The 72,089-nt window shown below is 34.6% G+C and overlaps 1 pseudogene; it reads right to left on the reverse strand.

Moving 5' to 3' along the window:
• Positions 1 to 19,259: 19,259 nt before the first annotated feature.
• Positions 19,260 to 42,754, reverse strand: LOC121433611 (annotated as a pseudogene).
• Between the last annotated feature and the right edge of the window lie 29,335 nt (positions 42,755 to 72,089).

Consider the following 72,089-nt stretch of genomic DNA (forward strand, 5'->3'; position numbering starts at 1 on the left):
GTGGTTTTTATTTTTCAGTTTGTTTATATGGTGGATTGCCTTGACAGATTTTCATATGTTGAACCATCCCTGCATCTCTGGGATGAAGCCAACTTGATCACGGTGGATGATGGTTCTGATGTGTTCTTGGATTAAATTTGCCAGTATTTTGTTTAGTATTTTTGCATCAATGTTCATGAGTGAGATGGATCTGTTATTCTCTTTCTTAGAAAGGTCTTTCTGCAGTTTGGGTATCAGGGTAATTGTAGCCTCATAAAAAGAGACTGGCAATGTTCCTTCTGTTTCTCTTGAGTTTAATAATTTGAGTAGTATTGGTATTATTTCTTCTTAATTAATTCTTATAGAATTCTGAACTGAAATCACCTGGTCCTGGGCTTTTTTGTTGTTTTTGTTGGGAGATGTTTGATGACTGTTTTTATTTTTTAAGCAGTTGTAGGTCTATTTAATTTGCTTTTCTGGTCTTGATTTAATTTTGGTAAGTGATATTTATCCAGAAAGTAGTCCATTTTCTTTAAATTTTCATATTTTGTGGAGTACAGGTTTTCAAAATATGACCTGATGCAGTATTTCCTCCATGTCTGTTGTTATGTCCCCCTTTTCATTTCTGATTTTGATAATTTGGATATTCTCTCTCTGTCTTTTGGTTAGTTTGGATAAAGGTTTGTCTATTTTGTTTATTTTCTCGAAGAACCAACTTTTTGTCTCATTGATATTTTTGTATTGTTGTCTTTGTTTCTGTTTTGTTCATTTCATCTCTCAATTTGATTATTTCCTGCCAGCTAGTTCTCTTAGGTGAGTTTGCTTCTTCTTGTTCTAAAGTTTACAAATCTTCTATTCTTTCACTAGTGTGGGATTTTTCCAGCTACATTATGTAGGCATTTATTGCTATGTACTTTCCTCTTAACACTGCTTTCATTGTGTCTCATAAATTTGGGTATCTTGTGTGGTCATTTTCATTGAATTTTAGGAATATTCTATAGATGTCTGTTAAGTCCATTTGAGTCATAACATCTGTTAGTTACCTTATTTCTCCGTGAATTTTTTGACTGTCCTGTCCAGTAGTAAGAGTGAACTGTTGAAGTCTCCAACTATTAGTATGTGGGGTTTAATTATGAGTCAATATTTAAAAGTGTTTCCTTTACATATGAGGATGTCCTTATATTTGGATCATAGATATTAAGTATCTAAATTTACTTTTGATGGATTTTTTTTCTGTGACTAATATGAAATGACCTTCCATGTCTTTTTTTGATTGGTTTTAGCTTCAAGTCTATTTTGTTAAATATTAGCATAGCTACACCCACTTGTTTCTTATGTCCATTGTATTGGAATATATTTTCCCAATCCTTTACTCTGAGACAATGTCTGTCTTTGAGGTTCAGATTTTTCTTGTATACAGAAGAATGGATTCTTGTGTTCTCTTTATTGTCTCTATTTCAGTCTCAAATCTTGAATAGTTTCTTTCATATATTTGATTGTTTTTTCTTGGTTTTCTTTAAAGGGTTTGCTGATGTCTTCCATTTTTTTGTTTGTCTTTTCCTCCATTACTTTGAGGGAATTTCTCATTTCCTCTTTAAGAGTTTCAAACATTCTCCTAAAGTTATTTTTTAGGTCATTTTCTTCTGATTCCTCTATATTTGGTTGCTCAGGTCTTGGTGTTGTAGGGTCTTTGAGTTTTACTGGTGTTGTGTTGCTCTAATAGGTGTGGTTGGGGCTGTATAAGATTCTGTTGATTAATCTTCTAGATGGCAGTAAATCCAAGGCTCAGATGGTTGTTCCTCATGGTAAAGTCAGTGCCACAGTTCTAGTTACCCCGTTGGTTACTCCGTGTTTCTGGAGATAGCTCAGCGCTTCTGTGCTTTGTTCTGCTCCCTTGAAATTTTGCAGGAAAATGGATGGATCTAGAAAACATTATTTTGGGTGAGATAACCCAACCACAGAAAGACAATAATCACATGTAAATGAGAGGTTGTTTTTAAACATAAAGCAAAGAAAACCAGCCTACAAACCACAATCCCAGAGAACTTAGACAACATTGAGGACAGTAAAAGAGACTTACATAGATTTAATCTACATGGGAGTAGAAAAAGACAAGATCTCCTGAGTAAATTGGAAATATGGGGACATTGGGGAGGGTTGAAAGGGGGAGGGGAGAGGTAGGGAGGGGGAGTAGAAAAATATGTAGAGATCAATAAAATCAATAGATATCTATATATATGTATATAAAGATTATCTATCTATCTATCTATCTAATCTTTCATCTATCTATCTATCCTCTCTCACTCTCTCTCTCTCTCTCTCTCTCTCTCTCTCTATATATATATATATATATATATATATATATATATATATATGTATTCCAGAAATCTGAAGAAAGCACATTCACATACCCATTGGCATGTATGTTTTAATAAAGACCTATAAATATGAAAACAAAATTGCTGGTTGTGAAAAGTACAACACAATGTTGCTACTTGATTTTTGTCTATATTTGGCATAAAGTGGACATTTATTCTATATCCAAGTTTAAGATAATGTAAAGTCATATTCATTAGTTCACTCAAATGAAACAAGGCAAACAGATGGACATTAACTAATAAATGAATACCATATTCTTCTGGAAAAAATCCCTCTAATAAAAAATCCAGGAGTTCTACCATATTAGTAGTAAATCTATATTTTCTGCCCATGTTAACATATCCCATGACTTAAAGATCACATGTGAATCAAATTTGAATGTTTAGTCATTGAGTTTTCTTGAACCATTAATAAGAAGTGCTAGACTAATTAGCACAAGCCACAGAAAATAAAATCATATGATTCTACAATGTTATGTAAAGTGTGATATTTTACCATAATACTTTAATTTCTTTGAAATGATGGCTCATTAAATCTATGGAATGAAGACAGTCAGAGATCTGACATAGATACAAGAAAATTTTTTAAAAAGTTTTTATCATTAATAACCATGCTCTTTTTCTGCAAATATATCATATCAAACTTCTAACATCATTATATGGAAGTCTGCTTGTATGCTTCTGTGTCTGAATGTGTTGAATTCCTCAAAATGATTTGGTTCTATTCTTATTGAGACAACTATTAAATGTTCAATTACTTAAATATCATTATAACAGCTACTACACATATGATTCATCAAAACTGACCTTATAAAGAAGGGAATAAAGGTTTTGGGAAAGTATTTTAAGGTTACTTCTGTTTGTGCTGTGAAATATTTGTTTAATATTGTAAAGGTGTGTTATTTTTAAAGTTTATGCTTCATTTGTTTAACCCTGTGAAGCTGTAATTCTTTGCTATTCATAATATCAACTGACCCATCAATAGCTTTTCAGGTACAAGGACAGGTAGGCCTGGCAGGCAGAGAGTATAAATAGAAGGAGAAATCTGGAAGGAGAAATCTGTCCACTCTGTGCAGTCGCAGCAATTTTTTCATCCTCTGAGAACTCAGGGGTTAGGAAGATTTGGGGGAAGATTGGGATTTGTAGCTAACAGGCTTCAATCAATAGGGTGGGGGTTTTGGAGCAGCCTACCTACAGGAAGTTTGACTGCTGGCTGGCTATAGAAGCTGAGGCAGGTGGTGGAGGAGCCCAGTGTTTTGCTCCGGTTTCAAGGACCTAGAAATTGGGGTACCCCTCAGGTGGGTGATCACTTACTTCTTGGTCCACTATTTGCAGTCACAGCCTGTGCTTCAGGGTTCCCCTGAGGTCACATAGACTGGAAGGTTTGGGGGTGGAGTGGAACTTGTAGCTTTCAGGGTTTGATCAATGGGATGGGGGTGTTCTAGATTTTTAAGTCAGTAAACAAATACAAAGATAAAATATTTTTATGAATAATTATCTTAAACTCTATTTATACTTCACAAGCTGAAAATCTTACTTGAAATGGTCACTGTGATACTATCTTATCCCTGTAAGATCAAAAAGACTGATGACAACTTACTCTAGCTAGAGGCTAGAGAGGATGCTCTTTCAGCTAGCTCTTTCTGAGTCAATAGATAAGGATTCCTACAGATTCCCCAACACATGACAGGTTACAGACAATGCTGTGGGTAACCCTCCAGAACCAGATGGTAAAACTCTATTTTGAAAGACACATATACGACGCCATTAAACATGGAGAAATAAACTTGTGCTCAACAAGAAGCTTCAGCCTTCCAGACCAGTGTTTCTAATGTTGACAGTAATGAACATACTGCCTGAAGAAAATATTAATCATTAATCTCACTCACCTCTGTGATGAACCAGCTCAGCCAGGGACTGACAGACTGGGTCTCAGGAATAGGTGGGTAAGGAGTCAGCGAATGACAAACAGACATAAGACTCATACGAATTGCATCTGAATGCATCTTTACTAGGCATGAAGCTCATCCTTTATACAGAAAAGGTGGCCTAACAGCATGCAATGTCTTTTCATGTGGTACATATTATTTTTAGAATCATTATACCAGATACATGAGAATAGATTTTCATCAGACAGATGTCCCTGCTGTGAGTCTGCAGTTGGTCATGCTAGACATGGCTTGGCATTAGTTTCGACATAAATCTTTATCTAGGCTATGAGTTTATGGCATTCTGAACTAAGGGCAAACAGTTGTGGTTAACAGTCACACAGTCTACAGTCTTTTTTATATTTCTGCAGTCTATGTACAAAACTTCTTTCCTTCTCCATATTTTTAACTCTTTTCCAAACCTTTCACAAAACCAGTCTTACGAAGTTACAGTCACTTATCTCTCTCTTCTGTCCTTATCCCATCTTTCCTGAATCTTTCTTAGTTGCTTAATTAAGTTTGCCTTTTGTTCTTTACTAAGCACCAGATTAAAATTAAAAACCTTTTCCCTTAAATGTTAACCTATCTTCCTCCATTAGCATCATATAGCCCTGTATATGAAAATGACTCATCAGTAGACTCTAAAAACTTAAACATAGTATCTTCCCTTTCAAAATAAAACAAGACTATTCCTTAAAACATTAACAGGTAATACCAAATGCGCAAGGTTTCTGAAACAAGAAGCACAACACATACACCTTCTCTGCAGAAACTCTTCCTTTAAAGCTTGTGTCTCATCTTACATAAAAGATCACACAAACTCCACAAATGGGGGTGTGACACACCTACAAACCCGTTTATCCACAATAGCAACTGGACTTCAATCTATACTCATCTGTGACACAGTATTATTATTATATATGACACAAGTATTATTAGAATAAGCAATCACTTTTTATTAGTATGTAAGGTCTGTTTCATGATATAGAACTCATACCTGATATTTCTAATAAGGATGACATTTTACAACTCATTATCCAATCATCCAGGTCTTACATAATCTTTAGCCTCTCTTCCATAATATGCTATCACTTTTAGAATGGGTGATATAAATATCTTGTTTATGACTGAGATGTCCACCATCACTTACTGTCAGGTACTCTGGGAGCATTGTGTCTCTTCATTTCATTACTGTCTTTGCAAAGTTTGTCTTCTCAAGTGGATTCTAAAGGTATCTTTTGTTTATTGCTATAAACATAAATTTAAAAAAGCAGGTATATTGCCAGTTTAAACAATTAAGTTTCTCCCTTGGGCCTATGACATTCACAATATGGGTTTCATCTTTTGAAAAATACCTCAAATCTAATCAGATGGCAATGATTTACCCTCATAGCAATTGTTCCAGAAATGCTTAGGTGTAGACATCTTGCCCAACATACTGTTTTGTTGTTTGTCGTTTTTAGATCTCACTCTGCTAATAGATGACTTTTCTTCCTCAGCGACTAGAGTGGTGCCTTCAGACATGCTGAAAGCACAGCAGAATTCTTCAACCCAGTACCTAATTGTTGTCTTTATACCTTGCAACTGAGGAACATGGTTTCTTCAGAAATAAGTTCTTATCCTCCAGTTCTAGTGAGATACCAGGTAGCTTGATGATTGTTATTATATATGGATTCTTAGAGTTTCTCTGACAAACTCTTGGAGAGGTGTTCCATAAGTAGGACTATGAGTTTTCTTAGTAATCAATCAATTTTATCAGCAACATTATAGAGACATGCAAGGTTATTTCTTTCGATCTCTCTGTATTATTTTTGGGTTGCAAGAATAGTCACTTCACACATGACGTTTGCATATGTCCTTCATTTCAGTTTTTCTCCTCTCTATTAATCTTCATGCCCTAAATCCTTTCACTTCCTCCCAAGTTCACACTACATAACTCATTGTTAATGATGAGCAGCGAGTTCACTTTCTGCGTTTGCAGAGTAACACGGACAATCTGTCAGATAAGCAATGGTCTTTTTATCATGCACACCAATAGAACTCCAGAGTGTCACTCTCTTTATCATGAGGTTCCCCCTTTCCCCCCCTCAGACATAAATAGCACCTTTACGTCAGATCCCTCTGCATGATAGGAGGGAACAACAGTCCATGCTTTTAGAACTGTGCCTTTTTAAATTTCACTACTTATGAATTTATTGAGAACCATTAGCATTGGATAAAATTGAGACTTTTCTACAGCCTAGGTTTCTGTGAAGTATTGCTTTTGTCACCTAATGAAACAGAATAAATAAATTGTAAGTTTCAACTGTTAGGAGAAATTTGCTTCATAAGGCCAGGACAGACAATATCAAAAATTTTAAAGGATAGTAACTCTATTAACCTTTTTATATTTTTATTCATCATAAAAGTATTTTTTAAAAATATTTGTCTTTTATTTTATTTATCCTTTTTGATATGGTTAAATCTGAAAAATCAGAATATATCATGAAAAGTAAATGCCTCCACAGAATTTTAAACATGCACAGAACATATGAGATTAAAAGTAATTTGTTCTTCTGAAATATATTTCTTTAGAATAATTATGGAAATACTATTTATACAGAAAATGATCAATTATTTTAATAACATATCAAAGCATTAGATATCCATATTTGAAAAGAATTTCTCATTTCCATAATCATAGGAGAGAAATTTATTTTATAATATATAACTGCCATGAGAAAAATAAGAAAAATACGAATTTAGGAATTTCACTAGGTCTATTTTCTGTGAAAAGAAGATTAAATGTAGGTTTAGGTGACAGAATCTCCTTACCTAAAGATATATTAGTCACAGAGAACTGTTTGAGGGTCTCTGAAGACCTCCTGATAATACTACATATATAAATCTAAGGTCTGGAATCTTAGGGCTTTCTTTTTATTTAAAAAAAATGAATAAGATTTCAAGAAACTTGATAGCAGTAACTTTATCTTTAACCAATTTTAATCCCAATGTAATACTTTATTCTCATGGATTATTTTATCACAATGATGGTGTGAAAATAAATCTGGATGATATTCGCCAAGGGAAATGCAATGAGGCATCTTTAAAGCTCAGTTCTATTTTTCTTATGGATATATCATTAAATCATCACACTCAAGTCTCCTGCATTCATTTATTTTAAATAAGGCATTTCTATGCTGCAGAACTTTTCAATAAATCAATGACTGTTTTGAAGATCTCAAGTACAATTAATGAGAGCAGCGACCTTCCTGAGCTAGCTATATAATACACTTTTTCTTGAAACTTGGACAGAATGAGTGCTATTACTGTTTGTGCTCAGAGACTGATTGTCAAATTTAACAAAATCACAGTACCCATATTTTATATGTTCACTTTTTCTACTAATTTTAGATGTACCATATAAAACATCAAAGACCATCATTTTGAAAGGGAATAATTAAAATCTTATACCGAAGTTCATTGTATTTCCCCGTGACTTTGATCCAATCTTCCAAAAATGTCTATTTGTCATTCTTCTGTATCCTTAGTAGACCAGCTCAGTCAGACTGTGATACGGAATTCCCCTGTATTTGCAGTGAATATTATTGGTTAATAAAGAAACTTTCTTGGGCCTTTGCAGGGAATAGAAGTATGTGGGAAAAACTAACCTAAATGCTGGAAGAAAGGAGGAGGAGTTAGAGAGAAGCCATGTAGCCTTGCTGTACACAGACACCGGAACATTAGCTGGTAAGCCACAGCCACATGGCAATACAGAGATTAATAGAAATGGGTTAAATTAAGATATAAGAGTTAGACAATAAGAAGTTAGAGCTAATGGTCCAAGTCGTGTTTTAAATAATATAGGAAGAGGCCAACAAAAGGCCTCTTCCAACAAACTGGTACCCACATGGCCAACTAAAATCCACTTAAAACCTGAGAGAGCTTAAAAAAGAATCCTTTCCCTCAACCCAGGCTACATTAATCTGAAATGAGAAAATATAAATTGAGAAAATAGCTCCTTAAGAGCATTTTCTAGGTCGTTTTTACAATCTGTGAATGATGCAAGAGGGCCAGCTCATTGTGGATAGTGCTATCCTTAGGTTGGCAGTTCTGGATTTTTAAAAGACAGCAGGCTTAGAAGCCGGTCAGCATCACCCCTCCATGACTTCTGAATCATCTCCAACCTTCTTCTGTCTGACCTTCTTGAGTTCCTATCCTGACTTCATTTGATGAACAGTGCTGTAGAAGTGCTAGTCAAATAAACACATTACCTCAGAAGTTTTTTGGTCATGGAGTTTCATTACAATAGCAATCCTAACTAAGACTTCACTCTATCCCTATCAAGGTATGTGTATACAGGACCCAGAATTTGGAAATGATAGTAGGTAAGGTCTGATGTGGACTCTGATATATGCCAATAATAACACTACTTAATATCCCATACTTTAAATATGATTAAAAATTACTATAGCAATTATTTTAAGGTTAAAGATAGAAAGAGGATTTTGTTCCATACATTCTAGAAATTTATATTTTGATAAACAATTAATGAAGAATTAGAAATGGAGATCTATCTGCATGACACTTGCCATCCTTCCTTCCCTATGCTACACTACATGGTGGAGAATTTAGTTAATTGACCTTTCTGGCAACATAGTGAGTGAAGGTTAAACTTGTGTAAATTGTTTAGACAGTGTGCATATGGGACTAAAGATTTATTTAAGACAGAAAATCATTGATATTTTTGTTGTTGTTGTTGCTTGAGACAAGCGATAAGTAAGTAGTACCAGAGTTTTTAAAGAGTAAAATTGAACTGGTGAAAAATGTTTTGTTGTTGTTCTTGAATAGACACTATTGAATTGAAAGCATTGAATGAATTGAGTTTGTGAATGAAATGTTGAGATGAATTTTTGCGTGCAGAAACAATCTGACATACAAAGGAATAAGTTTGAAAGACGAGGTTAGATGAATATGTAACTGATTTCTATTTCAGATACACTCTTCAATAAGAATATTGAATGTGCAAGCAGTGTCTTGACTTTTGCAGAATATATTACAATTTCATTTTTAAGATAGCATATTCCACAATAATATTAGAACATAAATTGCAGTCGAGTAAAAGTAACTTACTCTCTAATCAATGAATCATTGTTATGTGAATGATTGTCTGCACTGAAGATGATCTTTAGAATCATAGAGAATTATATTGCAACAATGACAATTTATTTGATACGTTTTGACTCTCAAGGTTGGTAGTGTAGCTTAGCAGATTATGTAATACTTTGTTAGTAAATAAGTTATATGTTGAATATTAACACAATATGAAAGTGATGTAATTGATAAGTTGAGTTTATATTCTTACAGGTGCTTATCATTTATATAGAATGACAGTGGATACTTTTATACAAGAGCATGCTATGAAATCATGGAATTTCCTAAACCACTAATTTGGGGTACTGTTACAGTATACAATATAAACTTAAATAATAATAAATTTTTCTCTAAAAGAGATCTATAGGATTTCAAAATCATGAATTTAAAATATTTTGGAAACAATTTTATTTCTCTATAATTTTTCCTAACACTTTTATTTCCTCCACATAGACATCAGAAATGAGAAACTGCCGTGGACTCTGTTGCTATACACTTTTCTTCATAGGTCAACCTGATATTTCACAGGAAATTTAGATTTTACAAGGATTTTTGGTAAGAAAATTGTACTCAATCAAATGGTGAAATGAAAAAGTATATTTCATAAGTAAAATAAATTTGATTTCCGAAAGAAAATCAATTGGGGCATATAATTAATCAGTTTTATAAACACGTCTTCTTACACACACTTGATTGACAGCAGACATACATATGGTTGAAATTATAATTACCAAATATTTTGTTAGAACATGTTAGTATCACCACATGGGAATAATTTTAATATCTATGAAATAAAGCAATTATCACTAATTATAATGCTAAATGAGTTTGTGGAAAAAGTGTTACTATATAAAAATATTTTCTTCAAAACTAATATGAATTTATGGGAGAAATACTAAATTTGTAGGCTTTAAATTGTATAAATATATAATTTATATGTCTGAAGTATATTTGTTTGAAATATGAAATTAAATGCTATATAGTTTAGTTTTCTTTTGTTGTAATAAAAATACCATGATGCAAAGTAGTTTATAAATGAAAACATTTATTTCATATTGTATTTCTAGAAATTCATCGTGTCAGGAGCCAGAACAGAAAGTGGCAGGCATTAAAACAGTAATAAAAAGTTGACAATTCACATATCAACCAAACAGGGGTAGTAGAGACTAAACAGTTTCCTAAGTCATATTAGGTTGATTATTTTTAAAGCTTTACCCTGCCATTGCTTTTGTCCAGCAAGGCTCCACATACTAGAAGTTTGATAAATCCCCAAACATTGTCACCTACCAGGGACAGAATACATTAAGACTATGTGGGACACTAATCCTTCAAACAAGAAATGCTTTATAGTGCTCAAGTAGTTATAACGATATGACATGTTACAGTTAAATGTAAATAGTATCAAGCAAAGGAAATGATGCAAGTTATTAAGTGAATATTTTCATGCAAAAAAAAAAAAACCCAGAAATGTAAGTCACTCTTTAAAAGTGTTAGGATTCATGAATTATGCTGGCCTGCCCTCAAGGTCCTCAACTGCAACCACCAAGAACTCTTCTTGTGTGCTGGCCATATACCCCCTTATAAAAAGCAGCCTTCCCCCTTCTCCCAATGCCAAAGACTTGACTCAGGAGCCTTCTCACAATAAACTTCCCAGGTGAGTTCTGTTTTATGGTTTAACTTTCCTTTCTGGCTGCTCTCTGCCAAACTACAACAAAAGGTACTTGTAATTCCTGTTGAAAAGCTTAAGTTCGTGCTACAGCATCCACAATGTGTCATTCACAACTGCTTTTAAATCAAGCTCAAGGGAATCTACATTTGTTCTTACTTAAGAATCAAACTGTTCTTACCTTTCCAAACAGGATGCACACATGTGGTGCAATACATATATGCAAGAGTTTACAAATAAACACAGCATAAATAACTATTAAAAGAAAAATGCAAAATAATTCAATTTTTTATTGATTTTCAGACCTACCCCAATGAAATGTAAGAATTCTGAAATGATTTTGTAGATTCTGTTCACACAGTAAATATAAAGCATTGCCAATAAGAACAGCTCACACCCAGAGAATATTTTAATTTGGAAATTTGGAATGTAGCCATTCTTAACATATTTGAAGAATGTAGAGTGATTTAACACATTTCAGTAGGTCCAGGTCTTTTTTCTTTTTTCTTTTTTGATCTTATATGATGCATTGTACTTGAATAAAGTTGGCAGTAAAACTAGTGATTCGTGCTATTCTGAGAACAACATAAAAATACCAAATAGGAGACTTTACTTTGACACAGACACAGAAAGACCATTTTCACATGTACTCACTCATAGGTGGTTTTTAAACATAAAGCAAAGAAAGCCAGCCTACAAACCACAAACCCAGAGAACTTAGACACCAATGAGGACACTAAGAGAGGCTAATAGATCTAGTAGATCTAATCTACATGGGAAGTAGAAAGTAGAAAAGGACAAGATCTCCCGAGTAAAGTGGGAGCATGGGGACCTTGGGGGAGGATGTAAGGGGGGAGGGGAGAGGCAGGGAGGGGAGCAGAAAAAATGAAGAGCTCTATAAATAGCAATAAAATAAAGAACACAAATGACCATCATGAGTTTACTAAGTCACTGAGTGTATATAATGGAATTGTGTTATATTCTATTATGGCAATTGAGACTTCTTCAATATTACTTTAGAACAAGTGAAAGCACAATTAAAGTGGTTTCATTAGTCAACATAAACCAATTACAAACTCTCAGCCAGTGAAGCTGTGGATATATTGTTCAAAAATATATAACTGACCTGATAAAATTCTACTTGAAAAAATGTTTATATTGTGATCATGTTTATTATGAACAACAAAGACATCAAATTCCTTATCACACAGACAAAAATATTATTTTTTGTTCCCAAGCATCTAAAAATTATTACTTCAGTATTGTGTAATATTAGTTTAAGATGCGTTGCATTCATTTATGCATGGAATATTTATTTAATAGTTCAAAGATGTGCCACATTTTTTAATGTTGCATTTGATTAAGTCTGTAAGCTGTGTTTCTTTGCCTGTAACTAATTAGGAGAGAGAAATAGGAGGAGTAATCTAGACTAGAAGAGAAGAACAGAAAGAAGGAAGAAGTCAGAAAAAGAGTAGGAGAGGAAGACACCAGGGAACAGATACCCATCTACAAAGCCAACCAAGGAGTAAGAAGGAAAGAAAGATATATAGAATAAAGGTAAGAGGTCAGGGGAGCAACATAGTTAAAGGGAAAATGGATAATTTATGTTAGAAAAAAACATGCTTGAAACATCCAAGCTAAAGCCAGGGGTTCATAATTAAGAAAAAGTCTCTCTCTCTCTCTCTCTCTCTCTCTCTCTCTCTCTCTCTCTCTCTCTCTTAATTTGGGAGCTAGGTAGTGGCTCTCCAAAGAGTGAAAGAAAAAAGAAAAAAAACATAGTAATGAATTAAATATCATTTAAAATAACTACAATACATGGCTATGAATTATACCAAGTTTTCAATGTTCAAACTAGGAAACTGATCGATGAGAAATGCCACAGTTGATTCAGTGATCAGTCAAGATCAATCTTGTTCATTTTTACCTGATGTGAACATTCCACTTATGGGGAACCTTGTTAGCCAATCATCTTTAAGAGGTGGGTTATAGTTAAGGTGTGGTTTTGCTGGGACCCAGGGAAAAGCCTTTCCACTGACCAGGTGCTCTTTCTCTGCATCTTTTCCTGCAGGACATTGCTGTACTTGGATTTCTCGCTTCCTGTTTCGTGAGTTTCCCCCTTATAATAAATAAAATATAATTGTTTTATCCTTAACTAGCCTGGTTATCTCAACGTTCCACATCTTCCAATACTCTCAATTGGAAACTCAGAATCATGTAAAAAGGGCCAGATCAATTGAGTTCTATACAAACATTAGGGGACCAGTGTTTCCGAAGTGTAATGCTAGGAGATAGCCATATCTGTAGGATCAGGAAAGGTTACCTCCAAGGATGACTTGTAGCAGTGATGGAAACAGTCACTTGAGGTGGGAGACAAATGGATCAGACTTAGGAAATTCTGCTCAATAAACAGAAGGAAGCAAAAACCACATGAGGAAGAAGAATGAGAGAAAATAAAGGATGATAGCAAAGTAGAAGGAAATTAATTCACTGATGCCATGTTGTACATGATGTAAATGATGATAAATATGATGAAGAAAAAATAGCAACACTGAGTAGACCCAAGTATACATAGATAAATGGACATCTAAAAATGCATCCTAATTTTGGAATTTTTAATATTATGTCTTTCAAAGACTGGTAGAATTCATGTGAAAATTTCCTCAAAAAGAGGCCAAGTTTCTATATCAAGAAAAAAAAGTTAAAAAATTAATTTATACATCTTTACTGATAAAAGAATAATGTTTACAGACAGACTAAATATGAGACATAAGTTTAAGTTGAGGGTTTTGACATTGAAATTTCAGATGGGATATTTTTTTAAAGTTTAAAGAATTATAACTTTGATTTTTTTACTGGTATTTTGTCTCACACAATTAAATAAATAATAAAATATATCTAGCCAAAACTATAGTTCCATAGTAAATTATTCATCTTTGTTAGTTAATACGTCATTGTTAACTATGCGAACTTAATTACTCTGCTATAATTGACCATATCAGAGGAAAACAAGGCACAGGCAGTATCACCCAATTATAAAGGATTTTATCCTTTGAAATTTAATTTATAAGTTAGTCATTTCTAACTCAAGTACAAATGAAACTTCAAAGCTTAAGTTTATGCAATAAGTTTTCAGGATGGCAGTGTCATATCCCCGAATATTATATGACACTGGGGATATGACACTGTTTTAAACAGAGACATATTATAAGATTCTAGGGTGTAAAACTTGTTAAATTGTATCACAGTGTGCAGTACATTGGACAAAGCATTCATATATCTCCAAGTCAGTAGTGTTTATACAATATAGCATTATTTATGTCTCTTGCATTTTAATTCAAACCTCATGATTATTTGAAATTGTTAACATATTGCAACAATAAATTTTGAGTGTAGTGTTAGGGCCAAAAACTTAAACAAAACTTAAAAATTGTAGTTTGTGATCTAAAGTATTCTTGTAAGCAGCAGCCCCTTAAAGCTGCCTCTTCTGTACTTACAGTTAAATATTTTTGCATGAGAAGTCACCCTGTAGACTAAGCACTTAAAAAAAATGTATGGTATTTTACAAAGTGCCCTGCAGCCAGCCTGGTTCTTATCTGTAAGTAGTCAGGGAGGCAACTCTACTTATCCAGAGAAATCAGCTGAAGACGACCACCCTATAAGGTGACCAGCAGTTTGCTGTTTTCACTGATGAAATAGGCCAAATAGAGTTCTTTTCTACCTCTCACGCAACAAACTCTCTTTGCACTCTTGCAGTATAGTGGTTGGGCACCTGTAGAAATAACTGACCTTGGAAGTTTCAATAGTCACTTTCACTTAGGTTAATAGCGTAAGGTGAAAACATCAAGAAGACAATCTAAAGTTTTAGAAAGGCACATAGCTGAATGAAGAAGGTGATAAGGTCAGGGAAGAACTACACAGCAGAGCAATTATTACTAGCTGTGTGAGAAATAGCTAGTGATCAAAGATTATGATTAAATCTTTGTATTCATTTTTGCCCTCAATCTCCTGATGCAAAACAAACAATATCAAAAAACCTTTTGAGTGGGTATGTATCCTAAAGAAGGTTACTTATTCCTTTCCTTTCCATATATAAAGATTTAAGTTTGTGATCCCTTTATGATTCTCTCTCTCTCTCTCTCTCTCTCTCTCTCTCTCTCGACAGGGTTTTCCTGTGTAACCATCCTAGCTGTCCTGGAACTAGATCTTATAGGTTTTTTTTGGGCTATAATTTATTTTTTAAAAAAGAAAACAAACTATTTTTTTCATTTTACATTCCAATTCCAGTTCCCACCCCCCACACACCAAATAAGACCCTAAAACAATAGAGGAGAGGGTGCCTTTAAGATTCTTTATAAGAATACCTTTCAAGTTATCTAATAAAGTTTTTGGTTCTTTCAATTTAATGGCAAAATACAATCTATCATTAAAAGAATATTTTGCTTGCTTACATACTGTTAATCTATAACAAGTTGTTTGGGTGTGAATGTGTATGGGTTTGTTTTTTACCTGTAATATGTAAAATGTTTAATCTTGTAAGGGAAAAGGAAAACATGCTGCTGTTTTACTAATATTCACTTAGCAAACAGAAAGTAACCACATTGTAATTTTCTTTTCTGTTTTTTTTTTTTTTTTCCTTTTTTAGTTTTTCAAGACAGAGATTCTTGACTAGCTCTGGAGTCTGTCCTGGAACTAGCTCTTATAGCCCAGACTGGCCTCGAACTCACAAAGATACGCCTGCCTCTGCCTCCTGAGTGCTGGAATTAAAAACGTGTGCCACCACCTCCTTGCACAGACTGTAATTTCCATATTGCTTGAAAGATTGTGCTGGGGTATATAAGCTGTAAGGGAAAGAATAAACAGAGTTAAAATGAGTACTAGGAGAACATCAAGAATAAGAGAGTTACAAGGAAAGCATCGAGAATGAGGGAAGGAAATCATCAGGAAAATAAAGAGTAGAGAATGCAAAAGAATAAAGGAGAGGCTTGAAGGAAGTCATGAAGAGAGTGTGTGAGTGTCTTTTCCTCTTACACAACAGATAAAAATGTTGAAGTACACTCTGACTCCATGGACTCCATTTTAGCCGGTTGCTACTGGAGACTGGCCCCAAGGGAGGGAAAGATTCTCCTGTTTATCTCGCTCTCCTATTCCTCCTATAAGCTTTCGATTATTATTGACAGTTGAGTTGCTGTGGATTCTGGGATCCCAACTCAGGTTCACAGATTTATACAACAGTTTTAACCACTGAACCATTTCCTTAGCGGCATGTCCTAACTTCTAATTTGTAGTGAGTTTGTGTTTTGGAATGAGTACATATACAAATCATCAACATAGATAGATAGATAGATAGATAGATAGATAGATAGATAGATAATCTTGAGAGGGTAAGATGGGCTCTAGGGAGCAGGTAATAGTGCAAATATATATGATACAAAAAATGATTTAGAGGTACTGTGTGATGGAACAGGAAGAACTGGGGGGAGGGGCGGAGGAAAGGAGGAGAAGCACAAAAGAGAATGAGCCTGTAAAACGCTAAGTCTCAATACAACTACAATCAGGAAACTGGCTACTTTTTATGAAACTTTAAAAAAATAGCATTGATAAATCATTTTTCATCCAACACAAAAGTTTTACAAGAAAATCCATGGTAATGGTCAGCTTTTTAAAATAAGAATTCTGATAACGTAGATCCTAAAACTGAGCTGTTTAGAAAGAAATAATGAACACATTTCACTTCCTGACAACAGAGATAAAAGTGAACTTGTGTAAGATGTTTATCTGTCTTCTTACTGCCTCTCTCCTGTGTGTTTTGTGATTAAGGCTCAGGAATAATTCTAGTCTCACTATTGGTATTTTTTTTCAAATGTCTAGCTTTGTGTCATGTTAGATAATAGTGATACTGCAAGTCAGAATACAAGCAGTCAGTGTCTAAATTTAGATTTCAATCCACAATAATTTATTTTTTTCTTTTTTTACTATAATACCAATACCAATCAAAATTTCAACTTCCTCCCCTCCTCCCACTTTCCTCCTGCTCTCCCACACACCCTCCCTCTCCTCCCCCTCCAGTACCAAGAGAGGGCAAGGTACCATGCCCTGTCGGAAGTTCAAGCCCTCCCCCCATATCCAGGCTTAGAAAGGTATTCATTCAAATAGAATAGGATCCCAAAAAGCCAGTATATGCAGTAGAGACAAATCCCAGTGCCATTATCATTGGCTTCGCAGTCTGTCCCAATTCTCAGCCACATTCAGAGGGTCCAGTTTGATCCCATGCTCACTCAGTCTCAGTCCAACTGGATCTGGTGAGCTCCCATTAGCTCAGGCACACTGTCTCAGTGGGTGGACCAACCCCTTGTGGTCCTGACTTCCTTGCTCATATTCTCCCTCCTTCTGCTCTTCATCTGGACCTTGGGAGCTCAGTCCAGTGCTCTGATGGGGATTTGTGTCTCTATCTCCATCTGTTGCCTGATGAAGATTCTATGGCGATATTCAAGATAGTCATCAGTCTGACTACGGGACAAGGCCAGTGGAGGCATCCTGTCCTCCAGTGCCAAGGGTCCTAGCTGTGGTCATCCCCGTGGACTCCTAGGAACTCCTCCAGGGCCAAGCCTCTTGTCAATCCCAAAATGGCTCCATTAATTAAGGTATCTCCTTCCCTAGTATGAAATTTTAAGTATGATGTTTATATTTGGATGATGAAAGAAAGAATTCTTTGAGGTTAGGACTTGGGCGAGGAAAGAAAGAAAACTGATGGTGGTAAATGAGGTAGAGGTTAGAGCACAATGCAGGCAGAATCTTTCAGAAGAAGAATATATATATATATATATATATATATATATATATATATATATATATACAAAATTCTGAAAGATTAATAAATAAAAAATAAATTATGAGAGAGGGGGAGAATATAGCCACCATTGGAGAGAAAGAGTAAAGCTACCATGTGGTCTGTGACACAGGTTTTTATTTCAAGAAAGTAGGAGACAGAGACAGAACAGAAATCCAGACCTTCCTGCATATGACTGAGCCATTGCCTCAAAATGAAAAGTGAAAAGACTGTTGAAGACAGAGCTCAGCACTGGAGATATGATGTAGCATGCACAAAGAGTTAGCTTCATTGGCTATTGAGAGCCCTACTCTCAAAACAATAAAAAAAAACAACCCAAAATTCGAGCCACCATTGTGGGTGACTTTGGGAGCTAATCCTTGTTGAGAAAATTTCAGAAGTGGATTCAGAGTACATGTCTGAGAGATACTTCCTGCCTGAAGGGACAGCTCCTGGAGTATTTACAGAACTATTCTCATCTGTCATTGGTTGAAGGCTGCTCCCGGGAAATGCATTTCCCCACACTTCCTGTCTAACTTTGGGTAAGGCAGGCTACTGAAATTGGAAAAAAGCTTCAGGCAAAGAGACCAGATGTTTTCAGTGGTAAGTGTGGCATGTTCTGAAGGCCTACAAATGAGGAAATAGAGTAGGGGAATTTTCAACACCTGTTCCATAGCAATGTGTACAGAGAGAATGCTGAATCTATGTTGAAGGAATATGTATTAGTTCAGAGCTGTTTTATGATATATACAGGATTAATATGTTTAAAAACCTACTAGTGTTTAAATATCAAGATAAACTGTAGTATTCAAATGTTTACAATTGATATTATATTTCTTTTATCATCCTTTGTGTATATATGGTGCAAATACACTAAAATTTTAAAATGCTTTTTGAATATATGGAAAATTTCTTTGTCTGAAGTGTGAGAAATTAGTATTTTGCATATATATATATATTCATGCTTATATATTATATATATATATAAGAATCTGTAGTAAATTAATTAAACTTTCTTAAAAAATATATTCACCACAGTCAATATCCTATTTTGCAGTCTGAAAACAGATATGGCATAAATCAATCTTGTATTCAAATAAAAATTGAGATTCTCTAATATATGTAAAAGAAAGTCAAATTTTCCCTTGCTTCAAGATAACTACATTTTTACTATTTGGATTTGTTTTCACTGATTGCACACCAAAACACAGAACTCATACTCAAGTTTAGTGTATTAAAGCTACTTTAACACACTTGATTTATTTCAGTATTCTCTATTTTAGCCATATTTTCCCCCACTGCAAAAACTTTCATTGAGACCTCACCAACTGCGCAAAGTGCTGCTGGCATTAAGGACCTTCTTCCTTGGCAATGAGGTCTTTCTGGAGTCGTTCCTTCCATGAATGTTTTCTTCTTCTCCATGATGTGGAAACAAACAACATTGGAGGCGGTATCAATCAATTTCAGGTTATTCTTCTCCAGAGCACGTCGTTTGTTTTGCACCAACAAGGACTTGAAGAGAGTGATTTCTCACTTATTCGTTCCCACCACACAGCCTATGAACATGAAAAAGTAAATGGCCATCTCATTGTAATGGACAAAGCCACCCAATGGTTTGGTGCTCTTGTCAGACAGGTCATAGTCAATAGAAGAATTGCTCTTGAACAGCTTGCCATCCTTACTGAGGCAGCCTTGGCCAATCTTGTAAATCTTATTAATCTCTGTTCAATGATGGTAGCCTTTCTGCCCAGCTGGAGACAGAGGGAAGGAAGGCCACACAGGCATGGTGGCAGGCTTCAATACAGGCAATCTTGCAAAACCCTCAATGGGTCTTGCAGGGACTTTTCTTTATAAGTCAACAATTGGTGGCTTCTTTGTAGCAGTTGTCTTTTGTCACCCCATGACATCAATTACATTATCCTGTTTAAACACCTGATTCACAGGAACCTGCTGCTCCCTCCTTTCTGGGGTCCAGCCTAGCTTCTCAGCCACAGTGTCCCCATTTACCTGGATCTCCATCAAGTGTGCCTTCTTCTGGCAAAGAGGAAGAAGCAGATGCATCTGAGTGTGGGCACTTATCCAGATGTCTTGGCAGTACTTCTTCCTGCCGCTGAAGTTCTTTAGCTGTTTCTTACCCATGTCATCCTGCCATTTCTTACAGGACTTGGTGAAAGTCTCCTTTTTAGATTTGTGCCAGTTCTTGCAGAAACACATTTTACTCTCATCATTTATGCTCTCCGGAAATACTATATTAAAGGTCGGAAGGCTTCATGGGATTTCACCATATCCCACGATGTCTACAACTATTGTGAGTGGTGTTTCAACAATGGTTACAACCGCCACAACTTCCTTCTTTTTCGCTTTAGATTCTGGTCTATCAACTTCCTGCGTGTTGTGACTCATGCTAGTTTTGTAGCCTATAAAGGAGGTGAAGTAAAGAGACTTGGAAGGGTCACCCTTGGGAAAACGCTTCACTTTCCCACAATGCCAGCTCTTGTGCTTCTGAAGCAAGAAGTCCAAGGACACATGTCTGGGAGCAGAGAATTTCCTGTGAGATGTTTTGCCTTCACATACTGCCAATAGAGCGTGTTAACCTTATTTAAAATTAAATAAAGCTAAAACTTCTGATGTACATCATTGAAAATAATGTTTTATCCAATAAATTTTGATCTAATATATTTATGCTAATGATCAGAAGCTGGGTATTAAGTCCTTTGCTTGTTTTAGATTTTTATTGTTATGTAATGGATGCATTGCTACATTAATTTTTCCCAGCTTCTGTTAAGATTCTCCAGTAGCATTCAATGTTACTACTAAAATTAGCAGTCTCGTGATTTATATGCTCAATAATCATTTCATCGGGCTTATTTTCAATATCCCACGGGTATTTTCCTCTGAAACCTCACTTTTAACTGAGATGATCCCTGTAACATGTGTGATACAGTAATGGTACTACTTTCATGCGGCATGGACTAATTTGCAATCACAGCAGATCTTCAGCTTTCTTTCTCCAAAATGTCTGAGCCTGCCAGAGGGGATGTTCATTCCATTAGCGTTTCTAAGTGAAATAATTTCTTCATAGTTTTACTGATTCCTCTTTTACTGAGAATATCTCTGAACCTGAGTGTCAAATTTTCTTTCATTCTGTGTAATTAATTGTTTTCTGACATATTATATTTAGCCAGTGTGCACTATTTTTGACAATGTCTTTTTAACCTTATAATGATCAGCTGAATTCATCCAAAATTTTGAAACTAGTTTTTATTGTAGCATTATATGAGAATAGCAGAGAGAGTTATCATGATAAGGCTTAAAATTCTTGAATAGTATAAAAACAGTGGCATGGAAGATCATAAAAAGAACTCACTGAATTCTTTGGAGATCCTTTGTCTCAAAAATATTTGCTCAAGGCATTTGTTTGTTTGTTTGTTCTTTTACCTCACAGTTCTTATGGGTATATATTGTGGCTTCCAGATTATTATTGATTCATTTCTGTGTTAGCAAACACATGTGTCTATGTATCCATATTCATTTTTGGAGGGTTTTCTTTGTCTCTTTTTCTTGTTTGGTTGTTTTATCATATTCTGATTCATTTATTTTTGAGTTATTTAATTTTATTACTATTCCTTAAATGCCTCTTTTTCTTTTGTAACTAGAGGGAGAGAGGGTTTGAATTACTATAAGAAGGAAGGCAGGGAGGAACCGGAAAGAGTAGGGTAAGGGGAAACAGTAATTAGAATATACTGTATGAAATACCATTTTAAATGACTCAGACACAAACACACAGATATGTACAAAGTGAAAAAGTTGAAAGAAGTTTAGGAAAATTCAGGGTTTTTTTAAAATTTGGCTGCGTGGAATTTGACAATTTCCAAAAAAGAAATTTTTCTTTCAGTTTCTGCAATAGAAATTGTGTGTTATGTTTTTCTTAATCATACTATGTATTATACTAAATTTAGATTATTCTATTGCATATTAATGAATTCATAGATAAATCTGCATTAGTACAGCTTTTATTTAGAGAATGACACATATAAATTGCTAACAGCACATAGATACATTGTGATCATTAGTTTGTGAAAATAGACAAAATAAATCTAAATTAAATTGGGGCATAAAGGTTTTAGGCCACACCTGTGTGAATTAGTCCAGTGGGAATGCCCACTAGAAAAGAGTGCAGTGCTGTGCACTGCTCTGGGACCTCGACAATAAGGTGGGAGAGAAGTGAACACAGGCATCATCACAAATACCATGTGACCAGCTGCCTCAGCATCTGAGTCTGTAACTTCTCCATTACAGTGGGTTAGGACGTCCTTCTTAGTCAAAATAAATCCTTTCTTCCTTCAGTGTTTTGTCAGGGTATTTTATCACAACCACAGGAAAAGTATATGACTTATGGGCATGTGGTTTAGGAACATGAAGAATTTTCAGGACTGTGGCCACAAAAATCATGACAAACAGAAATGTAATACAGAGGAATGAGAACCTTTAAAAATACAAATCTTACTCCATGTTTTGAAATAAAACCTAAGTTAGTATTCTATATAAAATAATTTAACACTTGTGTTTATAGTCCTCATTTGCTACTTATTGCTGAAGTAATGTTTTGTTAATATTAAAATTATATTCAATCAAAATTACTTAAAATTAGAAAATATATAATATCTAACAGGAAGTTATATGCTCATTGATTTGCTAAGTTTCTTAGTAAAAACTTTATTAATTAATGACTGTTCCTTAAGTATACGTAGGCTAGATTAAAGGGCTTATCTAAAAATAGAAATTTAGTTACTCATGATTTTCTGTTATTCCACTTTCTATTGATTTGCCGCCTACAGTATTTCTGACCTACATCATAGCCAAATACAGACAACTGAATATAACAACTTCAGTCATGCTATGTAGAAAAACTGCAACATTAAAAGAGGGAAAGAGTTTGTAAAAGTTGACAAAAGATGTGTTAATATGATAGACTATTGATGCAAAACTAAATTGTGAATGTTTTCTGTCATTAATTAAATGTTTAATTTTTCTAATTTCAAACTGTGATATAAAACATTTGTCTCTATCTCTATGGTCAACAGCAAAATTGATCCTCTTCATTTTAAACACATAAGTAAAAATTTATAAGTATTTTGGTATAAGAACTGTTTAAATTTTTTGAACATTACTGACATGTAATCATAAAATATATAATTCTAAATTTTCTATATATGTAAACCCTCATTCAAGACATAACAATGTAACTCAGTTCCAACTTAGCACACCTAATTCCCTGGGTTCATATGTAAATATGTGCACAAACACACACACACACACACACACACACACACACACACACTTACACAGTCCAGTTGTTCAAAATGTAAATAAGCGTGTGTATGTGTCTTGGTACATGAGTCATGGCAATTGTTTGTGCATAACTTGAAGTAATTATTTTATAAAATAATGTAACTTAGTTTCATCCATTCAATTTATTTTATCAATTGTGACTTTATAAATAGTAAGACACTGACTGAATTGGGCCATTAATTAATTCGTTGACTAAGTATATCATATGAGCTCTTCAAGAGGAATGGTTTATAAATCATTTAATAAAACACCTAAAGTAGAAAAAAATATGTCTCATGAGGACATGAAGGCGTGAAAAAAGTTCACAGCAAGATACTGCTTTTCAGATGAAATCAACCTATTCCCTTTGATTTTCAATGTGCTCACTAACTAAAACTGACTTAAGAATTTTTTTTATGTGAAATAAATTTTTATTTAAATTAATTATTTTAAACTCCACTAAGTATCTATTTCAAAATAAACTGATATTATATAGCATGCCTACTTGGACAAGGTGGGCAAGGTGAAGCTCTGTCAGATGCTACAGTGACTGTCCTTCTCCACATAAACTCTAAGGAGTACACACACTCATACATAAGCTAGTTTTGAAAGTAGTTAGGAAATCAGGCATGGAAAACATAGTTTCTGAGTGTAGTATATCATAGAAAACATTTTCTTTGAAGAATGGAGAAAGACACAACTTGAGTCACAGATCCGCAGTTCCAAGCATTTGGAAGAACGGAAGGGAATTTGGTAAGACCTGAGCTCATCATTTCTCAGTTGCCATAATATATTCTCTGAAACATTCAACTTCAAAATAAAAGGTGATTTATAATATTACAGACAACAATTGCTTACTACTATCCCTTATGGCCTAGAGCATGGCAGCATATTATGATACTGCTTACTGGAGGGCTAGAATACAAGAAAGGAAAGGGTGAAGAACTGCAGGCTAAGTGCCCCCTGAAAAAGTATGCATCAACTGTTATTGAGTTAGCATAGGTTCGGCGGGTGAATACTTGAAGTAATAAGGGCGGCGGGGCTGCATTCCCAGCACCCCGGCCGCCTGCTCGGCTAGCTTATGCCCCGAAATAATTACACAGACACTGTATTCTTTTTTTTTTTTTTTTTTTTTTTTAAATTTATTTATTTATTAAGGATTTCTGCCTCGTCCCCACAACCGCTTCCCATTTCCCTCCCCCTCCCCCGATCAAGTCCCCCTCCCTCATCTGCTCGAAGAGCAATCAGGGTTCCCTGACCTGTGGGAAGCCCAAGGACTGCCCACCTCTATCCAGGTCTCCTAAGGTGAGCATCCAAACTGCCTAGGCTCCCCCAAAGTCAGTACGTGCAGTAGGATCAAAAACCCACTGCAATTGTTCTTGAATTCCCAGTATTCCTCATTGTCCGCTATGTTCAGCTAGTCCGGATTTATCCCATGCTTTTTCAGACCTAGGCCAGCTGGCCTTGGTGAGATCCCAATAGAACATCCCCATTGTCTTAGTGTGTGGGTGCACCCCTCGTGGTCCTGAGTTCCTTGCTCGTGCTCCGTCTCCTTCTGCTCCTGATTTGGACCTTGAGATTTCTGTCCGGTGCTCCCGTGTGGGTCTCTGTCTCTGTCTCCTTTCATCGCCTGATGAAGGTTAATATTCCTGAGGATGCCTATGTGTTTGTCTTTGGATTCACCTTCTTATTTAGCTTCTCTAGGAACATGAATTATAAGCTCAATGTCCTTTATTTATGGCTAGAAACCAAATATGAGTGAGTACATCCCATGTTCCTCTTTTTGGGTCTGGCTTACCTCACTCAGGATAGTGTTTTCTATTTCCATCCATTTGTATGCAAAATTCAAGAAGTCCTTGTTTTTTACTGCTGAGTAATACTCTAATATGTATATATTCCATACTTTCTTCATCCATTCTTCCGTTGAAGGGCATCTTGGTTGTTTCCAGGTTCTGGCTATTACAAACAATGCTGCCATGAACATAGTTGAGCATATACTTTTGTTGTATGATAGGGCCTCTCTTGGGTATATTCCCAAGAGTGGTATTGCTGGATCCAGGGGTAGGTTGATCCCGAATTTCCTGAGAAACCGAAACACTGCTTTCCAGAGTGGTTGCACAAGTTTGCATTCCCACCAGCAATGGGTGAGTGTACCCCTTTCTCCACAACCTCTCCAGCAAAGGCTATCATTGGTGTTTTTTATTTTCGCCATTCTGACAGGTGTAAGGTGGTATCTTAAAGTTGTCTTGATTTGCATTTCCCTGATCGCTAAGGAAGTTGAGCATGACCTTAAGTGTCTTTTGGCCATTTGAAGTTCTTCTGTTGAGAATTCTCTGTTCAGATCAGTGCCCCACTTTATAATTGGGTTGATTAGCCTTTTACGGTCTAGTTTCTTGAGTTCTTTATATATTTTGGAGATCAAACCTTTGTCAGTTGCTGGGTTGGTGAAGATCTTCTCCCAGTCAGTGGGTTGTCTTTTTGTCTTAGTGACAGCACTGCTTGGCCCTTTAGCTCTAGCACTTACAGGCTAATTCTCACATCCCGATCAACCCATCTCTAATAATCTGTGAGAACCGGTCTTACCGGGAAGATTCTAGCCTAGTCCATCCTGGGTCGGAGCTTCATCCCGGGAGCGGGGCATGGTGTCTCTCTCAGGAGTCTGCTCCTGAGAAGAGAGCTGTTGCGTCGAGACTGAGCTCACTTCCTCTTCCTCCCAGCGTCCTGTTCTGCCTACTCCTCCCACCTATCCTCTAACCAATAAAATGGGCCAAGGCAGTTCCTTTATTAGCCAATGACCTTCCTCCATCAAATACTCACTAAAATAGAATAAAATAAACATTTAATACTCATAAGCAAAAATATAACGGAATTCATTACTTTCTAGTTATGGGGTCCCACAGATGTGAGTCCTATTCCACCTTGGCTAAAGGGCAGAAAGTGTGAGCTTATTCTTGCTCTCTCAAACTTCTTGACAACAGGTGTGGCTACAAACAGGAAATTCTGATCTAGGGTGTGGTTAATTACTATTTTGAGTATAGAGGTGGATCTGCTCCACCTTGTCCAAAGGTCACAGAATATGGAAGTGCTTGACTAGGGACACTCTGTTTATTCCTGATATCATGCTAATGATGTCTGTTGCCCCCCCCTTTTGGAGTGAATAAAAACATATGAAGAATAAACATGGGTGAGTTCAGTATTCACTGAATTTTCCTCCCGATGCTGTTCTGTGTTTCTGTCTTTTATTTCTCTCAAATCTCTGTTCCTTTTGTTTAATAATTCTAATCAGCACGTTCCTACTCTAGAACATGCAAATCCCATAAAGGCTGGATCTTGACAAATGCATCACACACTTCAATGTGTGACTTGTGACATGTACAAGGATTTAAAAACAAAAGGGTATGAAACTGTGCTCTGATTTCCTGCCACAAGGCTTCAGCTCTAAAATAGCCTGGCTCAACTCTCATAATCATAAGGTAGAACCCAAGCATGTGTTTCAGGACAAGTGTTTGTGAGAAAGAAGAGAAAGGCCTTAGAATTGTTATTCAGCACCAGAGATGCAGAGGTGCTGTGGTGAAATTTAGCTCCAGGCAAAGCACAATGCCACTGTCAAGTGACTGACATACTGGAAATGTGTTCAATAGAAAAATGGTTCTGTTTCTTTTACTGTACTTCTAACAGTAGAAAAGGGAGGAGAGAGTGTAAGCTACTATAAGGCATTGTCATGGAGCTCAAAGCTAGGACTGCTATGGGGGGATTTGGAACCAGATAGTCACAAAAACCAAATTTTCTATACAAAGAGAAGACTTGACAGGACTTCTAGATTTGCTAGCGTATCAGGTATGTGGGTCAGACATGAGATTTTTGCATGTATCACTGCCAGCATTAGAACATATTTGAAGCATACTACACTCTAAGACTGGGGAACATTCTTGGATCGAGGAAACCCAATTAAACATGGCCTTTTTTGGCCATGTAAAACTCTCCACCAACAGTTCCTCAATTGATCACAAACTTCACAAGCTTTTATCCCTAGGCAATTTCTTTATGTGAATTTGGGAGTATGTATACCCAACATTTCTCTCTCTCTCTCTCTCTCTCTCTCTCTCTCTCTCTCTCTCTCCTTTACACTCGGAAATTTGTGAATACCTGGCTGGATTTCTGTTTTATCCTGAATCATCTCCTTAATACTGTACAAGTTCTTGTAATCTTGTGACCCATGTTTGACTCAACTATACCCTGGTAGTTGTAAGATTGACTCTAGCAATACTGCTTCACTACACATAGAAAAACATTTAATTATTCACTTGCTGAGGCTGGAGAAAGGAAATAAGCCAAGTCTTGAAGTCCTGGAGCTTGTCAGCAGATTTATAAAACCTAACACCTGTGAAAATTTCAATAATTCTCATAATCATCCCCGCTAGGATAAGAAATTTGCAGAACAGAGTGATTTGACATATGGTAACATGTAATCCCAAGGAGTCATACACATTCTGGAAACTGTTCTCACCTGTGACTGGTTTCAATGGCCTACATCAGAATAATATAGTCCATCCTATTGTGGACATTTTTCTACTCCAGGAATGAATTGACATTGGCAGTGTGGAGAATTACATTATGACATACCTGTTTGATGTTACTAGTCAGAGGTCTATTCTGCCCGATTAGGTTGGGACAGTGTCAATAACAAGCTAAATAAGTCTGGTAACTGTCCAAAGACAGGCAGATGCCATGATGCTTAATCATATGACACTGGCAGTTATGGAAGTGTACTTGCTGTCTCTGCCCCATGTTGAGGATTCAGGGTAGAATAGGTAGGGGGAAGTTTGATCAGTAAATCAATTACAAATTGATTGTAATTTGATTACAGAAATTACAGTTAGATGAATATGGCATTGTACAGCATGGATGCTTCCGATAACACTTTATTTATATATTATTCTATACACAAGAAAAACATCTATACTACAATTCTTTTAGCCATAAACATAAGAGTGTAGAGAGAAATTGTGACTAAGAATATGGATATGATCCGTTTTGTTTATATATGATAATTGGATTCTGTGATGTCTATGGAAAAAAGGGTCATTTAAATGTAAAAGTTATTTTGTGATAATTTTGTACAAGAACATAAAAAATTAGTTAGAAAGAAGTAAGTATTCCTGGTGTGATATTGCACAATGGAGTAACCATAGATAACTATAATGTTCTGAATATTTCATAATGCTGCAAAAAATATTAAAATTTTCATCATAAATAAATGTTAATGTTTAACCAGATTAAGAGTTTGTAGACTATCTACAATATATCAAAACCTAACATGTTAATTCATTAATATGTATAACTGTTTCAACTCACCAACTAAATATTAAATTTTGAAAAGATATCAAGTGATGTCTAATAATTTTGATAGCTGGAAAAACTTTTTGGAATTTGTTATAGATTGAATTGTTTTTTCACAAAGTGTGTCTCCTTATGTCTTAAATTCCAACTTGCTAATAATCAGAATTGGAGATTTAGGAAGGCGTTAAGGATTGTATAATTTATTGAGTATAAAGTTCATAGGTTAAGATTCCTGTCCACACAAGAAAAAAAGGCCCTAAGATGTGTAGTCTTTCTCTCTCATCCTCTCTTCCTCCCACACTCCTTCATGATGTCTATCTCTTCTCACTTTCTCCCCTATATGAGTACAGAAAAGTGACCAACACATATACAAAGAACCACAAGACAAATTTAATCTGCTGATGCTTTGATTATGTGTTTTCCATCTTCCTTATTTGTGAAAAATTAATGTCCTTTGTTTCTTCTCCTTAGAATATTTAGTTACAGCAACTTCAGATAACCAAGTATAAAGGCATAAATTTTTGAAAGTAAAAATATACTTGAATAGAACCCTATAATTTCTATGACCTCACAAAGGCTTTGCCAGGGGTTTTTGTATAGAAATAACTTTGGTAGTATTAATTATATAAGAAAAGAAAAACCTCAGTTGCAACAGAGTGCACAGGCTAATAGAATAGAGGAATTTTCTTTCCTGACTTTAAATTTTGAAAAGAAATTGTTAATTATTGCTGGTGCAGAAAAGTATAAAACTCTTCAGAAAACATTACTTGTTCTGAAACCTACCAGATTTATTTTGTAAGACCCTATCCTAGAGCAATACTGACGAATATCTTGCATATCATCATAGAACATTCATCTGGTGATGGATGGAGATAGAGACAGAGACCCACACTGGAGCACTGGACTGAGCTCCCAAGGTCCCAATGAGGAGCAGAAGGAGGGAGAACATGAGCAAAGAAGTCGGGACCACGAGGGGTGCACCCACCCACTGAGACAGAGGAGCTGATCTACTGGGAGCTCACCAAGGCCAGCTGGACTGTGACCGAAAAAGTATGGGATAAAACCGGACTCTCTGAACATGGCGAACAATGAGGGCTGATGAGAAGCCAAGGACAATGGCACGGGGTTTTGATCCTACTTAATGTGCTGGCTTTGTGGGAGCCTAGCCAGTTTGGATGTTCACCTTCCTAGATATGGACGGAGGGGGGAGGACCTAGGACTTTCGACAGGGCAGAAAACCCTGACTGCTCTTTGAACTGGAGAGGGAGGGGGAGAGGAGTGAGGGGAGGGGGAGAAGAGTGGGAGGAGGGGCAGAAGGGTGGAAGGAGGGGGAGGGAAATGGGAGGCTGGGAGGAGGTGGAAACTATTTTTTCTCTCCTTTTCTCAATAAAAAAAAATCATTCTAAAAGAAATTATTCTAGGGTATGACTTTTTCCTATAACAGAAAATAAAGTGTATTAGGATTCTCGAACTGTAAACATAATTGAATTGAAATAAAATGTGAGTGAGAAATAAGGATATACTATTTCACTTTGCTTTATAGGTCATAATGTATGACAGTGAGGCCAAAGCAAGAGGCAATCTGAAGCCTGTTATTTCATGGAAATTGCCTCGGAGAACATAATGTCCTTTAAGAAGAATAATAGTGTGATTTGTTATAATTCTGCATTGTATTGAAGTAACTTAAAAGAATAGCTTAAATCCCTTTTCAAAAACATTTTAATTATTAATAAGTTTCTATATTTCCTTGAAATACTCAAGAAACATTTGAATTATTTAGAATTCTAAATGTCTTAATAAAATTCTTAGGATATTTTGTGTACTATGAGATATCACAGAGCTTCCTAAACTCTATGAAACTAAATGTCTTAATAAAATTCTTAGGATATTTTGTGTACTATGAGATATCACAGAGCTTCCTAAACTCTATGAAATAGAATTCTATGTTGAAAAATAAAATCGAGAAGATCTTCTGTATTTAATTTTCCTAATGAAACTATTTCCGATTTCCTTATTAAAATATATTTAATAGAAACTGTGTATGGTACAGTATTCTTCTATCCTCAGCTGTGAGTTGATTCAGATATGTACGTTCAACCAGAGGATCTTATTTTAGAAAAATCCTGTCTTATAAGAAAATTCAAGAAAAATTGACGGTGATGTGGAATATCACAATATTTTCAATAGATAAGAAAATTCCTTGCTTAAATTCTTCAGGAAAGAAGAGAAACTTATGACAGCCAAGACTGAGAGATTAATAAAACCTGAAAGTCAAATGACTGTAAAAGTTCTGTTTTTTCCATCTGCATTCTAGACTAATTTGAAAAAAGGAGACCAATGAAGATAGAGTACAGGTGAGGAGAAACGATGCAAGGCAATGATAGAGCTGAGTGAAATTGTAGCAATTGCTCTATCTCCATGAAAATCACAGAGATACAGATTATTTTGTATGTTAATGAAAAATAAAAATAAAAATGTTAGGTGGAGCTAAAGATTTGGGGAAAATAATCTATCTTCCCCCAAAGATGCATCAACTTTAACCAACTATGCATGAAAATGTCTTCAATCATTGAAGGCAATCAAGAGAGAGACTAAAGTTACATGAAATAAGATAATACTTACAAGACACTTATAGGTAGAAATGACCCCTTTTCCAGTTTTTTTTATCTCTTCCCTTAAACACACCAACCAAAGTCCAAACACCCTCTTGGAAAAATGAGGATGAAGTCATATTTGTTTTATTTGTAGCCTACTAGATCTACAAAAGGAAACACACATGATACCTTTCATACTTGATGGTCCCTGATCCAGGGCTGTGAGACTCCAGCCTTGTGAGAGAGACTCGAGGGTGGTGCTGTATCATCTCTGTCTGACAGTAACTTTCAGCTTAGAATAATCCAGAGAAACAGCCAACCCTGTGGGACTAGTTTGGGATTTCAGATGTGTAGTCCATTTTATCAGCTAATCTGCCCAACATGAAACAGCATACCAGGATAGTTCTGCTTAGATGATAGAATTTACCATAGAATTTTAAAGCATCAATGCAGTCTTTGAAATGAAAACCAAACCAAAATCTTAGCTTTAAGACTAAACTGTAAAGGCCCCCAGAAGTGAATCTGTGCTACCTTGACTAGAGGTCAGAGATAATTCAGACCTATTCTTGTTCCTTCAAGATTATAAAACAGGATGTTTGACTATGGTGTGGCTACAGGATGTCTTGCATAGACAAAAAGATGTTTTCATCTAGGTGTGGTTGCTTGTTGTTTTGAGATATAATTACACTGTTCTTTGTATTGTAGTAAAGAAGTCCTTTGCTTTCTCCTCCTTTTGGATTGGGGTATATATACAAGAACTTTGAATAATAAACTTAGGGCAGATCACAGTGTTCACTGGATGCCTTCCTGATTCTATTGTCTATTTCTCAACTCTTACTCCTCTCTCCAAGTACGGTTGCAAATGAAACTCAATGACTTTCAGAACATTTGGTGCAGTGTGTGGAACAGAGAAGTTCCAACTCAGATGGTGTTATGGCTTCCAGTGCTCACCCAGAGGAATAAGAGAGACAATGGTGAATATATGTTCATGGCACCCTGATATCATCATTCTGCCATCTGAGAAAGAAATGAGAATCCAGTGATGGTAATTCCCAGTTTCTTTTTTAATATTTATTTTTTATTATGTATACAATATTCTGCCTGTGTGTATGCCTGCAGGCCAGAAGAGGGCACCAGACCCCATTACAGATGGTTGTGAGCCACCATGTGGTTGCTCGGAATTGAACTCAGGACCTTTGGAAGAGGAGGCAAGGCTCTTAACCTCTGAGCCATCTCTCCAGCCCCATTCCCAGTTTCTTGTAGACCTGCTACACAGACTGCCCAGACCTCTGTGAGTTTTATTACCCTAGATCTGGTTGAGGAATGCTGACTGGGTGTTGTCCCATATATGCAATATATCTTGGGACACAGAATTAACTTTGCCAGTGTTTAATTTATTTAAATCGTTATATTGGAATATCATCAGTAACTTTCATGTCTGTTCTATAGAGATCAACCATACTGACTTTTCTCTTTTCCAGGGCTTATAGAGATATTCTTCCTACAAAATATGATTACAAAGATTTAAAAATATATATTCATGCATATAAGAAACAGGAGAGAGAAATCTGTGATGGATAAATTTCACGAAGAAATTAAAAGTAAGCGGCCAGTGTGCCCCATAGATAGTCCCATCTCTTTCCCTCAATACCTCCATTCATTTCAGCTTGTTTCTTAGTCAGCACTGACATTTTCAAATTGTTTCAAAGATAATTTAATATCTAAAAAATTAGTTTTTCCCCCTCCAAATTATAGCAAACCTCTTAACCTCTTTTTCACATGGATGCACTGACATAACTAAGAGGTTTTGATCCCACAGATTCTTGCAATTCCAATGAATGAAGATGGGCAGGGAGTGATGAAAATTCAAACAGCTCACACTGAGTAGGTTGTTTATGTCCATAGCACCATTTAAAACAGAATAAAACAGACTTGTTTCTTATGTTTATATCCATTATAATTATAAGAAATAACAGGTTTTTTATCATTAAATTTATGATTAGTTTCCTGGAAGTCATTTAATATCTTACATTTAGAAATAGCAGTTAATTTACTCCATGGGTTTTTCTGTTCTCTATAACCTTCAAAATTAAAAAAAAAAAGTCAGATTGTCTATGTTTACTGTTACATAGCTACTGGATGAAACAGAGTATGTCTAAATAAATGTGAATTTCTGATAACTGATAAGCAATTTTTTAGCAAAACTTACTGAGTTCAAAGACTGTGTGTGTATCTCTAATGTAGTAATGTTACGTTATTTCTGGGACATAGATTTTTTTCCAAAACATTATTTCATGATTATTTAAATTAAGTGCATGAATTAGCTTTCTGGACATGAGTTACTTACAGTCTGCCTGGTAGCCAGAGATGTAGCCGCGTGCACAGTAGCGGTACAACTCCTGTAGAATGACCAATAACTTTCTGATTATATTCTAATGCCCACTTTACAAGAAGTCTCTTACTGCTGTTGTAAGCCAGGCCAAAGACTAATTTCTGGGGAAATCATGGGCTCTAGGTAAAATATTAAAACCATTCGGTACTTAAAATGAAATATTTTCAAACATTCTTTGAAGTATCTATATTTATACCCATAGGCAAATGCCTCTTTTAGCCTTAATCAGAGGAAACTTCCTCGGCAATGAAAGGAGGTAAATGTAGAATCTTATTGCTGCTCAAGCTCTTGAGACTAAATGACATTTGAGTGCTCAGTCCTGTATAAGCAAACATCTCTAAGAATCAGGAAACTTTGAAAAGTGGCCAGAAAAAATGTAGAGAACAGAGAAAAGGAGAGACACTATTTTCTGGGCATGGTAAACACATTGCAGTAATGAACTTGCAGCAAATGTATTTATTTGCAATGGGCCTGCAAAAGATTGTCAGTACTGGTTCAAAGAGCTTTAATTCGCCCTTCTGAACTATTGGCTTTTCTCAAGTGGCTGAAGGATCATTGTATTCAGTTTTATATGCAATGATGATCCCACAGGCCCAAATGTGCTGTTCTCTATGTTCATGAAGATGTGACAGATTAAAATCAGAGTCACAAAAGAAAAACAAAGATATCATTAAGAAAAATGGATATGTAGGGGATGCTTAACAAGGTGGTAGGGAGAAAACATGGTAGATATGACAGTAATAAGAATATATTATTAATCTAAATGCTCCTTGACCGGAGAATGGATGAGAAAAAGTGATACATTTACACAATGGAGTATTACACAGCAGAAAAGAATAACGACTTCTTAAAATTTGCAAGCTGATGGATGGAGCTAGAAAACATCATTTTGAGTGAGGTAACACAGATACAGAAAGACAATTATCAAATGTACTCACTCATAAGTGGTTTTTAAGCATAAAGCAAAGAACATAAGCCCACAAATCACAATCCCAGAGATCCTAGACAATGAGTAGGACCCTAAGAAAGACATACATAGGTCTAATCTACATGGGAAGTAGAAAAAGACAAGATCTCCTGAATAAATTGGAAGCAGGTGGACAAGACTGCAATAACAATAACAGGCAAAAACATCTGTTAATGTATTTGTTGTAATCAAGAAGGTTTTTAAATCAGGGATATTCTGACTTTATTCCAGAGAAGGAGAGAAATTAACTGTCACACACATTTCAAAGGATTTGTATATTTTAGACACCCCAGTCATGTCATTTCACCCATGTTATTCCCATGATGACTTTTGTATGCTGAGATTCTGATCCAACACGGAATAGGACTTTTAAATCTTATCACTTCTACAAGACATCCCTATAGTTTGAACGAAAGCATCGTAATTAAAGCAGGCATGTTTAATAAAAGTTCATAAGTAACAGACTCTCCAAGCATCTGAAAAGACACATGTGAATGTCTCCTTTAGATTTCTTTGCTTCAGATCTCCTTGTCTCAAGCTTCTTTTCTTTTCCACCTGTATTATGATGGTGACAGCTGGTCCTTGTTGATCTTGGTTTGGCATATGCTCTGGACTCACTCCTGGTACATGGTCACACATCCCTGGTTTTCAGGAGGCTTAATTTCTGCTCTCTGGCTTCAGCCCATGCATTTATTCAGATCTGCTACAGGTTCCCAGCAGGGCTTCATTCTCCATCATTTCAAATCAGCTTACATCTATTCAGACAAGCCATTCCAGTCAATTACCCAGTTATAGACATGGAATCTCCCCCTTGCTGGCCTCAAGGATTATAGCACATGCAAATCCTCTTCTGTTCACCATCCATAATCAGAATTCGATCTTCACAACAGGCCTGGATCTTTGCCCTGACAACCATCTGTATGACGGAGACCTTAACATCCTCTCTAGTGCCTGGTGTTTCTGCTGCAGATAGTTAATACATTACGATGTCTCAGATCAACAGACTGGAACATCTGAAGTAATTCTACTATACCCACTGCTATAAATTGAAATTAGTAGACTATCAACATGGACCCAAAGAAATTCTGTAACACTACTATACAGGAGGAATTGATAACCAATCTACTCACATATATCAAATGGAAGATTGAAACTGGTTCATTCCATATTTTGCACAAATTTATTTCCAAAGTAATCTATCTTGTACTACAGTATAGATTTGAGCTAAAAATGTTATCTTTCAGCAAGACTTACTTTTAATATTTTCTTTTCATTCTTATAGAATTTTCCTCTTCTTATAGTTTAAGCTCTGGTAAAATTTAATTAGAACATTATAACTAAAATTATATTAAAAATGAGCACACATATAATCAATGAACACAATAAATCAACTAGTTTCGAAATAAAACAAGGTTTCTAATCTGTACGTTTTGGGACCCCTAAACAATGATGAGGTCATTCTTACATTTCATTTTTATCATTTCCATTTTCCTTATATTCTATACTTAAACTTACCGATGGTGTCTAAAATAAATTTAGAATACTTTCATAACTTTTCTTACTCTGTTTTTTTTTTCTATCTTTATGTTGTGTAGACAATGTAATGTGTCTCAGTTTTGACCAACAACTTTATTAACTGGATAAGTTTATATTGAACATTGCCATTGTATCCTTTAATTGTTTTTTATTGTTTTCAGGTTTTCCAAATAACAGTATCCAATACATTGTAAAGCTTATCATATAGAATTGCCAGAAAGAAACATTTTCTAAAATATTAAGAATGACCTCATCTTTGTATGGAGGTCCTGAATCACATAAGGCAGATATTGCTGAAATCTGAGTGATGTGTAATTTCATTCTGCTCCCTTTGCTATGAAATATAGAGCCATTGGTGTCATGAAATCGAAGAAGGATAAAAATGAAGGCCTTTACTGATAGAAGCATGTGCAGTTTATATTAGATTAAGAGGGATGGAAACAGATCTGTAGCTTTTGAAGTACATGAAAAACTACAGTAGCACTGAAGATACTGGCAGGTCAGCGGTGTAAATGGAAATAACTACTTTAGGGATAGACTGTTCAGGACTCATACTGAGAACCTGTGTGTCGCATATTTCCAGAAAATCAATTTATTTTCAGTAACTTGGGAGTGCTATGGTTTATGAAATACAGTTATAGTTCAACTGTCAGCACAAAGCAAAATTTCAAAGTGGGTTCACCAGTGGTATTTTGCGCTTTTAGGAGAAAAAAAAATACTATATATTTTTCTTCACTGTGAGCCTCAGTTTTCTAAGTGCAGTCCAAAATATATTTAATTGTATATATTCATTTTGATGCCAACTGAAATAAATATATTGAACATGTATCCGAACTTTTATCATATACATATGAGTCACAAATGAATTTATAATTCTGAATAAACATTGAAAATCTATAAGAGAAACTTATTTGTCATTGAGTAACAAATAGAAGTAAGATCCTGACTACTGGATACATCAACATGCAGATAATTTCAGACTGTAAAACTGTGTTTCCATTATAGAAAATAAATTATGGTCAAATTACTGACAACCAGATTAATTTCCTTTAATAGCTTGAGGTGCACAGTGGCTATTGGACAGAACAATTGTGACACTAAAAAATTATCAGAATAACATACACACATATATTATTTATATTAATAATTAAATAATTTTTAGTGTCATAAATTAAAACAATGAAATACAGTGATTAATGAAATACAGTGATTAATTAAACTCTTAAATTGGAATATATTTATAGTCTACAGAATGTTATAAATTTTGGATTGTATTTAAGGAAAATTCTCATTGAAATTTAGATTTGCTGATGTGTTTACCAAGTATATGAATTGTATGAATTGTATAGTGTCAGAGTAGTGTTTAGTGTAACATTATCAGATGGACATTTATTGGCACTTTAAAAGCAAAAGGTTTAAGGATTCTCTTCCTACTACTACATGACACATTGAAATATCTAAATACCTCAACCTATGGAGAAGTCAAAATACAAATTAAATATAGGAATGGTTCTATTGAAATGGAACTTCTGTTGTTTATAGATTCAGGTCTCTTGTTTTGAATCCTTTCCCTCTTAATAGTAAGAATAAGACATTATATTCTCCACATATTTAGCATTTATTTTTGTCTTTTCAATTTAAAATAAAATACAACTATGTTTAAGCCAAACATCTCTTCATTTGTAAATGTTTCTCAGATTTTTAGCAGATGAATATTTCATACCATTTTAGAGATGACTAGATTGCACATGGATTTTGAAATGCATAGAACTGAACAGCATATAGATCAATGAGTTTAAAGAAAGAAGTGAACGTTATAAGGCACACCTTAATTGAATACAATGTTTTTTTCTCTCTTTTATTTCTTTGTATATGAGAATGTGTGTGTGTATGTGTAAATGGTGTCTGTGTGTGTGTGTGTGTGTGTGTGAGATAGTATCTTTCAATCTAGACTAGTTGGCCTTAAACTCAGAGAGGTCCACTTGCCTCTACCTACCTAGTGCTGGGACTAAATTTGTGCACCACTCCACATTAGAAAGGTTTAACTTTCTAGAAAAAATTCCACCTATTCTTCATTTCCAAGTCACACAGGCTACCCATGCTGTACTTTTGTAGTTATTGTTGCCACAGTGTGTTTCTGAATTTTGCTGATTTTCATATAAATCTAATGATATAAAAATCACTCATTTTTCTGTTCTCTTTAAACATTAATATTTTTTAAAAAATATTAAGGATGTAGCATTATGCTCTAAATTTTTAAAGTATTCATGACATAGTATTATTTACTATCAATAAAAATAAAATGATCTTGTCAAATTTATTGTCTCTCTTTGGAGTTCTAATTGCTAATTTTTAAAAGTTAATGACTATTAATTAATGAATAATTTTAGATATTGACAGGCGCATTATTTTTTGTAATTTAAACAGAAAAGGAAAATGTCAATTAGAAGGAAGACTTGAGGAAACAATGATGAGTACAGAGGAAAAAAAAGAAAAATATTCAACAAATAATAGAGACTGAAATAGATTTAGGAGACATAAAAGAGTGCATAGCTCTTATGGTGTAGTAAATGCTTAGTAAATTCAACTGAGACAGCAATCTACAACCTTGGATTGTAGTCTGGTTATCCTTTGCTTTACATTTCTTAGGTTCGCACTTTATGGGTTGATGATGCTCACATTCAGATTAGGTCTCCATTGTTTCAATAAAACTCTGAAGATAAAACATCAGCAGAACATCTACATGTCAAGTCATTAATGCCTTAACCACTTTTTTTTTTTTTTCGTTTTTCGAGACAGGGTTTCACTCCTGGAACTAGCTCTTGTAGACCAGGCTGGCCTCGAACTCACAGAGATCCGCCTGCCTCTGCCTCCCAAGTGCTGGGATTAAAGGCGTGCGCCACCACCGCCCGGCTTTTCTTAACCACTTCTTAATCCAGTCAGTTTTATAATTAAGATAAACCATGCCAAAATGTCTCCAGTTCAGGAATGAGGGTTTTGGACGAATATACGGAAAGCAGAAGAAAATAAAGTCCCTTAATTTTGAACATTTATTCCTCTGGAGAGGAAATTAAAGTGGCAACTGTGTATCAGGTCACTTTAGTTAAATGTGCCTTAAATTTTCTTCTCTATTTGCAATTTATATTAGGCTCAAGAAAGAACTATGTAAAATGGTATAGAAATCTAGCAATAGATTTAGCATTTCAAGTGGTGAAAAATTATCACAGCACCTGAAATTAAAGAGGCAATGTTAATCACAGTTTGCTTATGCTTCTTCCCTTCCATATCTGCAAATTCACAGGGCCAGCACTTCTGACTAATCTTAATACCTACAGATCACTTTTGGGAATATTATTTTAAAGTGTTTCATTTGTTTACGCTGCATTTGCTTAACTCTGTGAAGCTGTGTTACTGTGCCTGTCTAAAACACCTGATGGTCAGTAAAGAGCTGAACAGTCAATAGCGAGATAGGAGCAAAGATAGGCAGGGTTAGCAAACAGGGAGTATATATCGATGGAGTAATCTAAGAAAAAAGAAAGAAGAGCAACAACAGAACAAGGAGAGGAGGACGTCAGGGGCCAGCTACCCAGTTACACAGCAAACCATGGAGAAAGAAGTAAAGAAAGAGGTAGACGGGTTTATATGAGATAAGAAAAGTCAGATATGAATCTCCCATGTTCTTCTGTAGGCAGAATTAACATAGTAAAATACAAAAACAATCTACAGATTCAATATAATCCCCAGCAAAATCCCAGAAAAAATTCTTCACAGATCTCAAAAGAATGGTACTCAACTTCATATGGAAAGCAAAAAACCCACGATAGCCAAAACAATTCTGTATGATAAAAGAACTTCTCGGGGCATCACAACCCCTTACTTCAAACTCTACTACAGAGCTACAGTTCTAAAAGCAGCCTGGCATTGACATAAAAACAGACAAGAGGACCAATGGAACGGAATGGAAGACCCGGATATTAATTCACATACTTTCAAATAGCTGATTTTTACAAAGAAGTAAAAAATATAAAATGGAAAAAATAAAGCATATTTAACAAATGTTGCTGGCATAACTGGATATCAATGTGTAGAAGAAAGAAAATAGATCCATATCTATCTCCATGCACAAAACTCAGGTCCAAATGGATCAAAGACCTGAACATAATGCCAGCCACACTGAACTTCATAGAAGAGAAAGTGGGAAGTACATTTGAATGCATTAGCACAGGAGACCACTTCCTAAATTTAAAACAAGTAGCACAGAAACTGAGAAACAATTAATAAGTGGGACCTCCTAAAACTGAAAAGCTTCTGTAAAGCTAAGGACACAGTCAGCAAGACAAAATGACAGCCTACAGAACGAGAAAAGATATTCACAAACCCCACATCAGACAGAAGTCTGATCTCCAAAATATACAAAGAACTCAAGATATTGGTCATCAAAAAGAACAAATAATCCAATAAAAAACGGAGTATAGACCTAAACAGAGAACTGTCACCATAGGAATCTAAATGGCTGAAAAACACTTAAGAAAACGTTCAACATCCTTAGTCATCAGAGAAATGCAATTCAAAACAACTCTGAGATTCCACCTTACACCTGTAAGAATGGCCAAGATCAAAAACACTGATGACAACTTATGGTAGACAGGTTGTAGGGGTAAAGAGAACACTTCTGCAAGCTGGTTCAGACCCTTTGTATATCAGTGTGGTGATTTCTTAGAAAATTAAGAAACAGCCTTCCTCAAGACCCAGCAATACCACTTTTGGGTATATATCCAAAGGAAGTTCAACCATGCCACAATGGCATGTGCTCAACTATGTTCATAGCAGCATTGTTTGACATATCTAGAAACTGGAAACAACTTAAATGCCCTTCAACTGAAGAATGGATAGGGAAAATGTGGTACATTTACACTATGGAGTACTTCAAAGCAAAAAACGAAAGAGGAAAGAAGAAAGAAAGAGAGAGAGAGAGAGAGAAAGAAAGAAAGAATGAAAGAAAGAAAGACAGACAGACATAGTGAAATTTGCAGGCAAATGGATGGAGCTAGAAAACATTTTTAGTGAGGTAACCCAGACCCAGAAAGACAATTATCATATGTACTCAATCGTAAATGGTTTTTAAACACAACGCAAAGAAAACCAGCCTACAAATCACAATCCCAGAGAACCGAGACAACAATAAAGACCCTAAGAGAGACATGCACGAATCTAATCCACGTGGGAAGTAGAAAAAGACAAGATATCCTGAGTAAACTGGGAGCACGTGTACCTTGGGATAGGGTTTAAAGGGAGTGGAGAAGTTGGGAGGGGAGCAGAGAAAAATGTAGAGTTCAATAAAATTCAATTAAAAAAAAACTCTAAAAAAAGGTAATAAAAGCTAGCAAAAAGCAAGCCAGGCTAAGACTGGGCATCCATAACTAAGAATAAGCCTCTGCGTGATTTATTTGGGATTTTGGTGGTCAGCTCCTCAAAAGACCAAAAGAACAAAAACAGCACACAACAGATCACCTTTGGGTACAACTCCATACCTACATAATTTTGTATATTTTAAATATGTTTTTGCATATGTGTGTGTGCAAGTTTGTGTGTGTGTGTTCATATGTTCTTGCACATGTGTGTAGATGCATTCATGATTCAGAAAACAACATGAAGAGCAAAGTTCTCTCCTTTCCACTATGTGTGCTTCAGCAACCCAACACAGGTTTTCAGGCCTTGGTCTCCGAGTCCTTTTCCTGCCCAAGAACCTTGTTTTGATCATAGATCCAGAAATTTCTGAAAGTGTTCAACTTCTTGCTTCTCTGAGAAAGTGTAACTGTTGATTATGCCTGATTTTCTGTAACTTCCTGTTTTATTACACTTACAATAAAAATACTACTATGATTGTTTCTGAGTATTCAATTTTAATATTTTCCTCATAATAGTGTGAATTCTAATGTGTATGGGAATCTTTTTATTGCTTAGCATCCACTGAACTTTTCTGTTTGAAGTCTGTTTAAAGATAGTTCATGAAGATAGAAATAGTACCGATTATGAATTTAGATGATGAAACTAACTTTAAGACAAACTGATTTTATAGGATTAAAGCATTAGGTAGAAAAATAAACACAAATCCTGCATCTTAGGCTAGCTAGCATCTCTTTATTTACTACTCTTAGAGAAATTACTCTTCAAAACAGTAGCCTAATATAAATTACATCGTAGAAAGTGTAGAACAGTGTGTTCCATTTTCTTTCTGTTTTTATGTAGCTTATTATAATTTTATGATTTAAAATCTACTACCATTTAATATCATGGAAGTGCATATTATCTGATTCTTAGAAAACATATATAAGGTGAAAGAGAATGACTGTGGCTAAAGCTACATTCTGTGTTTTGGAAATGGAAGTGTACAGCACTCAGTGGTCCATGTCACTACTCAAATTCTGACTGTCAGAAATGGAGGAGTACATACTCCTGCAAGTGGAGGATGTCCATTAATCATGCTCCCCTAGTTTATTTGTCAAGGAACATTTCATGGCCCATATCTTTTCATGTTTCATGGGTCTGGCTTTTTTGAAACTGTTTCTGTTCACTGCCTATATTTAAAATGGATACCAGGGAGAGTTTCATTTCTAGGACCTTACCAGTGTTGACCAGATGAAGTTTATTGATGACTCCTGCGTCTTCTTTTTGTTTAGTCATCCTTATCAGATGACTTTCATTTTCTTGTTGCCCAGGTGATCAATCAACACTCAAGACCATGACTGCATTCTGGGAAGGCAGAAGGAAAAGGGCAATTGAATAATGAACATAGCTCTTTCTAATACCTTACAATTATTTTCTGAGAGAATGTATTACATCTATTATGTTCAGGATTCTGTCACATGGACATAATTATGTACATGGAAATCTGAACAAATTAAGTTTTATGCACATCCTAAACAATATCAAGTCTCTTGTCAGAAAGACTTTAATTATAATAATTACTTCTCAAAATACTGACTTGAGGCAACACTCTTCTTTCTAATGTTTATAATTTATATATATATATATATATATATATATATATATATATATAGAGAGAGAGAGAGAGAGAGAGAGGAGAAAAAAGAGATAAAACTTAAAATTAATTTAATATTTGTTTGCCATTTGACCACTTTTTGTAATATTTATGAGCTAATAACATGCAGTGTTTCTGGCAACAGTGTCCAACATTAATAAGTCTGCGTTTGTGCAGTCAAGAGGTTTGTTCAAATCCAGAACCCAGAAATTTAACCAATCTAAAACAATTAAAATATATAGCTTTCATGAATTTCAATCTCACAAATTACATTTATTTAAGCAAAATACTCGAAAACAAAGTCGGAGAATAGTTGGAGTAAATATAAACCCTTTTTCAGCAAAACAGAGTAGGGTACTCTGAATTGTGAAAGAAAACTTTTAGTACAGAATCAGATTTCAGAACATAGCTATCGTGAACAAAACTAAGCATGCAAGGGTGCTTAATGTGAACACTAATGCAATAGCAAAGAGGCTAGATCACAGCTGAAGCTCATTCTGAAGCAAAAGACTAGAGAGAATATGAAAACTGGGACATGTGTATATACCCACATGAAAACACATATGAGCACCTCCATACACTCCACACATCCATCCAAAAAGTACAAGATCTAGGTACCTTTGTTTTCATACAACATATTTCTCATCTCTAGTTTTAATATGTAATAGCACCTTCTGTTTTATGCTGTATGACCTGGAATAATGGAAGTCAACTCCTTTACCCTAGTGAGTAAATGTTGAATCAAATCTGATGTAGTCATAGAAGTTATTGACAAATTATTATATTAGGCATAATTATATGATATATTATTGAGAATGTAACCCAGCCCATTGTAATGTATGATTCAAATTTCATTTTAGATGCTGAGCATCTCTGTTCCTGAAAATTGTTACACATTTGTGTCAAGAATAAACCAAGGCATGATATGCATTGAATTGCATAATCTTAGAATATTTAAATTTCTGTAAAATAGAAAGTAGAATGGAATTATTACATTATGGAATGTTAGTTATGACTTGAAAGTGAGCTAAATAGAATTTGAAAATCACAATCCCAGAGAACCTAGACAACAATGAGGACCCTAAGAGAGACCTACATAGATCTAATCTACAATGGTAGTAGAAAAAGACAAGATCTTTTAAGAGTAAATCGGGACTTTATACCTTTTCTTTACGTATGTCCTGTTTTCCCTGCTTCTTCCATGTCCATCTGACTGGCTGGCCCCAGGTGTCTTTCTCCCTTGTTCTCTCCCTCCTCTCATTCCCCTATTTATTCTCTCTGCCCATCAGCTTCGCCTATCCCTCTTCTGCCTACTTTTTGGCTTCTCAGCTTTTTATTAGACCAATCAGGTGCCTTAGGCAGGCAAGATGAAACAGTAATACATATTTTCATAAATAAAGAAATGCAGCATAAACAAATGTAACACATCTTACATTGCTAACAAATGCAGCATAAAAAATGTAACACATCTTCACATGGTTAAAGTAACATTCCCCAGCATAAACAAAAGTAACACACCTTTACATGGTTAAAGTAATATTCTCAAGCATAAACAAAAGTAACACACCTTCACATGGTTAAAGTAATATTCCCCGGCATAAACAAAAGTAACACACCTTCACATGGTTAAAGTAATATTCCCCAGCATAAACAAATGTAACACACCTTCACATGGTTAAATATTTCCCGGCATAAACAAAAGTAACCCACCTTTGCATGGTTAAAGTAATATTCCCCGGCATAAACAAAAGTAACACACCTTTGCATGGTTAAAGTAATATTCCCCAGCATAAACAAATGTAACACATCTTTGCCTGGTTAAAACAATATTCCACAACATGTGCCCCAGTTTGCATTTGGTGGTCAGAGGACCGTTATGGGTATTGTATTTTCTTTCTACCATATGGGTTTCCCGGGGCAAACTTGGGTTGTTGGGTTTGATGACAAGTACCTTTACCCACTAGTGATTTCACTGGTTCCAAAACTTTGTTATTAAACAAGTGATATACAATGGTTACTCTTTTATTTTTACGATTTCTTTAATGAAACAGATGTGTGTGTATGTGAGTGATAATGGGCACATGGGTGCAGATGCTCTCGGAGGCTGGGAAAGGGCATCAGGTTCTCCTGGAGCTAAGCTACAGATAGTTTCGAGCCACTTAATGTGGGCGATGGGAACTGAATGTAGGCTCTCTGTAACAGCAGTATGTGCTCTCACCCACTGAGCCAGCCTGGACTACAAAATGAGACCCTAGTAATATATCTCTTTCTTTGCCTCCCAAGTGCTGAGTATATATATATATATATATATATATATATATATATATATATATATATATATGCAAGGCAAAAACTAGATAAAGAGAAACAGGTTAAGTTAAAGGAACTAGCCAGAAAGGAATTTAAGCAAGGCTGAATAGTCACAACTAATAAGAACTCTCCATATCATGATTGGGAGCTGGTTGACAGCGCCTCAAATGAAAAAGACTGGTACAGGCTCATGTACCTACACACATACAAATGTAACCTCACTGATTAAGTAAATGTAAAAGAAAAAATGAAAAAAAAAAGAGTAAATAGGGAGCATGGGGACTGTGGGAGAGGGTTGAAGAGGAGGGGAGAGACAGGGAGGGGAGCAGAGAAAATTGTAGAGCCCAGCAAAAATCAATTAAAAAGGTTAAATATAATAATTTGCCTATGTTTTTAAGAAATCATACTTTAGAGATATTTTTGAAGTATTTATGGACAGAACAATAAAATGCCTAGCATTAGGTTCAAAATAACACAGTAGCAAAATCACACTAGGGAAAATAGACGGAACCAGGACAGCTTTATGTTGACAGCTTTCTTGACAGTTTAGGACACATGAAAGCTCACTACACTGCTGGTTGGGAGGATGGCTTGGGTGGTAAACTGCTTGTCATAAAAATGTGATGGCCCAACATCCATGTAAGTCTCGGGTGTTCACTATTGTCGTCCCAGTGGTACGCACAGATGTGTGCAAGAAAAACACACACATTAAACATATGAATGGAAAAATAATTTAAAAAGAAAATTGAGATGATAATGTAATTTCAAAATTGCTCCTTTCCTCTAAACTTCTTTATATGACCCTTTCTGCTTTCCCTTGGATGCATGGTCTCTTTTTTCAGTAATTATTATTCTATGTATATATTAATATGAATACATATACACATATTACTTAATATAACCTGTTCAGTTTGTACAATGTTAATTGTAAGAATGTTTTCTTCACTGATCAGTTGGCACTGAATGTCTAGCTGGTGTAGTCTTCTCTGGGGAAGACCACCTATTCCACTGTAGCTTCCCTCAGTTGCCTATTTATCTTTGCTGAGCTTTGAGATTTTGTGCTCTTTTCTCTGGCCAATTGGGCATATCTATTGGTATCATTCTTGTTCAGTTCACCTTTGCACAGTCATAATGGTAATACTTTATAGGTGGTGGTTCCTGATGTTAAAAAGAGACACAATACCACAGGAAATTCCCTGAAGCTTGAGTATTAAGAATCTTTGTATCCTATAATTCACAACTTTTCTAGAGCCTTGGATGCAACAGTGTTCTACAGATGTATTTGTTGAAACTGAGTTCCATACTTCTGCATTTTGAGTGACTCTGTTTTCCTGTTTGGGTCCCTATCTGTTGTGAAGAGGTTGCCATGACAGTGACCAACAGCTTTCTAATAGACTGAAGACTTACTCATCAAGAGGAAAACCTTGACTGTTTCTGGAAAATTTGCTAATTACTCAGTCTTAGTGAATGCATGGTTATTGGAGAAGAATCTGTGACCTTTAATTTACTAAGGCAGAATTGTGACCAACTACAATATATAAACCTTTGTATTCACATATAATTGCAAGTTTCACCTAATTTTATTAGATATTATGCTATGCAATAATGATCTATCGTTATTTAGCACAAAGAAGGATAACCGAAATTTAAGGACATATTGAGCACATCTCTAAAAACCCATGAATGTAAACACTGTAACAAGAAAAATAAAAAAAAATAATGGGCATATTTACAAAATGTGAATTAAAATACATGCATGAAACATATCTGTAATTAGGTACAGCTCATTAGTTCTTGGGTCTAATTAACTAGAAATTAATTCAGATGTCTATCAACCTTGTATTAGGACATATAAATGGCAGTTTTGAAATCAAAGTTTTATATTTTAAAATTATCAATGTATGTCTTATTAAACAGAATTTTAAAATTGAGCAACTAAAATATGTTAAAATGAAATTCAATCCACAGATGACATAAAGCTCTGAATGTATTATATTAATACTTATTGCAGTCACCTAAATCATCACCTTTAATTAATTTAATCTTATGCATTGAAAACTGCTGTGAATTGTTATTCTTTTCCCTTTAAAAAGATATCTTGCTACTTCATGACTTTTAATTTTCAGATTAAGAAAAACACACAGAACAAAAATATTTGCTCAGCAAAATGTCTCAGCAACTCTCAGCATAATTTTGAAAAACAACATTGCATTTTCTAAATCCAAGATGAAAATATGCTTGTAATAGGTGCTGCCGATGCTTCTACAAATGGAAGATTTTTTTCCTCCAAATTTTATCTTCAGTTTTTTTGGAAGCCTTCTGTTTGGCTAAAGTTTTAAGCATATTTTTCAAAATAAATTTCCTAACAAGGCTATATAAATTTAGCATTCATTATTTAATTTTCATTTAATAAATTTTTTCACTTGACAATCTTCTTTTCTTATTTGTTCTTGTTCTTTTATAAAATAAAACGTCTTCTGAAGATTTTCTTTGAAAATATACATCTAAATTCTACCTTTTGTAATAGTTTGTGCATTTAGATGGTGGCATTTGAAATCAAGGTCACAAAAGGAGAGTAAATAAATATAGGTGCTCACATATCTAGTGAGCAAAGCACATTGAAAAAAGTAATAAACCTTTGTAAAGCTCTTAGCTGGTCCAATTGCCTATAGGAGAAGAACCACCTCAGACTATTAATTGTAGACAAGGGGGCAAGGCTCCATATTTAGATGCAGTGGAAGGAAAGCAAATTCTTGGATAGTGCGAATTTATTTAAAATGACAGACAGCTCAAGAAGTTACACTTTGTACAAAAGTGCATATTTTAAAAATCAGCTCTAGAAAACCAATTATCATATGTTGTGAGGTTTAGAACTCATCATAAAATGAAAATCTGTTAAAAACTGTCAACTTTTTAAATGACAATATCTTTGAATGTTTTTTTTGGGGGTATATCAATTAATTTTCAATTTTTCTATTTAAATTCCTCCCTTGATATTACTTACCCATGCAAAGCATAAGCATGAATGGCATAAACAGAAAACAACATTCATGGACCAAATGTTCCAGGGTTTAGTGGTGAGACTTCCTGTGTTTAAAGACGTGGACACACTTCCAAACAAGGACAACAATACCTTTAAATGTATTAATGTATAGTTTTATGATTCAAAAGTAGATATGTGAAATTCCTAATGATGCTGCAATAGAATATCATCATCATAATGACATGAACAAAAAATTTCAAATCTATATTTTAGAGTTAGGACCCATAAGAGAGAACTTGTAACATAGGTGATGGTCAAGATACTTGACAGTTTTTGGAATTATGTTGCTTTTTAATAAAATATATTTGTTCCTACTAAATATTAGTGAAATTCTGCCCTGTTATCTGATTAAACACTGTAATGATAAAACGAATGATAAGAGCTTACAAATTGTGACAATAATTGCAGAGGTTTAATGAATAGTTAATAGGCTTGAATTTAGTTATTTTGTTTAAAAATGTCATCAGTAACAAAAGATAATAAAAGATATAGCAGACTGAGGAAATCTAAAGAGATGAAAACAAATCATTTAATAGAATATATATAGTTTTTTTAAAATACTATGGGTATAATGCTCTAACTATAAAATTATAGAAAACATAATGCATGAACATTTCATATAAATTTAAAGAATTTAGTCATTCTTGAACTTTAACACACTTCTCATTGAATACAATTTTATTAACGCAATAAGATATTTACTAAAAATATGAAAAAAATCTTTTGCTATTTTATTTCACCATGATTTTTATCTTTCAATAAATATACACATGTATGTGATAGGCATTTTTACTTCTGAGATTTAATAAATGCAGGCTCCATTTTTGTTCTATGACTGTTATTTAATCTGCGGGAGAAAATAATTATATTACACAAAAACCTTTACAGTTTTTTGATATTTATGACTATAGACCTTTGCTCTAGACATGGTAGGATTTGTGTACACACACATAATAAGCATTGTGGTTATTTGTCCAATAACTATTTCAACGTTTATTATTCTTCAGATTTTCAAACTAGGTACAGCTACTACTCAGATGTTTATTATTGACCTCACAAATATAAATCGGGTTTGTTTCATTGTTACTGTTAATGAAGAAGTGCTTTCCATACAGTGACTTTAGAAAATATTACAAATTTGATAAAAGCAAATAGAGGCAATACTAAAATAGGCCTAACTGTGACTGTGTACCATTTGAAAAAAACAATTCAACCTGTGTTATTTGTAGCCACACCATTACTATGGAAGCTCAATTAGATAAATAAAATTATGAAATAAAGTTGAAAAGGTCATTTTATTTTCAAGTGTAAAGAATATATTTAAATGCTACTATATTGAGTTGATGATGCATTGCCATGGGAATTACTTGCCTGGCATTTCCCCAGATTTGTTACACAAATCAAAGTTACTTTCAAGATATTTATTTATTTATTTATTTATTTATTTAAATTAATTATTTTTTTTGTTTTTTGTTTGTTTGTTTGTTTTGTTTTGTTTTGTTTTGTTTTTTTGATACAGGGCTTCTCTGTAGCTTTGGTGCCTGTCCTGGAACTAGCTCTTTTACACCAGGCTGGCCTCGAACTCACAGAGATCCAGTTGCCTCTGCCACCTGAGTCCTGGGATTAAAGGTGTGTGGCACCGCTGCCCAGCTAAGATACTTGATTTTTTAAAAGTTGATGATTCAAATAAATCAGATAAAATTATTAGTTATAAATAATAAATATTATTAGATTTTCATCTTCAACACTATTGACTTAAAAATCGCATTGAAAATCTTGAAACATTTTCTAGTTTGGTGAATCACACCTGTGATCCACTTTGGATCCCTTAGCAGGAGAATAAGAAGTCTTAGGCAAGCCTAGGCTTAAGTAAAATTGCTAATTCAAAAAAATACCAAGAAAATGTGAAAAACCACAGAATGACAATAACAGAAACACTCAGAAACTGGCTTCCCTTTTATTATAAGTCAAAAATAGGGCACAATAGCCAGTGTCTCTGGAAGTTAAACTATCTATCTAGGAGATAATAAAACTTGTTTATTAAAAGCATTTAGGTTACTCTGCCTATCAAAATATATATTAAAAATCATTATTATATTGCTTATTCTGATACTATATTCTTTATAATTCTTCTATAGCTGCCATATTAAAAATGCCTTTATGTGTTTTTTTTTTCAAAATGGTGGATTATACTGGTTTGTCTGAATCTGTGCTTAGTAAGAATTTAATAACTGGTTTTGTTTGCTTGGATGCCCAAGTAGTTTAAGTTCTATTTTATTTTACTATATTTTCAACTTTTTAAAATATGCACTCAGTAACTCAGACTAGTTTCAAATCGATGATCTTTTGCCTTAGTCACCCATAAAGCTGTGGTGATGAGCAAGTGCTCCTCCTCCAGAACATAAAATCTGAGTGCTTAAATTATACATTGCATAGTTTATAAATGTTCTTAAGACAAGTGCTATGAGAGACGATTTGGTGATTCACTCAAGGTAATTACAATTGCAATCCCAATGTGGAAAAAAACATAACACTCATTTAATCTAAAACAAGCCCTAATTTTAAATAAGTCATTATATTTGTATGAATTTTATATTCCTCTGATTGTAAGCATGCTTTAGCTAGTAGGAACCGTGTATAACAAAAAATTACTGGAAGAATACGTAGGGTGTTAACAATAAAATATACTAAATTAATAAAGTGAAATGGTCAACTTAACTGGCTAGGTGATAATTACATATTTTAAAACATTATTCATAATTTTAAGAGGTGTATTTTTTAAATAGAAAGAAGTTTGAATTATGTCATGTCTTAGCTCGATTCTAAAGTGTAACTTAGATATCTTTTAATGCATCATAAAATTTTTATTTTAGTTAGCAATGCTGAGTATTCATTGCTATAGTTAAACAAAATTTCAAGAATGTAACGAGACAATGAAAGCTATTCCTCATAATTGTTTAGGCCAAGTCTATTCTGGAAAACACAATGTATACAAATATATTTTGTAAAAACTAAAGGAATATAATTCTTAAAAAAAAAACCTCCTACCTTTTAAATTGGAATTCTTTTATAAGTGATTGCATTGTTATTCCAAATAAGCATGTCATGAAATGCCTATTTCAAAATTTAGAAATTAGATATGGCCATATTACATATAGCTTCCTACTTAAAACATCTTAGAAGAAATATAACAAAAAATGTGTTATCTAAAATTATCACCCTTCAGCCTTTCTATATCTAAATGTGATGGGTATACTTAGATATTATTATTTGATCTGATGGACCCGTGCAATTGCATATAAATTGATACATTATAATTGATGCACACTATAAAATAATTTTTGGTGATTAATCCAAGTAAATCATAATTTCTTTTTCATTCTTGAGATGACTCAGCCTCAAAATGGAAAGCAGTTAGGACACAAGCCTATGTCCTGTTTTTACTTGATCTTCTTTCAGAAGCTATTGAGATGTGCAACTATCTACTTGGAATGAATACATATGACGGTGTGGATGCCAGAGTTTGACAATAATTTTCTCCCTTGTTCGTGCTTTATAATATTCATTGATAGAAGGTCTCTCATTGATCTTCCAGCTTATACATGTGACCAGCTTCGCTAGCCATTAACGTCCAACAATCCTTCTATTTGTGTCATGCCTGTTACTTTATAGGCTTCTCACAACAGTTTTTGGGTGTGTGCTGGGGTTCTAAACTGAAGACATGATATACCTTAACCAACTTTTGACAGTAAAAATTCTATTGACAATACTCTTATGGCAACATTTATAAAAGATACAATTTGAATGTTATGCTTAAAACTGAAGGTGTGTAGTTATTGGATTATGGCACAAAAAAAGCTACACACAATTTTCAAAGTTGTGGTACTGTCATTTTAAGCGCCTACCTGCAGACAATGTAAACTCTTGTTTTACCACATCATGGTTAACATTAGGAGTTCTCATTGTTCTGAATTCTGTCAACTATAAGAAGTATGTATTGGTATTTCATCACTGTTTTATCTTGTAATAATGTATTTACATAAGGTATTGATTTTTCCCTGTACTTTTCGATCTTTTCTGTCTTTCTTTGTCAAGTCTTTCTTTAATTAACTAAAAATATTAAAATAGGGCTTATTTCTTATAATTGCATTATAAAATTATTTAAGCATTTTAATTCACAGAAATATATCAGCTTCCTTTAGTTAATATTATCTCCTGAGTTTTGTAAGTTCATCTTCTTTTTAATGTTTTATTTTGAGAAGTAAAATGTTCTATTGATGCTTAAGACATGTTTTCTAACAAAGTTATCCTATATTTCTGAGATCATCCTTTGATACTTTTTACAATTCTTACACTAAATGCCATATGCATTTTCCATATTAGTGTGCTATAAGTTTTTCTGTCGAATTTAAGATTTATTCAATGATGAATTTAAAATTCTAAAAATATTTTGTGTTTTATTTTAATGGATTTTGTTTATTTTATTTTATTTATTTACTTATTTATTTATTGTATCTGGATGTCCAGTCAACACTGTTACCTGAAATAAGAAACTTTTTTACCCTGTGTTATATTTTTCTTTATGTCAAATATTAGTCGATCATATCAACAGAACATTTTTGATATATCCTGGCTATCATTATCAAAATTACAGTTCCACATGCACATTTATTTCTTTCCTAATTAATAAATATAGCACCAAAACATGAGTTAAATTTGTGTTTTATAACTTTATAGTATATATATTTTTAATTTTTAAAATTTTGCCTCTTAAAGTAATGCAAAAATGTGCAGCTCTTCAATTTATTTCTGTTGCCAAACAACATGAAACTATTTACATATAAATATCTTTTTTACTGACAGGAATAATATATACTTTATTAGTATATATATTAAACATATGCAGAATTTAGCATTGGGACAAAACACTAAAGGAAATTAGGAGGAGGAAGAATTTTAAATATAGTCACCCTTATGCTCAAACATTTCTAAGTATTAAAAGCAAATACCTTTTCATTGCAAGATAATTGGGACATATGGAAGAAGATAATGAAAACTAACCTTAAAAATGAATATTTAGAATAGTTCTACTTATTTTATCTCTGTCAGAAATTTAACTTACTGGAATAGTCGATATAAAAAATAAGCAAATGACCTAAAACCTCCCTGTGAATTAGCATTTCATTCCAGTGTTTCCAGAATTCTTACACTTGACTAAGAGATAAAATTGTATAAAGTATGCCATATAATCACAATAAGAATCCACTTACTATTTGATTCTGTTTGAGTGTAAAATGTTCTTATTCACTCATAGATTTGAAAACTTACCTCCTTGTTTCTGGCACAGATATTAGAGTTTATCTTTAGGAGGTACATACTTGCTGGGAAGAATACATCCCTGTGCTTAGGATTTGAGGCATCACCTTGTTACACGTTCTCCTCTCTCACTGATGCCTGTAGTTAGATGAGAAAAACTCACCCAGCTTCTTGCTGCTGCAACCATTGCAAAGCTTCCTGGTGGTTTCTTATCTTTCTCTCCCTCTAAGCAAAAGTGAACTTCTTCCTCCTTAAGTTTCCTTGGATCATAATATTTTATCTCAACAATCAAAAACTAAGAAATAAATTAATTTTTGTAAGAAGTGGGCTGGTTGCAAATAAGCTGACCATTCTGTTTCTTTCTTTTTTTTTTTTTTTCAATTGTTTTGTTGTTGCTGCTGCTGGCTTTTTTTGAAATAATACTTTTGAAATTTGAATTAAAATAATCTTTGAAAGCAATAAATAGAGACTAGTTGGCCGGTCCTGTAGGAGTCTGAACGGTAGCAGTAGTGTTGTAAATAATGTGTGGAGTGGAGTCACAGACTCTGAATTCTTAGAGGGGAATAAGAACTGGCTTAGGGGTCATTCGAGGGAAAGTATGGCAGTGAATCTGTAAGCATTCTGCCTGCTTCCTGAGAACTTACATGTAACTTAAATTAAATGATAATTGATTAATTGCTTTTTGTGAAAAAATTTTACGCATGTAACGTGGAATTTTTGGCATGATTCTTCTTAGTTTTTATTATAACCTTTACAAAAAGAGGGATAATAAAAATGATCAATTGGTAGGATTGAAATAAATGAGAAATTGGCAGTCTGAAGAGCTCAGGAGCACTTAAGATTTCAAGAATAGTTTTTACTGAGAAGGAAAGAGTCTTTCATGAGTAGGTTACTGCCATTAAAGGAAGCCTTCTCCTAGAAAAATCCTGAACAGGAAATCCTCCCAGGAAAATCCTGAACACACTACCTATCCCACTTTCAGGGAGAGATCCTTATCTACTTTATGGTCTTCCTTACACTTTGGAGATTATGACATACAAAAAGAGGTCAGAGATACCTTTATGACACTCTGAGATATTCTTAAAACATCTATCCCTACACTTACTTGGGAAAAAGATAACTGAAACAAAAAACTTGAAAACATCAACAAGATTTCGTGGCCTAGAGGAGTTGCCCACAGATCAGATTACAAGCATTTTCCTCCTTGACATTCTGGCAAATACACGGCATATATAGTGACAAAGTTGTATCATCAGAACTTACCTCTAGCCCTATGCATGAGCTTACATTGATAGAAAATGAACGATGTCAAAGGATGATAAAAGAATGAAGTGCCAGGACCTTCTTTAGAAACTCTAACTCATGCAAAGCCTCTGAGGGGTCTTCATGGCCAAGAAAAAAAAAAGAATGCCAGGATTAGACATAGAAACAAATTTTATAAAGATATAAAATGTAAAACATTGTATTATGACAGAATTTGAATAATAACTGCAGCAAATTTGGCCTGAGAATTATTCTTGGGTAGTCTGATGATTAAGAGTTAATAATACACTGCTCAGGACATGACAATTTGCCTAGGGGGCCTTAAAGTTGGGTTATAGGGTTGATGAGTAAAAATGAGTGTAGAAAATAATTCTCTTCTGTCATGGTTTATCAAGGGTGGCTGAAAAATATGCAATAGAAAGCGAAACACCTGCCTGAATAAAAAATGATATGATCTATGTTCTGGATCAGTATGAATATATCTCTGTTTTCTGAGTTCCTTATAAACAAAGAAGCACTCTGTCTCCTAATCAGTCAGGCTGTGAGATTCTTGTCATAACCCATGGCTTAGCTTAGTTCTCCCTCACCAACTCCTTATCTCCTCTCTGGGATCAGGCCTTTGCTGGGGATGACCTGTAGGGTTAAGCCAGCCCCTTTAGGGGGCGGGTTTGCCTCAGGCAAATGTATACTGATAAATTGGGTGCGCTGAGGTGGCTTGTCCCTTTTTCCTGCCTCCTGTGCTATGCAGGAACCTCGGTTGTATCAGTTTATTTAACCATTAATGCTGTATATATTCTTTAATATCTGCCTGCATTTATTTACGCCGATACATTTGGCACCCAACGTGCGGCATGAACTCAGGACCCTGAGATTAAGAATCTCATGCTCTACAGACTACAGAGTGGCGCCCAGACATGATGGACTTAAATCCACTTAAAAACCTGAGAAGGCTTAAAAATAAGGGAGAGAGACTTTAACAAGATTTTTGCTGTTTGTTGGTGGCGTGCTGTAGAGAGATTTCCTGATTCGGCATCAGCAGCAGAAAAAAAAAATGCTGTGTCATTTTAAAGCGCGGCTTCTTGGGGCTGTGCTGCCAGTGTGAACTCTGGCTTTAAAGCATTTCAATGGTTTTATGGGACTGGATGTTTCTGTTCCCGCTTGGGATCGGAAGGAGAATGCTCTGAGACCTTGCAGATGGCTCAGCTCTCCGGCCTGCACCTGGGCAGACAGCAGAATCAGGCTTAGGCAGGCAGAAGAGCATGATGTATTCCAGCTGCCATACTGGGCAGTGCTCTGCCTTTCAGATTTGGCTGTAACTTGGATTAAAAGAGTTTCTATGCTGCACGCTCAGTCTCAGAATTAAACTGCTGACTGCAGCAACAATGTGGACTTGCTGTGTGCCTGGAACTGTGCTCTGATCAGGGGCACCAGATGGATCTGAGGCAGGAGCGGCTGCTCCATGCTGAACTGTGATGACCTCAGGCAGGAACTACCGTAATTACTGTGAAAACAATGCAGTTAAAGTTTAGACTGGGCAGGATACAGGCGGTACCTTTTTACCTGTACGTGGTGCAACTTAAGTTTTTAAGAACTGCTCAACATTTTAAGAAATGCTCCTGGATAGTAAAAAAATGTTACAGATTCACAATAAAACAGATTCAGACATAAAAGACCATACTGTTGGATGAATGTACATAGGCTTGAGAGAGAGAAGAAAAAGAATATAGAGATTAAAATTAATGGTTTTTTTTTAAAAAAAGGTAAAGTCTTTAAAGAGACAGAGTACAGATCGTAATAGATTAAGAGAAATAAAGTAAAAATAAGCCACGTAAAAATGGAAAATTCACAGAGAGTCTGGATTATGTAAATTGTGTTTTCTTTAAAATTTTTGACTATGAAGGAGCTAAGTACAGAGAGACATTTTCATTACATGGGCTGCCAAGCTAAACCAGAATGGATATAAGGGTATTACGATTTCAAAATTTGGGTCTAAGGATATGATGCTTTGGAGAGGGTCTTCTTTTGTTTTCACAGAGGACCAGACTCTGTGGATTGCATCTATCCCAATATGGTATGATAGACCACGACCTCCTGAAAAGTTGCTGTGAACACCCTCAAAAAATTACTTCACTCAACTGTGTGAGATAAACCTCGCACACAGGTTATACCCTAAATGATCTGATTAAGAGCGCCCCCATTCAGCAGGAAGCAGTTTGGAGAGAAAAAACTGCGCCCATGTTCCCAAAATATTGTTTATAAATGTTCTTTTACATTTAAAGGGGGATATAATATAGATATGAATAATTTGCATTGGTATGATTTTAAGGTCAATTTTGTTACAAGTATATGTATTTCTGATATTGATTAAGGTATTGTGATTGTGTAGTTCATTTAAAATGTAATGTATAATAGGAAATATAGGTTGCTATTGGATAATCATTGATAATAGTAAAGCTCGTAGTTAGTTAGATTTTCTAGATATACAGAGATATATTTCAGTTAGACATTCTTTATATCTCTCAAAGACTGCAGAATATGGCATTTAAATTTTTTTAATAACTTAGGGCTTTTCATGACAAGGAGACACGTCTGCTCCTGGCAGCACCAGCTACTTCAAGAGGAAGATGGGCATCAAAGAGGATCCTTATGGAGTTTGATAGCTATTTGGGCAAGAAACTGCTCTTGCCTGGACTGATGCATAAACTGGACACAAAGAACCCGCAGAGAGAGGACTGCTGAACTTGCCTAAAGGTGAGATGATCTTTCAGGGTTCCTGATTCATGAAAGAGTCTGTGAGACATTCTGCAGGACACGGCAGAAAGTGACTGAACTGTCTTTGGAATTTCCTGCTTCATGAAAATGTCTGCTGGATACCATGGGCATGAAGGCCGAAGATGGATGCCCCAACGATACAGAGGAACTTTGGGTGACTGTCCAAACAGCGAGATGTCTCTGTCATTTCTAGAGTTTTGGACTTCGTGTTTGCTTGGTAATATTATATCTTTCTGGAGTCTTTGATGGAGTTGAAGAATGGTTAGTTATAGTTATAGTTTTCCGTTGTTATGATAAAAGATAAGGTAGATATAAATATTGTAACTGTAATTCTTGCTTAATAACTGTTTTGTTATATGTAATTTTACTATGTTAAAGTTTAAAGCCTTCCTTTTTGTTCAAACAGAAAAAGGGGAATGATGGAGGAAGGTCATTGGTTAAGTAATAAAGAAACTGCTTGGCCCCATAGGTTAAAACATAGGTGGGAGGAGTAAACAGAACAGAATGCTGGGAGAAAGAAGCTGAGTCAGGCAGTCGCCATGATTCTCCCACTCCAGGCAGACGCAGGTTAAGATCATTCCTGGTAAGACAGCTCGTGGGCTACACAGATAATTAGAAATGGGTTAGCTCGATATGTAAGAGCTAGCCAATAAGAAACTGAAATTAATGGACCAGGCAGTGTTTAAAAGAATACAGTTTCCGTGTAATTATTTCGGGTAAAGCTAGCCATGTGGGTGGCCGGGTGCTGGGACACAGCCCCGCCGCTCATAAAGAAACAATGTCCCCTGTCATCTGTCTCTGTTACAGCTTCAATTGTGAAAGGAAACCTGATATAGGACCCCCCCCCCCCCCCCGCTCCCGCCGTATGCTGTGAATACCATTGGTTAATAAAGAAACTGGCTTGGCCTGTGATAGGGCAAAAGAGTAGAGCAAGATGGGGAAAATTAAACTGAATGCTGGGAGAAAGAAAGCAGATTGAAGAGAAGCCATGTAGGCCCACCGGAGACAGATGCCAGAGCTTTACCTTGTAAGCCAAAGCTTTAGCTCCTCTGATGACATTGGGATGCTTTTGTGGTCAGCACGTCATGATAGCCATGCCCAGACAAAACGGTGTTCAAATAGTAATGATGCATTTAAGAATTAAGATTTCTGTAAAGGCAATAGATTAATCTTACTATTAATCTACTTTTTAAAATCCAGTACAATCTCTTTCATTCTAGAACATCTTCAAAGTACTGAATGCCTACAGGAGAGATTTTTCTATGAGTAGCGTTAGAAAGAATGAATAGTTGAGCAATGACAGAAATTATCCGAAATGACATTGAGGGTGTATGTTCTGGCACTCTTACTTTCTTTCAAATTATTCTAAAGGACAAATTTTCTTCTGCCTATCATTATATTTACACGCCATTATGTTGTAAAAAACCAGACAATGGAAAAATACTTCATTTCATTTTTGAATTATGACAAGAGTCCAAAGGAAGCTTGCACGTTGCACTCTCATGAAATTCACTTCTCAGGCAATATTTTAAGGTTTGCACCTTTTTTTCCCTCTTCCTTTTTTGCAGCAACCGTTTCATTTGAATATCTGCTTCAAATAACAGAAGATAGTATAAAGCAGATTGTATTTTTCACACGTTGGGCTGCATATACATATGGAAATCTTGCTTCTTCCTAAAATAAACTACATTCTTCAGCAGTGTCTTTACAGTTCTGCATATTACTGCTTCATAGCAGAGGGGTTCATTTCTAGATGAACTGCTGCATTCATAACCTTAAAACAGTAGTGAAACATTTAACACAGCCTTAAATTTTGAACACATTTCTTTAAATGAGCAAAGCTAACAGCAAATTGTGCTTAAAAAAATGTAGCATAATTGTAGTTATTCAAAAGACATTAGAAGGTATTTAAATTGCTGTGGTTTACTGTGGGTACCATAAAAATATTACATTTGAGAGGGTAAGCTAACCTCAATTTATTTGCTATCTTTGTAGTTTTCTTAAAGTTACCACTATAAAAAATTATTTCTGAAGTATTATTACAAACTTCCCTGTCACCTCTTCTATGTCTCCCCTAGGGGAACACTGTAAGAAATGATTCATAAATGTAGATTTGAAAGTGGTGTCAACAATAGAGCATATAAACCCTTTAGTCATATTCACTTAGTAAACACATTCCAATAAACCAGATGGTCTCTTTCCCTTCTTGAAGGTTAAATTGAGTGCATACTCGCTTTCACTTTAATTATAACCTTCATCTTACTGGGCAATTTTAAAATAAAAGATGTTGCTGCATAATGCACAAACAATTTGTCACATCGATGCATAAGTTAAAGGGAAAAAAGAACATCCAAACCTTTGGGAAACAATCAAAGTCAGTCATTGGATGGATGTCCTTTTGTTTAATAAGTTATTTTTAAGGCAGTTTCTGTGAAATGTGTGTGACATTGTTCTTTACTCTTATAGGAGGTATTGAATCCTGGGATCTTACATGATTGTTTTACTCTAAGTTACAAACCCCCAAACAGTGTAACTGGGAAAATAAATTGGGTGCAAGAAAATATGATTAGTTGTAGCATCAAAAAGAGATACATAAATTGACCAAGAATACGAAATTATATTGAATAAAACACCAAATTGAGGTAGACACAGCAATAAACATCTGATTTAGCATCAGAGGCTAAGGTGAGAAGATTTCAAATGGTAGGTCAGCCTGAAATTATAAATTTACATAATTTAATCTCAAAAACTAAGGTAAAATACTAAATACAAGCATTAAACCCTTTTAAGTTTGAAATCAAAAATAACTAAATGATAGTAGAAAGAATACATCTGTGAACTCTTACAATGAGTTTGACAAACTTAAGTAAGTTTAACAAGGGACAAAGAAAGGGAAAGACATTAGATGCGTTTTGATTACTGAATACTAAGTAATATGAAGAAAGGCATTGTTCTATGGCATATTTCTTTCATTAAATGAGTATGTTAAAGGATCAAAGACACACAAAGTTCATCTCAGATATGTGCAACAATTGTTATTTCTTATTTGTTGTTATTCTCTCAGGGATACTCAGAATGAAGTTAGAAGGATTTATATCCGTCCCCAAGTTTCAAATTTCTCTGCTTATTTGTATGTGGGTATGTGTTTATATGTGTATGTGTGTGTGCATCTGCATCTGTCTGTGTTTATACATCTATGTATACAATAGAGTGGTGCACATGTTCTTGAATTATGTTCAATACGTAACCCATAACTTTTATTTCAAATTTTTATCTGCTTTCTCCTTTAATGAGCTCTCTCATGTAATGTGTCAAAAAATAACAACAACAAAACAAACAGATCAACAAGGGAGGAAAGAAGGTACTAATAAAAGCCAGAAAATGCAGGAGTTTCCAGAAGCATGATATTGTTTGTACTCATAATGCTGTTTTCACATTTGGTGACAGACTCTAAAGTCCGCAAGCATAACGTCCAGCAAAGTGGATATTCTATTGCAGTATTTTCCACTGCAATTAAATAAAAGTTATAAAAATAAAGTATGAAATTAATATATAACTATGTTTTTATTTTTATTGATGTATTTAAAATGTTCATTTATTCTGAGCTACTAGTCCATATCTCTTTTTCTGTCTTTCTGTCACAAGCACTCACTCTCAGATAAACATGAGGAATACATAATGAATTAATATTTTCCCAGGAATATTTTTAAATCCTGAGTCCTAGCTGTCATATAACACAAATGAACCCCATACACATGTGAAGTGAAACAGATCAGATAATATTTCCACTTTGGAGACCATGAAACTTAACACTTCCTTGAGTGGAAGAAAAAATATGAGAACTATTGGTTATTCTCTACATCAAACTTAAAATTGTCTGCAGGACGAAAACGAATGACCAGTGAACATATCTAGTTAGAGAATCCTGGTATTTATGTTTGCTTTATCATTTCAAGAGTTTGCTAAGATCTTCAGTCATAAAAATATAAACCAAAAATGTGCATGATTTCGGGTATTGAACCAAGGTTTTAGAAAAATACCTTCCTTATGGAGTGACCTTCCAAGTCATTGAAGGAATGTGCTCAGTACTCTTGCTGTAGTCCTGTTGCCTGAAATAGTTTCAAATACCTAATTTGCTTTTGATAAGTCTTTCATATATTTAGATGTTTAGTGGTATTGGAAGAAAACAATGTATTACCATGGTTTTTTGTTTTTTTGTTTGTTTGTTTTATTTATTTTTTTTTTTTTGAGACAGGGTTTCTCTGTGGCTTTGGAGCCTGTCCTGAAACTAGCTCTGTAGACCAGGCTGGTCTCGAACTCACAGAGATCCACCTGCCTCTGCCTCCCGAGTGCTGGGATTAAAGGAGTGCGCCATCATCTCCCGGCAGTATTACCATGTTTTAAAAACTTTATTAAGAAAAGAATATAATGTACTGGTTTGTACGTAACTTTGGCTCATATAGCTGGAAGTGTTTTTACTAAAAATTTAGAAATTATAAACACAAATAGTGAGAGTGCAGAGTGAGCTAGAACCTCTTAGTCAAAAACAAATTTTGTTCTATAAGAAGTAACATACTAACAGGAGAATGAACCTAGTTATTTCTGAACAGTAGCTTTAAACAGGAAAATGCTTTTAGGATATTTTTTATGGAAATACAAGAAATTTTGTATTGAAAATGATAAACCAATTTACTTTTATTACTCTACTAAACTAATCCTACCACTTAATAAGATAATTGAATTTATCTAAATTAGTAAAAATATCTAAAATGGCAGAGAAATCATAATTTGAACAATTTTTTGAAAGAATAAAAATCACAAAAATAATGGAAACTCTGTGTATGATAAAGTACGTGTATGCATCAATTTATACAGAAAACCTAGGAACTCAGGGAAAAAACTTTCTATTATGTGACAGATCTTTGATACATATTGTAAAGATACAATAATTATTGCTTTACCAGAGCCGACTTTCCCTTGCAGTTTAAAGGAAGTTATTCTAGGAATAAACACATGCCAATCATAAAAATATGAGACAACCATAAATATTCATAGCTTCGAATATGAAGTTATAAAAAGATCAAAAACATTTTCAGATAAAAATGGTAATTGTTAAGATCTAAACAAGAATATTACTCTGTGTAGATTGTTAATTTGAATAAATTAACTAGTATTTGTTTTATTTTTGTAAACTTATTAAAAAGAAACAAAAATAAGCAGTATGAACTCAGTTGTGTTTTTCATAATACAAATGTTGGAAGATTCGTCTTCGGTTTTCCTGGATGAGAAAATATTCCCGAGACAATAACTAAGGTAAAATGAGGTCAGAATAGTGAGCCCCTCATTCCTTAGAGGAGTTTAAGTTAGAACCCCTCCATCTGTGTGTGTGTGAGCTGCCTGCCATGTGAGAAACACATCAAAACAGAAAACTGTCAGAACTGGACCAGCTCTTCTATCATTCAGTATTGTAAAAACACAAAATATCTGTTTTTAAAAATCTAACTTTATGGTATGTGTTATAATAGTCGGGGCAAACTAAAACAAAGGACAACTTGAATTCATTATAAAGTTTGTTATATCCAAGGCATTGGGGGAAATGCACAACACCTGTGAATGTAATTTTTCTCCATAAGAACAAGTTGGTTTTAATATTGTATTTGATATTACCTTAGAAAAAAAGTTCAAATGATAGAAACTAGTTAAGCATACCTGTATAAAAGTGACATCCATTACAATACCCATACTGCCATTTTTATCATATGCCAAAACACAGAGTTGGGGATTTGCAGGGCAAAAGTAAAAATGTATATTATAAATTTGTATCCATTATTATTTTTATGGATCATTAACATAAATATGTTTTAATAAAATACAAATTAAAAGCACATTTTTCTCAAGGTTTAGATAGTGTCTCATAACAGTATTGGTTGACAAGTAGAAAGAACCCAAGTACAAATTAAGAATGCTCTCCAGTAAAGAAGCATGAAAAGTCCTGAGCAAACTGCAGAAAAAAAAATACTGGAATCATATTAAAATGAAAAAGACTATAGTGATGACACAATGTCTTACATAGAACGACACTGTTTCTTTTGTTCTACTTAAGCCAGCTATCAACTGCCTAAGTTAATAAATAAAGTTTCTCCCCTCTCAACCACAATGAAAACTGAGGAAAGAGGTAATTTCCTGAGTGATTATCACAATTCAATGTCCTACTTTTCTACAGAGCTCTCTGTCAATTATTCTTCTCTAATGGAAGTGGAGTTTTGGAATTGAACACATTTGAGTGACAGTAATTTTCCTAAAATATTGGTGAAGGAAAGCAAATCTAAAAAATATCCACTTTATGAGGCCAAAAATGAGACTTTCTTGAAATTATAGCAATGCTATTATTCAAATAGGGCTTTGTCTCTAAAATTACCATAATCTCTGAATCTATGATAGCTGCATGTATTCAATGATAATGTTTAGAAAAATGTATTTTATCTGATAATTCCTTAAGTAAAAATGGATTTTAATCACACAAATATTTGCTTCCTTCAGTATTCCTCAAGATCAGTAAGAAGATAGGCCATGATGGCATAATGATAAATAAACTAAAGAGTATGAAAACTCTGAAAAAAAAGGGTGCATGGAAAATAAACACACACACTTCTGGTAAATGATGATAGAAAGAAGAAAGAAAGAAAGAAAGAAAGAAAGAAAGAAAGAAAGAAAGAAAGAAAGATGATAGACAGATGATAAATAGGTAGATGATACACAGATTGAGCATGAATAGATAATAAAATGATAGTTTGGTTGGCAACTTGTTGGGATTCGGAATTGTCTAAGATATTCACCTCTGACTATATTTGTGAGGGAGAGTCTACAGATGTTTAACTGAATTAAGTTGATTACCCTGAAGATGGGTGACATGATTGCATGTGCTGAGGTTACTGAGTGAATGAAAAAAACAGAAAATGAAAAAATTAAAGAGAAGCAGCATTAATTATTTGGACTTCTTGATTGTGGAAGTGATGAGACCAATGACGCCACGTTTCTTCCAGCATGACTCATCTTCATACCATACACCAAAGTCAACCCTTATTCTTTCAAGATCTTTTGTTAGTGTTTTGTCATAATAAGAAATTTACAAGATGAATATATAGACATGCTAGATAGATATAAGTAGATGATAGAAAAAGATAATAGATTTTAAAAGATGACATTCAATAGATCTGTAAACATTGTACATGTGATCATATGCATTCTTGGAAAAAATACATTGTAAAAGGCTTGTAAAATGGAGCTTTTAAGGTGAAACCTCAGTGGAATTTTGGAGGAGGTTGCTTGTAGGTTCCCGGCTGCCTGTCTAGCTTAGACATGAAATAATCACACAGAAACTGTATTAATTAAATCACTGCTTGTCTCATTAGCTCTAATTTCTTGGCTGACTCTTACATCTTAATTTAATCCATTTCTAGTAATCTACCAGCAAAGTTTCAGCATTTCTGTTTCTAGTGGCTCCATGGCTTCTCTCTGACTCTGCCCTTCTTTCTCTCAGCATTCAGCCTAGCTTTCCCTGCCTACCTAAATTCTGCCTTGCTATACGTCTTGGGAGTCTCTTTATTCATTAATAGTAATCACAGCACACAGAGGGGACTCCCAAATCAAGAGAAATTGGAGCATACTGTATAAAAATGTGGAAAGAGTATTTTAAGTGTTAAAAGAAAAGTGAAATATTTTTACTTTGTTATAAAGCTAATATTTTATTTTAGTTAGTTATTTGGCTTTTCGATACAGGGTTTGTCTGAGTAGCCATGGCTGTCCTGGGCTTTGCTGTCCTTTGCTCTTGTAGACCAAACTGGCCTCGAACTCACAGAGATTCGTCTGCATCTGCCTCCCAAGTGCCGGTATTAAAGGTATGTGCCACCACCACTTGGCCAATCATTGATATTTTATAGTGAAAATGTATTAACCCTTTACTTAGACGTCAGCTTGATAAGTATTTTAAATGTGATCTATATTAGATATTTATGCAAAAAAATACAATTGGTATTTAGTTTTCTAAGTAACTGTAATCAATGTCTAAGATGGTTTGACCAAAAAATAAACTCTCTTTCACTATCTACCTTTGCTGTATAACTATGAGAATAGGTGTAATTCATGTTATTAACTAAAATACATAAATTAAAATCTTATGATCTCAAGATCTAAGTAGCCTCTTAGATGAAGTCTTCCCTTCACAGAATGTGGAAGAGAATACCTTCATTTTAATCTCATCTCTCATAGTCTATTTTCATATTGAGAAAAGCATCTATTTTTATTTCTGTTGAGGTCATGGCAATGCATACAGAGCATGATTTCTGTACTCAGCATTATACTAGACACCATGCAATGACAAAAATGTTACTGAGTGTTTTTGAAGACAGACTATACCAGACTGGATTCGATACCAATCGTTTTAGTTTGTTACATTATGTTGTTCCAGGTTTCATATTATTATTTGAAAATTTGAACTAACGAGGAATTCCCAATTGAAGAAAAAAGAAAGGACTATGTGTGGTGGAGTTTCTAAATTCCAGAAGAGGACATTAAGAACCCTGAGGCAATAGCTAGTGTGATTGTGAGCCACCATTTGGGTGATGGGATCTGAATCCAAGTCCTCTGCAGGAGTGCAGGATTCTTAACTGTGAAATCATCTCCCAGTCCTGGGTCCTGAGTTCTAATAGAGAAAAATAAAGAAGGGAAGATCCAGATTTGAAAGCAGGAATAAAAGACTAAAATGTCAAAGGAATCATGAATAAGCCAAGAATGGGAAACAAAATTTCTGCCTCTTTTCTTTTTCAGTGTCTTCTGAACAATTGCGGCACTACCCATTCCCTAGTTATCCCTTCCCTAGTTTGGTGAAAGTGAGATTGTGCTCTGCAGCTTGCATTCTTCCTTTTCTTTCAAGATTATAGAGAAAGATGTGACTGATCTGATAGTACGTGAGTGGTTCTTCAAAAAGTAATGTCAAATGATCCTGGATTTGTGGGATGATTCAGTGCTCTGTAGTGCCCAAGGATCTTAAACCCTACTCATCCCATTTACTCTGAGCACAGGAAAAGGTTGTCAACAAGTTCTAAATGCTGTGTATTTCAGAACTGCAGAAAAGCAAACAATGTAATCAAGATTTTTTTTTTTTTTAAGCAGTGGGAAGCAATGTGATTGTGATCTTGCCTGAATTCTATACTTTTTCCTTTTTGTGTAAATATTTCATTGACTGTTGTGGTTCTCTACAGATTTCTTAGATTTGATCTGCCTAATCTAGTATTTCAAATGCCTCAACTTCCAGTTTTTATCTCATTGTGAAATATAGATTCTATATACGAAAGGAAATGCAATATTTGTCTGAGTCTGTAGTTCCTTAACTAATATAATATTTGTCATGTTAGCCATGAATTTAATATATTTGTTTTCTCAACATTACAGTTTAACCATTTTAAAGGAAATCTATAGAGTACTAAAAATTTCTTTTGGTTGGCATAAGTATAGTCAGTAATAACAATTTATAAATGTTATAATTCTATTGGTTTGACTCATATGGCCAGTTGCATAGTAAAAAATTGCATACATAAGTGTAAATGGCAATTTATTGGTCTTCAAAGGAGTAAATTAATATATGTATTGTTTTATCTGTTGTGTAAATTTGTATTCATCTAGTGTCTTAGCAAACAGTAGATATAAAACTAGTGAGAAGTCCTCAGTATAATCAAGCCTGTTCAGAAATAAGATTAAACATGTGATAGTTCCTCTGGGATAATAAAAGTAAAAATTATGATAATTTACCTTTCCAAAATATTTTTGTCATCCTCATAAAAAAGAGAATATAAGATTCAATATTTTTTTCAAACTCAGTTTTAGTGCAATATGTGATCTTTCAAACTCTGATAGATTAAAGCCAATTTTCCCAATAACTACAAATATTCATGTACCTAATAATAATCAGAACTGACCTTTTCTCTATTTAAATGAGTTTATCGCCATTATAAAATACCTTAGTTTACCTTCGTCTGAGTTTTAGTGTCAGCCCAAAATCAGATTTTCTATTTCTTTTACTTTGATGTTAGGACAGAAACAGTATGGTAAATCTATTCATTACACCAATGTGACATATCTCATGGTATCCAGACAACTGAATGGAAAGAGGAGGCAAGCATTTGGGGAAAGATGTACTGTTACATGAGGAGACTCCTGTGCTTTACCTCCTCTACATAGGCCCTATGTTCTATACTATCCACTACTTCCATCTATTCAGTCAAACGCTTACAAAGGCCCATCACTGGTAAATAAGGCCCTGACATAGCCATGGGGAGGTCATTCAGATTCCAATAATAACTTACTCATTTTATTGTGAAATATATTATGTAATCCACAATTTTAATAGTGATGAATCTGATTTGAAAAAATAATCTTAATTTTGAAGTGAGTAATTCAGTGAAGAGATAGACAGAAGGTGTAAACTTTAAATGAGTTGTGGAAGAAGTGACTTTTTATCTTTGTCTTACCTCATTTCCCATTTTTCTGCTGTTTTATATAATAAATGCTTTCAAATTTGATGATGTTATCATGAATCTCTATAAACACTTGAATTGAAAAGATAGTACTTATACTGATTTTTTTCTTTCCTTTTTTAATTATAAGCCTGAGAAAGAAAGCCAAAGGTACATATTAATGAAATTGTTCCTTTACTTAAATAATTTGTCAATACCAATGATTATGCTTACTTTTCTATAAATTTTTTGAAAAGTTCATGTAAACAACAATAAGAATTTTGAAAATGCTAATATTTCATTATCCTAATGTTCAAATAATGACATATTTAAAATATTTTGATTAAAAAATGTATACCTATGTAATTTATGATTATAAGTTATCTAAATATAGGATGATTAATCACAGCAAGAGAATAACAGGAAAATTATAACAATTAAGAAAATAAATGCTATAAACGTATCATGACATCATTTAAAATTTTGTGTGGTAGAAATCTAACTATAATAATGTTATTGCATTGCAGTTAAATGTGCATATATTGGTATACCTGTTTTTCATATACACATGACAAAAATAAAGAATAAAAATTAACATAGTTCTTCAATTAACCTTCAATAAAATATTACTTTAATTTAAGTTTGCATAATTCTTTTCACTTATAAATTTTCTTTTTGTTTAAATTGTATTTGTATATATAATATATTTTGAGAAATTCATCAACTGTGTTCTGAACTCTCTTTGTTACATTGTGAACCAACTTTAAAACTTTCTTAAATTATTAAACAGTAGATCATTGAGTCTAATGAGTTCAAGCCATATGTATTGTATATGAACATTGGATCAGCCAGTGTAATGCTGTTCACCAAGTAGGGGACATACTTCTGAAGAAAAAGGCCTCTTCTTTACCTAAGAAATTACATCTCATCTGGTGTTGGATCATGTAAGCTTCTCTACCAGCCAAACTGCATGTTTGACTGATTTCATTGTGTACTGGATGTTTCTGCAGTCAACCACAGCATCAATGAGTTCATCTACAGAGACCCTTCTGAATACAGAACATGGAAATTTCCAGTAGTGGTCTACCATGACCTTCATACCTTGATCATGGAATGCTGGCAAAGAGTATTGAAGTAAGACAGAGATAACAAACACATACACACACACATAGAGTGGAATCATGCTGGATATGTACTCTTATAGAGATATCTGATACAGCTGTGATTGAGAAGAACCTTAACTTGTTTATTATGTACAGTACAGTGGATAGGGTCAGCTAATCTTGGTATATACTATCTTCAGGAGGAGAGTTTCCAATTATAAGAGTATCAGTGGAGGATGCTATGGTTGCTAGCTTGTGTAAATATTTGTCACTTGCTCACATTCAGATCCCCAAGGAAAGATTTGTCATCCTCTGAATATGACTCATATGAGGAATAGCTCTGTTGAAATCACATGGGTTCAAGGCTTGGATGCTTTGGGGTGGCCATGACAATTTCAACAAAACCCATTCATTCAATCAGGGTTTCACCCATTCATTGCTTCCTCCATTCCCGACAGTTCTACTTAAACTTTGGTTCTTCTTTTATTCACCTCTGTATAGGTGTTCCTATAGTTTGAGGAGTAAGGTTAGCAATATAGAGGTCACACTGTGATTGAGAATACCATAGACATCTTAGTACTATTAGTTACATGTCATATTATTTCTGCATATTATAGAAATTGCTCAAGATTTTGCTCCGGCTCAAGAAGAGTGATATGCTTATTCTGTGCTAAATAAATGAAATGACTATCCAGACACACCTAAGACTAAGTATGCAAAAAAAAAAGTCAGATAAGAAAACACATACATTAGAGAAGCTGTGGAATTGGAAATTTGCCTCTTTCACCTTTACGTACAATGGTTCTTCATAGCCATATTCTTTTTTCTTTTATCATGCTGTAGCAAAGTCATTGAAAAATGTGTAAAAAGCCCTCTAGTTATTTTTATTTATTTATTTACTTACTTATTGTCTCTTGCACTTAATTCAGCATGAGAAATTTCCTTTATCCTAAGAAAATAATAAGTTCTATTTGAAGTTGTCAAACAATATATTATTATGAGGACCCTCAAACATGGTGATGGTAGATGAAGCGTGATGAATGGTAAATAAAAAACACATGCTGAGAAAATGACTCAACCAAAGTCAAGATGAAACTTTGCATTTAATGAGGGTGTAAAAGGCACAGTGTAAACAACTTGTCACTAACTAGATACTTCTCCCAGGGGAAGGTTGCTATCTCTGATGTAGCAGCTCTGACATTCGGTAACAGCATATGTTAAATCAGATGTGTAATGTGAGAAATTTCACTCCGGGGATTATGCTTACCTCTTAGCTCTGCCACCACTACACACGTCATTGGTTCTATATGAATAGAGACTAGATTGCAGATATAGACCAAATCTCAGCAGAAATGTTCTGAGGGCAATTACCAGGAATATTTTCAACCTTTGGCTGATCCTCTAATCCCACCTGTATTTCATTTTTTCCAGCTACATCTTGTGGCTGATTTTACATATCATTTCCTAGATCACTTAAAGCATAAACTAAGCCATGCATCACTGTCAATGACTATGCATTTCTGTACTCGAAGTGCATTTCTTCTCCACATAAATTAAACGGTTATTGCAGTACTTGAAATTCTATTAAAGTCAATTTTTTTAAAAAAAATAGTAGTAATGATGAATAATAAATGATCTATCACCGTGCACAAAACTCAAGTCCAAATGGATTAAAGACCTCAATATCAGCCCGAACACACTGAACCTGATAGAAGAGAAAGTGGGAAGTACCCTACAGGAGATGGGCACAGGAGATCGCTTCCTATGTATAACCCCAGAAGCACAGACATTAAGGGCAACATTGAATAAATGGGACCTACTTAAACTGAGAAGCTTCTGTAAAGCAAAGGACATAGTCACTAAGACACAAAGGCAACCTACTGACTGGGAGAAGATCTTCACCAACCCCAAAACAGACAAAGGTCTGATCTCCAAAATATATAGAGAACTCAAGAAACTAGACTTTAAAATGCTAATTAACCCAATTAAAAAATGGGGCACTGAACTGAACAGAGAATTCTCAGCAGAGGAAGTTCAAATGGCCAAAAGACACTTAAAGTCTCAACTTCCTTAGCAATCAGGGAAATGCAAATCAAAACAACTTTGAGATATCATCTTACACCTGTCAGAATGGCTAAAGTCAAAAACACCAAGGATAACCTTTGCTGGAGAGGCTGTGGAGGAACGGGTACCCTCATCCATTGCTGGTGGGAATGCAATCTTGTGCAACCACTGTGGAAGTCAGTGTTTCGGTCTCTCAGGAAATTCGGGATCAACTTACCCCTGGACCCAGCAATACCACTCCTGGGAATATACCCAAGAGATGCTATTTCATATGACAAAAGCATTTGTTCAACTATGTTCATAGCAGTATTATTTGTAATAGCCAGAACCTGGAAACAACCTAGATGCCCTTCAATGGAAGAATGGATGAAGAAAGTATGGAATATATACACGCTAGAGTACTACGCTGCGGTAAAAAACAATGACTTCTCGAATTTTGCATTCAAATGGATGGAAATAGAAAACACTATCCTGAGTGAGGTGTCCCAGACCCAAAAAGATGAACATGGGATGTACTCGCTCATAATTGGTTTCTAGCCATAAATAAGGGTCACGGAGTCTACAATAGGTGAACCTAAAGAAGCTAAGTAAGAAG

This window comes from Microtus oregoni, unplaced genomic scaffold, assembly GCF_018167655.1.
Source record: "Microtus oregoni isolate MIOR12 unplaced genomic scaffold, Mior012 000040F_ref0000088, whole genome shotgun sequence".
In the NCBI taxonomy this organism is placed as follows: Eukaryota; Metazoa; Chordata; class Mammalia; order Rodentia; family Cricetidae; genus Microtus; species Microtus oregoni.